Source organism: Gadus morhua, chromosome 18 (genome assembly GCF_902167405.1).
Source record: "Gadus morhua chromosome 18, gadMor3.0, whole genome shotgun sequence".
In the NCBI taxonomy this organism is placed as follows: domain Eukaryota; kingdom Metazoa; phylum Chordata; class Actinopteri; order Gadiformes; family Gadidae; genus Gadus; species Gadus morhua.
In genome coordinates, this window is record NC_044065.1 from 9,456,540 (window position 1) to 9,519,039 (window position 62,500).

A 62,500-nucleotide genomic window follows, 5' to 3' on the forward strand; every position below is an offset into this window, starting at 1 on the left:
TTTGAAAAGCCTATTTTCTGACACCTCAACGTTTTGTCCACTAGATGGTGCTATTCTATTTTTGATTCATCGATTTGCATCAGTCCAACGTAAATCGGCTGAGGCAGACATTTTTTATAGTTTAGAAACGATGCCATGTTTTCCTGATTAAAAAACACTTACTCACGCCTCTTAAATATGAAGGCCAAATTAATGGCCTTCCAAATTAATGTCAAATTAATGTTCAGCCCTCAGATGAATCGACGCTGTGACAAATAGCAAAAATATAAGACAAAGTTGAAGGAGTATTGCGTGCATAAGTCATACAAGGACACCGTGGAGCTAATTTAACACATTGGCCGTATACTTCAGACTTAATACACGAGTCAATACACGAGGGAGCATGGGATGGTCAGAGCCCCACGCAATCCAGCGTCACATGGAAACTCCTCCCCCGCCGCCTCCATCACTCGGTGCGCGCGTCTCAACGCTGAGGAAGAGAATGAAAGTGCTCGCCCTCTGCCTCCCTAGCGTGCGATAGACTGACAGCAGGGAAGTGCAGCGCATCTTTCGATATCATTTATTGGTCGATATTGTTCGTGTTAGCCAGCCTTGCCAATAGGGAAAGGCCACAGATCCAAATTCGTGCAAAGCAGCCTCACAAACAGAGGTTCGGCGGCTTGTTGGCGTTATTTTATCACCAGCAAATCGTTGGAGAGCGCAGGGCCCGAGTTTGGCGGAAGAGACACTGACATCGTTATGAAAATGAACGAGTCTGCGAGCGGCTCTCCGCTAGAAGAGTACGATTTTGAAAGGCGTTTCGATGAAAGAGAAGCATTGGAATGGATGCAGGAAAACTGGTGAGTCGGATCTGTGATGGAACTATTTTATTGCCGTAGCCGGCAAATAGATAGCCCTGGGCAGACTGGTCCTGTCAGAGCTGTGCGCCATGCGTGAGCGTTTATCGGCGCGACAAGGCTATTACACCCGCCCCCACCTCGTTTATTAATGTTAGTGTAACGTGTTCATAATCATTTAAGTTGTAACATTGTTATTTCTTGCTTCTACTCGTGCCCTTGAGGATGCATGGTACGACTAAATTAACTTCATCCTCACAGCTCATCATTAACTAACGAAAATAGCCTACGAATCCACACTGCTACTTATCACCTTTGCAGGCCATATCATTGATCACTTTAGTGTTCGCCTTTAAAGTGTTGACCCTAGGCTGTATTTGTAATTGTAGCTGTAGGCTTATTGTTTCCCCAACTAGTATATGGCAGTATATGGTGTGTGTGTGTGTGTGTGTGTGTGTGTGTGTGTGTGTGTGTGTGTGTGTGTGTGTGTGTGTGTGTGTGTGTGTGTGTGTGTGTGTGTGTGTGTGTGTGTGTGTCTGTGTCTGTGTGTGTGTGTGTGTGTGTGTCTGTGTCTGTGTGAGAGAGAAAGAAATAGAGACGTGTTTATGTGTAAACCTGACTCTCTAACCCACAAGACTGACCAGCAAAACTGCAGACACTGCTTGCCGGTATTTGACACAATCGCATCCTTGGCATTGATGAATAGATCTGCTTCAGCACTGCTTCTCCTGATTAGCCAAATGTATATATAATGCTCTTTGCAAAGGCACACACAATCTTGCAAGTGAGTAATTTTTCAAGCCAATGGTTAAACATTTTTAACAACAGCATGAGAAATCATCATAAGCAATCAGAGATGATAAATAACATGTTTGTACCTCTACGGAGTAGTAACCTTTCACAGCTTTATCACCTGCCACTGTTTATCTTCTTTCCCCAGTATTATTTGGCTAAGAAAAGCCCACACAATGCTATCACTTCCTGTCTGTGTACATTACAGGCCTATGGCAACCAACGAAAAGGGCCATACAACTAATGAAACAACCAAGCAACAGCACACCACGGTTTACATAATAGGAGGAGCCCCTCTCAAATCATCCCTTCAGGAATTCATAATTGATAATGTACAGAAACTGGATAGATGTACAGCCTGCTCTTTTGCTAGCACTGTCTGGGGCCATTTGTCCATTGCTCCCTTTCCCTCTCCCTCCCTCGCACTCTCCCTCTCGCTCTCTATGTCTTTGTTTTATTTATTTGTGAACGATGGGGCAAGGGAGAGACAGCGCTATTTAGCACGACCCAGTTAGCATGATGTTTGATTGAATTGGCCTTTAATGTGGTTTGTGGACCATATTAATGGCCCCTGACCTGATCCTTAATACAGAGACGTTGCAGGGTATCAGATTAAACAAGTAATGGCAGGCGCCACAAGGTTCAGGCCCTACAACAGCATGTCCTGTGGAGCCTGAACTGGGTCAAGCTGCAAGATGTACATCTATTGAGATTAATACGAATTCTGCACATCTGGATTAGTCCAATAGTGGACCAAACTTCCCCACATAATATGTAGGAGCACATGAACAGGGATACAGTACACACACACACACACACACACACACACACACACACACACACACACACACACACACACACACACACACACACACACACACACACACACACACTGACATAGCCCCTGCAGACAGTAAACAAACAAACACACAATCATTAATTATTACAAAAAAAAATCCCTGGCAAAAAAGCCATGGCGTTGAACTTTATGTTCCGTGAACCCTCCTGGCTAGCCTGGGAGTATGCCTCCCAATCATTACATCATCGTGTCTAGGGTGAGGCTGTCTCCTAATGGCCTAACTTGACCAGCTCAGCTTTCTGAGTGGCTAAGCAGCAGTAGGCCAGACTTGGTGATCCTCCATGACAAATACTAAAAAAATGGGTTATGGGGATCTTGCAACACAGTAAAGTTCAGTACATGCTGGGTTGGACTTGATGCGTCATGATGAAGCAATCACAATTCCCCTATGCTATAAATATAAAATAATTATTGAGTAGTTTGAATACAGAGTATAACTTGTATTAGTGTAGCTGTTATTGTTCTAACTATATTATTAATTATTATATATTTTTAGAAAAATATATACATACAGTCTATGTACCATACCGCCAGAAAGAGTTTAAATTGTACAAAGGTGTCTCAATGCAATGCTCGGAGGCGCATGCATGCTCTTGTTTGTCGTGTTTGATCATATAGGTAGGGGCCTCGTCTGCACTCTCCAGTTGTGCAACTGCCCTAGGCCCCGATCACACAGAACAGGTTGGAAAAGCTATTCTGTAGTTATGAATGGGATCCATGCATTTTTACTTTCGTATTGCTGAGCGCCATGTGTTTGTTGAGGGGCGCCCTTGACTCCCCAAGCTGCACACATCTTCAACCCCAGATCCATCCACCCAATGTGATCTGATGTAGGTTTAGGTGTAGATGTTCCATTGCTGTTGCTGGTCCCTTATCTGCGTCTTTCGGCTTCAAGCAAAAGGCAGTGCAGGGATGGTCACGTTTTACAGCCTGCAAAGTTATCCCTGTGAAAGTCAGCGTATCTAACAGTGTCTATATCTATAGAAACCAACGGCATTACGTGGATTCACTATCTGATTTATTACGTCTTATTAACGGCTATTTATTAAGAATGTGTAATACCCAGTGGACCTGAGCACCTGAAGTCTATACAAATCTCCCTAGTGTTTCTGTACATTCCCCCTAGCTACACCCGCTTGGTGCATTGCCATAACGTGATACATAGGTCCCATATGACCTCCTGACCTTCAGCCGCAAGGAACGTTTCCTGGGTATATCCCTACATTCCTCACACCTCACACTGAATAGGCAACACCTACTCTTTTTACTATACCTGAGACGGCAGACCGGGGGGCTGTTTGACTACTATTCTATTATTTTCTATTCCATGTACTGGTCGCATGGCACAATGCTCTCTCCTTTGCTCATGACAATTGTGTGGTTGTGTTTTGTCGTCTCCAGGAGCAAGTCATTCATGTTCTGCGGCCTGTATGCTGCACTCATATTCGGAGGCCAGCACTTCATGAGAGAGCGGCCCAAACTCAACCTCCGCAAGCCCCTGGTGCTCTGGTCGCTGAGCCTGGCCATCTTCAGGTGAGCCGGGGACACAGAGAAGGAACAGCTGCTGCTACGTTTCCAAATACCCCAAATACAAAAAAAATTACATTGCATGCAAAAACGGATATGGAATGTGACCATGTGTTCTTCAGGTTTGTGCTGTAGCTCTCTCGTAGAACATGATTGTTGTGGCTTTTGTTGTAGGCTTGAATGCAACTTGACCGCTAGATATGTGGGATCAGACACCTGAGCTGTCGCATGCAAAGCATTCTGAAAAAGGCAACCTTTGTTTAATATAAAGAGAGAGGAGAGTTCTTTATTGCCGTTGTACCTTCAAACATGACAACAACAAAAAACGACTTGGGATGACAAACTTAACAACTGAAGGGCCAAAATAAGACGAGGCAATTGAACGATTGTCAACAGTCATAAGGGCTCGTAACTAGTATACTTGTGAGAATGTCTTTGCACAGTCAAAGCCAGAAATCAGTCTGCATTCTGATCATGATTCTATTCTGTGTTATGTGTTATGTACACAGACACGGCGAGATGCTGTGTTCTCCAACATAATAAGCGTCTGTAGTCTTCAGGGTGGGGTTGGAGGGTTGCCACTACAGTTGAAGTCCATTGTTGTGTTTGTGTTTTATGTATACTATTTACTGTCTTAACTGTTGTTATACAATGCAACACAATGTATCCCCTTAAAACAATAGGTGTGTTTGTGTGTGTGTGTGTGTGTGTGTGTGTGTGTGTGTGTGTGTGTGTGTGTGTGTGTGTGTGTGTGTGTGTGTGTGTGTGTGTGTGTGTGTGTGTGTGTGTGTGTGCCTGCCTGTGCGTGTGTGTGTGTGTGTGTGTCTACCGATTGCTCAAACCAAGGATGCAAGCGTTAACGCTTTCTAGATGCTTCCATATTGGGAGGTTACAAGACAATTACAGCAAGCATGCTTTAAAATGGCCGAGATAAAACCTCTTTGCCTGGTGGCCTTATGTAAGATGTTGCAATATATGTCAATTAATACTGCAGATTTAACGAGTAGTTTTGTTGAGTGGCTTAACACACAAGATCCTCTTCTCGACACAGGATGGGGTTAAGCGCAATTAGTGCAGTGAAATCAAACGGCCAACCTTTATATGGTGGCCATTAGCTGCTACAAGCTAGATTAAAGTCATAACGTAACTACTGATCCAATCTATCTGTATCACATTATGATGCAGCATAGATTTCAGTCATAATGTAATTACTGATACAATCTATTTGTATCAGTTTACGATGCCACATAGATTAAAGTCATACCGTAGTTAATTATATAATCCATCTGTTTCACTTAATGATGCCATATTTACAATATACATATCTATATAGTGTATATATTATAATTCCTATAATATACTAATGCAGTAAGTAGTACTCTGCTTATGTGAACAATCGAGATAACACAAATCAGAGAAAGCTATTGCTGCTACCTCTGATACTTCTTATAGTCACTACGACAGGGCTTATGCCTGAGAACCCAATTCCACATCAATACAGCTGCATATACACACTGGTGCCTGGTGCAGAGCTGATGTTTTCACAGCCACACATTTCCTTCATAGTGTTTCCCGCCTTCAAACCCTCTGAGCCTGCGGTTTCTCTCTCTCTCCCTCTCTCTCTCCCTCTCTCTCTCTCTCTCTCTCTCTCTCTCTCTCTCTCTCTCTCTCTCTCTCTCTCTCTCTCTCTCTCTCTCACAAAGGCGTTGGAGCCGATATGCCAAAGACGGTTGAAATTCAGCCATTGTAAATTGTTGCTTGAGTTCTCCTTCTGACCTAGCAATCCATTTTGTAGCGTCTGTTGTTGCCACGGTCAGCATACACTTCTATACGATCCCTATTGTTCATAGAGAGAAGAGATGGCATTATGTAACCAAAATAAATATGACTGTGTGCTTTTGTTTTTTCCCAATATAAAGCAACTTTCAAAAATCGTACTGTTGTGCCCAATATGCTGCCCAAAGGGGGTAAGGTTACCGACATGATACTTACCTCCTGTAATGGGACTGGGTGCACATACAGTATGCATGAACATGTCGCGGAGGCTTAACGATGGAGCGTGGTGTGGCCATTGGGTTTGTACGTCGATTGAAAGAGATACGCAATGGGAGGGTGGCATGGGAAGAACAGAGAAGTACTGTGCATTGTTCTCCAAGTTCGTCTTTGAAACGCTTAGGTCTGACAATACTGGAACCTTTGTATCTCTGCACACTGGAAAATCTGTCTGTGATTGCACTGAACTCATCCTGCAGCCATCTCTGAATGCAAAACTAGCCAAACATTGCGTGTATTTGCATGTCATCTGTTTTGTATGCTGCAGACTGATTGTATATGAGTTTAGTTTAGTGGAAGTGTGTAGGAAATGCAAATGCAACTCTTACTGTTGAGGAAGGTGCAACACTTTAACAAAGTCATGCAAAAGTCGAGTTGGTCTGCAGAACACCTGCTTTTCCATCTTCAGTAAACAGTTCCTATAGCCTCTCTCTGTGATTCCTGCGATCAGCTCCAAGATTGCCTCAACATAAGCCAACTTCTATACTTTTATTTTTTCATTGTCTTTAAGCAGAACTTTGTTTGCCTGGTATTGGTTGCAAACCTTTCCCCCAGTCATCTATTAACCTACCATCCCTTATCATCCCTTATAAGGATCCCCCAGTTCCCCTCCTCATCCCTCGCTTTATCAATTCCTTTCACAACCTTGTGTACACTGAATATAAGTACATACTGGGGGCAATAAAAAAAAAAATATATGGGTCAAGGGGTATGTGAAACTTTGGTGAGGGGCTGTTTGGAAAATGAATTGCTAACATGCAATGTTTGTATGTGTGTGTGTGCGTTTGCACTTGTGCGTGTGCGTGCGTGCGTGTGTGTGTGTGTGTGTGTGTGTGTGTGTGTGTGTGTGTGTGTGTGTGTGTGTGTGTGTGTGTGTGTGTGTGTGTGTGTGTGTGTGTGTGTGTGTGTGTGTGTGTGTGTGTGTGTGTGTGTGTGTGTGCGTGCGTGCGTGCGTGCGTGCGTGCGTGTGTGTGGTGTGTGTTTTACCTTTGACTCCACTAGCATCATCGGGGCAGTGCGGACCGGTTGGTACATGATGTACGTGCTCACCACAAGTGGATTCAAGCAGTCGGTGTGTGACACCAGCTTCTACAGCGCACCCGTCTCCAAGTTCTGGGCCTACGCCTTCGTCCTGAGCAAGGCCCCTGAGCTGGGTAAGGCGTCCTCCCTTCCCTCCCCTCCGGTCGGCCCTGCTGTCCGCTAGACTGAGAGATTCACAGGAGGGTACCAGGAAGGGAAAACCCATCAGGAAGGGGAAAGGGATGCGATGGCACCACACAGTGACCAAGGTTAGACAGGGCTACGTTGATGACCTAACGGTACAGTCTCTTGGGTCCTTCTTCTGTGTGGACCATGGAAAAATTCTGAAAATACATTTTATTATTATTATTCAGATTCAGATTCAGATTCAGATTCAGATTCCTTTATTAGTCCCCGAGGAGCAATTCGGTTTACAGCCGGAAAAAACCCTGAAGTTTTACAGTTTTATTATTTAAAAAAGGGGATCAAGCAACATAATTGGCAAGAAGAAATAACGATGATCAAAGTAAAACCCAAGAAAATACGTGAAACGCTGTTTTCAGACTCAATTCATTAGTTTGAAAAGTTACTTATTGGAAGAGCCGGGGGGGGGGGGTTAGGAGAGATGAATAAGTTATTCTCAGACCCATGGTTGCTGGACCGTGATGTCACGTGGAGCTACTGATCACACACACCGCACAGCCACCGGCACTTAACCTGAGTAAGGTAGAAGGCCCAGCCAGACGCACGGAGCGCGATAACCTTGGCTGGGCGGGTTGATTTCACACACACACACACACACACACACACACACACACACACACACACACACACACACACACACACACACACATCTCTCCAAGAGCACTCTCTAGTGCATTTACATTGCATCACATACAGGGTATTGATCAGCAGCAAAGCCCCCGTGCCTTCCCAGCCTGAGGAGTTCTGTATACAGCCTGTTGCCTTTATTAGCATTGGGGTGGGGGTGTATGCTGCTGGATTGGTGGTGGGCGAGGGAGGAGGCGTTATTTAATACAGTGTTTAAAATTTAATTAGCGCAGCATTGATACCCATGTTCTTCAAGAGAAGGACTCCGGATCAATTTACCATAATCCCTGCAAGATGGGTCCGTTGTGTGTGTGTGTGTGTGTGTGTGTGTGTGTGTGTGTGTGTGTGTGTGTGTGTGTGTGTGTGTGTGTGTGTGTGTGTGTGTGTGTGTGTGTGTCTGTGTGTGTGTGTCTGTGTGTTTGTGTGTCTGTGTGTCTGTGTGTCTGTGTGTGTGTGCAAGTATATGTGTGTGGATCTGTGTGCACCCTTAAGGTGCAGTCACCTGAGACGCGGTTGGATCCGGTGCAATGGTCTCACCTACTAAATCAGATAGGGCTTAAAACATTCTGGCTTTTTGGACTGTACTGCAAATCAATATATTTGTTACGTCATGTGGCTCCAGGTCAAAGTTGATATTATTTCAGCTTTGACCCGCTGCTCCGCATGATGTCACGCGCATGGCCCCTCCCCTCTGTTCAACTTCCGCACAGCTTTCCCCATTGGCTAACACGCCTTGAAGGTCCCGCCTCTTTCGCCATGTGACAGAGCGTTCGGGTCTCACCCCTCACCCCATCGTCCCGCTCCTCCTCTCTCTCCACGTGACAAGGTGGTCCTGTCTCACCCCCTCTCCCCTCCTCCTCCTCTCTCTCCAGCTGACAGGGCGTTCACCCCTCACCCCCTCACCCCTGCTCCTCCTCCAACCCCCCCCCCCCCCCCCCCAGACATCACGCGTTCACGTCCCTAACCTCCCCTCTCCTCCTCTCCCCCACCCAGGGGGAAACACGTTCACGTCTCCCCCCTCCTCCCCCCTCCTCTCTCCCCCTGCCATCACAGTGTTCAGGTCTCACCCCTCCTCCCCCCTCCTCTCTCCCCCTGCCATCACAGTGTTCACGTCTCCCCCCTCCTCCCCCCTCTTCTCTCCCCCTGCCATCACAGTGTTCAGGTCTCACCCCTCCTCCCCCCTCCTCTCTCCCCCTGCCATCACAGTGTTCACGTCTCCCCCCTCCTCCCCCCTCCTCTCTCCCCCTGCCATCACAGTGTTCACGTCTCCCCCCTCCTCCCCCCTCCCCTCTCCCCCTGGTATCACAGAGTTCACGTCTCCCCCCTCCTCCCCCCTCCCCCCTCCCCCCTCCCCCCTCCTCCCTCCTCCCCCCTCCCCCTGGTATCACAGAGTTCACGTCTCACCCCTCCTCTCCCCTCCCCCCCCCCCCGCCCAGGTGACACGGTCTTCATCGTGCTCCGCAAGCAGCGCCTCATCTTCCTCCACTGGTACCACCACATCACGGTGCTGCTCTACTCCTGGTACTCCTACAAGGACCAGGTGGCCGGCGGCGGCTGGTTCATGACCATGAACTACGGCGTGCACTCGCTCATGTACACCTACTACGCCGCCCGGGCGGCCGGCCTGCGCGTGCCGCGACCCCTGGCCATCCTCATCACCACCACGCAGATCCTGCAGATGGCCATGGGCCTGGCCGTGCTGGGGCTGGTGTACCGCTGGATGCACGAGGTGCGCTGCCCCACCCAGGTGGACAACGTGGCCTGGGGCTCGCTCATGTACCTCAGCTACCTGGTGCTCTTCGCCTCCTTCTTCTACAACAGCTACCTCAGGGGCAGCGCCGCCGCCGCCGCCGCCGCCGCCGCCACCGCGGGCGAGAAGAAGGGGATCAAGGCCGAGTAAGGAGCAAGGGGGGCAAGCCGGGGTTGCCCCGTGTGGGGAGCGTCGGGTTGGGGGTTGGGCCGGCGGGGAGGGGAGACTGTATTTTACATGGTCAGTCGTTTAAAAGTGTGCCATAAACGGGTGGGGGGAGGGGGGGGGGGAATCGTGACCTACAGTGTTGTGCCATGAGTGTGTGTGAGTCACAACTACTTTGCTGGTTGCGGGGTCCACGTCTTAATTGTGTATGTTGTTTTCACTTTCTTTTCTTTTCGTTTTTTTTAATACTTGACCAATTGAAAGCCCCTGTAGGGTACGCTTGAGCTTTTAGGAGGATTTCAACCCGTGTTGCGGAAGTCGGTCGTTATTATGATAGCAACCTGTGGACCAGGGAACTGTTTCAAGGTGGGCACACTGTAACAGGTCCCCCCCCCCCCGAAGCGACAAAAGTACCGAAACGATAAGGGAAGCTAATATACGAGAACATGTTTGTGTGAGACTAACATGGTACTGACACATAACGGTAATTGTTTCTCCGAACACTAGAGTGTTGGAGCCTTGCGGGCAAAGCGGTTTCATAGGCCCTTAACTATAACCTCCGTCCGATCCTTTTAGTGTTTTTGACTATAAAAGACATTCCATCACAGTAGCTGGTGTGTACGAGAAATCTCTGAGTTATTGAAAAACTTGCTGAGAATGTCATTCCAATCGGACACTTCTGTGAAACACTGTAATGACAAGGTGATCCGAAAGAGTCGAATGAGGGAACCTTGTTTCTTTAGTGTTGTCATTTCAGACATTGCAACGCTTGATAGATGCTTAAAATATCATCCACCAAATGAGTGACACTATTTAGTGGTACTTTTTTTTAAAGAAAATTTAATTGGAAAAAGGGATTTGAAACTTGCTGATAGACATTGATTAGGGTTTCGGTAAATGGCATTATGACAAGATAGTGAACATGACAACAATAGTTTGCATTCTGCATGCTATTAGGCTTAAAGCCCATGCTGTTAAGCTAGTAAGCAACTGATCTGAATGCTCTGATCCTTAAATGATGGCATTCACAGAGAGGGGCCCCATCTTAAAATGGCACTTGAGTCCTCCTGGGCTGAAATGCTCTGAAATACAGAGCAAGGAGAAGCACAGGTTTTGGTGCTTCTCTTTAGACACATGTGTCAAACATGTGAGATACGTAGAAATGTTCAATCAGCAATGCACTTATGTTCTGTATCAATACTATATATATGTAAAGTTAATTGAATGGATTCAGATTGGCACTAGGTGTAATGAAACTCTTCAGTCTACTCAGAGCCGGCCTGGCAATGACCGAGTGGCGTTGACGTCGTCCCTTACCATGACACGTGGTCAGGGGAAGCACCATAAATACTGAACTCCCACTCACCTTTGTACTTTTTCATCTGTTGTGAATTGTGAAATGTTTACCTTTCTCTGGACCGTGAGGACAGACACCTGCGTAGTCCTTCATTTACAACCTCCCACCTCGCCCCCGCCTCCCCGAACACGTGTCCACGTCCTCGTTCCCCTGAACGCCGCGACTCATGTGAACTTTGGAAATCATGTAGGTGTCATCGACATGTGTCGGCCTGTTGAATGGGGAGACCAAGACGACCTGGCCGTTATGTACAGCCCGCATAGCCCGCGCCTGTACATTTCTACACCTTTGGCCTTCTTTGTCATATGCATGATCCTTCTTGGGCGCTTTAAAGGGACTAAGAGGAGTTTATGTTTTTGCTAAGTACATTTAGATTACATTTCCCTGAATACATATTGCGTTTTACGTGATATGTGTTGACATGGCAAATAGTGAAAACCACGGTTTAACCACATCGTAGGCTAGTAGCTGCCGGTCTTTAATCCTGTTTTAGTTTGTTTATTTTGCTTCATGCTGTGAGTAACTACGTTTTCAGGGGGAAAAAGCCATTTGTCCTTGTTTTGAAATTATTCTGGAAATGTTTAATCTGACTTATAATTGCATAGCAAATTAACAACTCCTCTAAGGGCCTTTAAAAACACCTAACCCAAAATAAGCACTCAATGGTGTTTGTACATGTTTGTAATAAAACATGGCCAATAAAAACGGTGACATGGAAACATTAACTGAAAGGATGTTTTATTGATATCTGTAGTTTCTGTACTCGACCGGTTACTAAACAGAGAAGGGACAAGTGGGCGTGTAACGGGAAAGAGCAACTGGAATGAACAAAATTAACTCAATTGTAAATAATATCTATTTATTTTCTTAAAGTGTGCTTCTCCATCAGTTTCAAGGTCCACGGTAAACGCAAGGTAAAAAAAAAAGGTGTTTGCTTATCCTCCACCATATTTTGTCTTTTCTTTTCACAAATCCTCCCATCCTCCAATCGATATCCAGCCAAGCATTTCCACTGATGAACTGCTTTCTACACCGTTTTGCCTCTGAAAGTAGATACAAGCGACCAAGTTGAAACGCGTGTCAGAATAGAGTCCGCCGTAGCCTGTAGCCTTCTACAATCCTCTCACCCAAATGTGGCGGCCCGTGTGTGTAGTACGTTTTACGGATCGTCTTTCCCACACACTAGGAATAGGCCTCTGCACTATCGGCTGATCTTGTGCTGCTGGCACAACTCTTAGGGCTTGTGTAATTACCTGCAGAGAATTTAGAAGCAAAAACTTGACTTATCAAGTGTACCAGGTTGCAGGAAGCTCTAAGCATGTGGCACACGTCAGCCCACATTCCTCCCCATACAGTGAAGAAAAAATCAAATCAGTTTTGTTAATTTCACTTTGATTCAGTTTAACCTCAAAGTGTTGAAACATGGAGACAGAGTACAAATACACGCATAGATTCAACAATGAATGGCATTTTAAGTAAGTAAAACCGGTGGTGTCAGATTACACTGACGATTACCACCACAAGGGGACGCTAAGCGGTATGCTTTTCCCCCGTGTTGAACTTGTTCTAAGCAGGGGTCCAGAGGAGCTGGAGATGGGGCGTTGGTAGTTACTCCAGGATCCGGGAGTTTATGTGGACTGACAGCTTCTCTTCTCAGCTTCTCTCACTGTCTCTTTTTTATATCGAGAGGGAAAACTCAACAGGGGTTCACAGTACTACTTTGCCCTTACTTACATATATTTTTGTGACTGTGTGCTATATTTTTGCTTCAGTATCAGTGACATTAGCTAGTTTAGTTTTAAATGCTATTAACTTGTCAATTGCAATGCAATGTCTCTTATGCCTTCATAGACAATGGGTCATTTTAAACTGTTGTACATGCAGCACTTGCTTGAACATCTGTGAATATTCAAATGGTATTATAAGTACGATTTGATTAAAATTGCCAAACTTATAGGTGTTGCTGTTTATCAGCGGTAGGCTTACTAACTTTAACTATAAGTTTAACTTCACCCATAGGTTCTCATTCAATATTGAAATGTCCAATATGGAACACAAACCTTTGAGTGAGGTTAAACTCTTGGTTCAACACAAATGTTCATTTCTTTCACACAACCACAAAATAAGGGAAAATCGGTTTCAAGGGCTTTGATGTTTAAATGTCATAACTGAATGTTGTGATTTGCAAAAAAAATAAAATACAAGACTAATGTTTTTGTGTCTTGGTTCTTCAATTAAGTGTTCTTTGTTTCAGTGTCGTTGATCGACAGCCAATGGAGATAGTAATCAGTGTGAATCTGTTGTGAACCAGGTATCAACTGGGTTCAAACCCTGCTTTAGGCTGCTGAGGTCTTTGACCTGGCTTGGGAGTATTAACCTAGGGTTTAGGATGGTGTGTTGCGGACCTTGTGTACACCAGTAACCCCGATCATGACACCTGACAATAAAAAGACTGATGACCTCAGTTGTAAGGCTTTTAGAGAGTGATGGATGCCTTGGGGATGCGTTTAATCCCAAAGTTTGGTCTGTCATTTAAACTTCATGAAGTAGCCTATTACAAATCTATGAACAATGAAAAAAACATAAGGTTTATTTAATGTATAGTTCTTAAAGTTCTTTAAATTGGCTAGGACATAGAGGCAGGCAACAGAGCAGAAGAGCACCACCAAGGCCTAATGTAATAATACAATTAAAGCAACGAGGTCATGTGTCGCCACCATGCGGCAAAAGTACAATGAACGGTTCGAGTTGAACGAGACAACGCTACTTCCCAATTTGTGTAGACGACGTGGCAGTGACGTCACCGTCACGTAACGGGAGAATAGTGGGAAAGCCGTCATTATTTTTCTCCCGCCAAACTGTCCACTCCTAATTGATTGCAGCTGTGGTGGGGCCGCGAGAAGCTGGCGCGGGCGGCCCGAGATGCACACGCGCTGCCACGTGAGAGCGATCAACCCCTCTCTCTCGCTCTCCCTTGAGAGGAAACGAGATCGTTGAGGATAGACCAGAAAGAACCAACATTCGCCCACTGGACAATTGTTGGGAAACCCCTTTTCCAGGAATAAGACCAGTCAAGTACTAACGTAGCTTCCCTTCAATCACTTTAAACGGATTTAAAATGAGTATAATCTACAACTGAAGTGATCAGTGACAATGTTTTTTGTTAGACTTGATCTCTTTCTTTCTTTGTCCCAAACACGCACGCGCTATATTTTCTTACGTTTGAACGCATAAAACATGCAATTGATTTTGGGTTAAAATTAACCTCATTCCCAAGGCGTTCTCATTCCACGACGGACCGCCTAGAAAAAGCTGTCCCAAATTAGCGTTATTGGTGAGAGGGAGAGAGAGGGCGGGAGTTAGAAGATATAGAGAGAGTGACTACTACCGATTTAGGGATATCCCTTTCCGTCACATTTTTCGGATATTGCTTGGTCCAAATTTCTTCAATACTCCATATATATTCTCCTTGTTTTATTGCTATTCTGTGTGTTCTTGTTCTTCAAGATCCAATGACTGTAAATTGGAGTACAGTGACCGGAAATTGCGTTACAGTAGACCGGGATAACGCTTCAATTCAGGAACCTCTCAGCCAAACATAGTTTAGTGGGAGGAGCATGGACTTCATTGCGGGATGTCCTCTCCGGGCATCTTCTACGTCAAGGAGTCAAAACAAACTTGGTGGAAACACCGTTGAAGTGAACGGTATAGATGTATACCTATCATAACTTTTAGTAAAATGGCTAAAGTAATAAGTTGACGTTGAGAAGATGAATGAGTTTCCGGCGCAGGGGAGAGAAGATGGACGTTTAGTGCCTTTTGGAAACTTTTTCTTGGGTTTGGGGTAGCTGAGATGAAGCGCAGTGCTTGAGCACAGCTTTTTTTTCCTTATTTTTTTTTTACCAGCAAAAGGTAGGATGAAACATTTAGCGGAACGCATTTCTAACATCATTTAGGTAATAAAGTTTTTCGTGTCTACGTCATTTAAGAACTAACTCTAACGGCAGCAAGTTTCTTTATGCTCTTTTCTGTTTTATTGATGAATAAGTCCCATATGAATAAGCTTACACGCCAAATGAAACACCTAATGAAATAAAGTGTGTTTATTAAATCGTATTAAGTAGTTATTTGGTTATGTGTTACATGTGGGCTATTGAACTTACATAGTAATGGGGACTTGGTGCGCCTTTTGACATTTTGCACCAGTCCACCCCTATTCCTGGAAATAGTTATCCAATGGATATAATGAGTCATTCCAAAGTAGTGAAAAAGTAGACTGCTCATAACAAGTCGGCCTATTTCTCATGTATGTAGGCTCGTCTGTGGCTGTCATGTATGCTTATGTAAATTCAGGAAAAGTAAAGGTAATTGCTTGCTATGCTTGTTTTCAGTGGCCCGGGTTGACTGAAATAATTGAACATGTCACTGTGGATCATTCTTCCCATCAGTCTACCAGTCTTCATCCTAACAGGGATATGGGTTGTGTAAGTATTAAAAATTAATTAAAACGTCATAACCTCAAACATTTGTTTTTGTTATCCATGTTTTAGTCTGCAACAAGCAAGCCTGGTTTTAGACTTGCTTTGATGAATCTATATCCATTCGTCTGCCAGTCATGCATGCGATCAAATCGTTTTGATGATCATTCTATGCTGACAATTCCACAGCTGTCAGCTCCAAACCTCTCTATTGCTCTTCAGTGAACCTCATCCGCGTTTCTTAGTCAGAGTTAAACTACATGCCCAAAGGGAGGAATGTAATGGAATGCCGATCTCTCCGAGGTTGTGTGGAGGAGTCAGAACCCTGAAGCCTAGCCCGTAGTATTATGTGTGACCTTTCGTCCATTTATTTCTGTCCGTCTATCTCGAACCCATGGCTATTCACATCTGTGAACGGAAATACAGAATACAAAAAATTGCTTTGCAATGCTTTGATGTAAATTGAGCGTCTGTCAGTTTAAGCTCTTGTTCAAACAGGTGGCAGGACCGTGTGTCACTTAGGGATAGCCATTAGGAGTAACATTTGTATAGCAACTAAAATATAAGGTCCGTCCACTCCATGCACTAGAGTAGGTCAGCAATATATGATACTAGCCCCCTTATTTACACAAACCTGATTATACTTTGTTTAAAGAGGGTATGAAGAACATTATAACAGTCCACAATAAGTGATAAGGTAAGTGTTGTTACGGTTTGCGAGTGGCAGGCAATCAGGTAGGACCCAGATGCAGACGGTTAGGGTAAACGGCACTTTATTTACGCCAAAAGGCTAAGGCAAGGAGCAAGGAGCAAGGGAACGAAGAGAACACAGGTAACACAACTCAGGTACAAACCACAATGACAGCACCAGGAACAAAGGAAAGAGAAGGGCTTAAGTAGCAAACACAAGAAACGCAACGAGGAACAGCTGAGACTCATTAGGGGAGGGAGCAGTAATCAACACAGGAGGTAAACAAAGGGAAACACACCAAAATGCGACACAGACCATGACAAGTATAAGGTGATGACCTAGAGAGAGATTGCTAAGGTACCGCTTCTTGTGTTCATTCCATTTGGTGTATAACATTTTTTTCAATGTCAGCAGTTGATTTCAAACAAAAAAAACATTTACAATTGCTATATAATATGCCTATGCTTCTTTTATCATCTAAATGTAACAATCACTGAAAATGTATTGACGCAATGAAGTTGTGCAAGTTTCACTACTTGACTAGTACTTTAAATACTATTATTACTATTTATAGTACAAATGCCTACTCCTCATGTAATGGCTATATGGGAAACCGTTAACTCTATTTAAAAATGGTACTATACACAATTTAGACTGTTGTTCTCCCCTCGCATTTTGTTTTCTCTCACTCTCTACCTTTTTCTATTCTCCTCTCTCTCTCTCTCTCTCTCTCTGTCTCGGTCTCTCTCTCTCTCTCTCTCTCTCTCTCTCTCTCTCTCTCTCTCTCTCTCTCTCTCTCTCTCTCCCCCTCTAATGCTGTCTCTGTTTCCTTTGCCTTCTTTCCTTAAGTTCCACCAGTGTGCTAAGCTTCATAATGGCTTTGATCACCAGGAAGCGTCTGGAGTGTTGAGACAGTGGGCACTATAATTTCTCACACTGGCTCACTAAAGTGTTGGCTGTCTGAGACAATTGGTGATAATGGCCTGTCTAGTCCTGGCCTGCCCTTACCCTTTCCGCTGGTTTGATTTAGACCTGCTCTGTACATTTATTAGGCCCGGTCTTTGCTAAGAAACATTATATCAGTCAATGCCATCGTCAAGTCACCCCAAATTCATTTTTAAGGAAAAATAGAAAAACAGCCAAAGATGGAGCGACAGATTAGCAGTTTGTTATGTGTAGAACTGCGTTACAATTAAGTAACCTTCTATCCTACATGTGGATCGTCTTGAGGGACAATGCTTCAGTTATTAACCAAATATCGTTATGAAGAAACTATTGGATATCTCAGGTGAAAATGACGGAGAATGGTTCTACAAAACATCATCACGCAATGATCAATGTGTTATTTTCAAAATGATGTATAAACGTGTTTTCCTGAACTTTGTGTCCTTGCTGGACATGAGGGCCAACATCTTTAATCCACTGTTCCCTTGGTGGGAGGCTGACCCACTGAGACAGAACGTGGCCTTTCACCCATATTCAACAGTCTCTCGCTCACTATGTCATACACCGGCTCTCGACCTCAATGCTTTTTTTAATATTAATGAGGCAAACTCGTTGTATCATTAACCAACCTCGAAATTTTAGGCACCTCATAGTGGTCGACCTCAAAGGGAAGCGGAAGATTTGTTCTCTTCATTTAATAGCAGAAGTTAAAACAAGTAAATAATCTTTTATGGCAAGTAATAACTGACAACTTTTTCAATAAATTGCCTTATCTCTTTTATCTTTTATAATTGAAACCCCTGCAGCACCAACATAGTCCGAAATAGTGTTTTTCGTTGAAAATGTACAGATGTGTTGATGAAAACACGCCATTCTCGGTTGTGAACGTGAATGTGCTATGTGTTGACTTTTGTATGTGTATGTGTATGTGTTGACTTTTCTTTAAGGTTTGTGATCAAAATACTTCCCTTTCTTGGACTTAGGATTCTTTGTCTCCTCCCTACAGATACGCTATGGCCCTGTACAACCAGCATGTCTGCCCTTTGAATAACTGGTAAGGCACCCACCTCCCACAACACTTTTCTTTGCTTTGGCCATTAATAATGTGGTCTTCTTGCTTTAGGGGAGGTCCAAAATGGCCGTTACACCTGCTTCTTTGGAGAAACTTGTTTCAGTTGCGTAAGAGAAGTAACCAAATTGCAGTCCTGCAGTCCCTCACTAGCGCTGACTTTAAGAGAGTCCTGACTGAGTCTGGCGTAAAACAAGTGTAAACCGCAAGACATTGACGTTCCCAGCATACTTGGTACTGGGTGTAATAAGTATGCCCAGAAGTCTTTTTAAACGTTCCACGCCGGGAGCAGTTACCTGCTGAAATCAGCACTAAAGCTGTACGTCAATTCCAACTGCCAACAGTCTTAACCAGACTCTCACTGCCTCTGTGTGTTAGATCAAACAATAATCGTACAATGTCTAAGTGAAAACTAGCATAAAGAAGCTAGCATACTCAATATTAATAAATGCATTATGCACGTTATTCCTTACTGCAACATGAAAAACACCACAGACACAACTTTAGTGTTCATTTGCTCTTGATTCGGGTAAAGGTGTTTAAGGCTAGGCTCATTGCATAATACGAGGGAATAGTTAGTCTTTTCTCCACCTAGATCCACACAGCCTCTTGCTGCATTCTCCCAGTGCAGGGTTACAGTCTTAATTTAAACATGTGAAATCAGCAGGAGTGAAGGGTACAGATGGTGTTTAGTATGTGTACATATATCCAGAAAAAGAGAGTAGAAAAAAAGAGATAGTAGTCCGCAAAACTGCAAACAAGAAAGTTATTTTTTAACTTCAGCCTTTCTGTATTTTGAAGGTGAGGAACCTGACTGCTATGCAGAGGACAACCCTCTAGTCTTTAGTAAAACACATATTATTGACCTGATACATTCTTGCAGATGCTTCAGTGGTATGCGCAGAGTAAACAGAGATCAAATCGCCTGCTAATCCAATTCACACGTCACATACCCAGTAGAAAAAACAAAGACACAGATTTGATATCTAAACTCAAGTCAACAGAATTTAAATGCATGGTTAATTTCTTACACTCATCTGCATCAAATTCTGAGGGTGCAGTTCATGCTGCTGACACATTAACCACCTTTCTAAACAAGCCTGTGAAACCATGCACAGTTGCTCTGTGCCAGTCAAAACCTTCCTCGGCCTAGGGACAAACAAATACCGAACTCTTGAGCACGTGCAGAGTGCAGGAACACAATGATTTATACGTTTATGCTAATCTGTGCTCTGCCCTTCTTTGTTCGCTCCCAGGCTGTACAATGATTCATGTGAGGAGCTGCTTTCACTGCAGAGAGGGCCGGTGCTCTGCTGTACTCTGGAGAACCTACCCCTTATCAGGTTTGTGTTGGACCCAGTATTTCTCATTAGATGTTACTGGAGGTAGCATTTCTGGAAGTAGCATTTCTGGAAGTAGCATTTCAACAGGCTCATGGGCCTCATCGCATCAACACAATGTCAAGTCATCGCATTGTTGATCTTTGTTCTAACCATTCTCTTACGTCAGAACCATGAATCATGATACATATGTAACATGTTCATACGTACTGAATGTGCAGATAATCGGGAAGTACTCAAGTATTAACTTTGTATCTTAAACAGACCACAGCCTCACATCATAAATTTTCATTTATGATGAGTTATTTGTTTGTTCATGATATCTATTCCTCCCTGCTATTGACACTTTCAGCATGGCTACATAGTGGGACAGGTCAGCATATCTTGGCACATATTTTAAGTGAGGTGAGAGAGCAAATTTTGCGGAGAGTGGATATCTGAAAATGTTGTTTTATGTGTAGAAACGCATCTATTTAAAGCAAACGTCACAAAAACAACAACACGACCAAATCCTATTTCCAGAACAGCATTTGATGTTATATTCCTGTAGCCCCGAACGCTATCCGTGACTTGGCTCACCTCACACACGGCATGTGGCACTAAAACCAGCTTTAAACCAGGGCTAATCACTACCTGCTAAACTGGTCTGGGCGCAGGGCTGTCGTCAGTGGCGCTGGGGCTCCAGCAGATAAGCCTGCACTTGTCTGAGCCCCAGCTCCTTGACTCTTGCGTCAGTGGGGGTCGCAGACCCCTGTACTCAGGCAGGAAGACAGCCTTTGTTTTGCCCAGAGGATCCTCTTGGAAACTTCCGCACACTGAGATGCAATGTAAACAAGACGTGCGACCTCCCTACACATACACACACATACATACACTATTATACACACACACACACACACACACACACACACACCTACACACCTACACACCTACACACACATACAGACCTACACACACACTTTGTTTCCATATTTTATTGTATTTCAGCAGATCCACTGCTGTATGCTGCATTTGGCCCAAAGCAATCTTAAATCCTGAATCATCCTTGGCTATGTTTCAAGTAGCAGGTTAGGATATGTTCGTCTTAAATCCATACTCTGACCCAAGCAAGCGCTTTCCTGGATTGTCTGGATTTTCGGTTTCAGCCTTGGGAAACCAGTTCATGCAATCTTGGATGGGTGAACCTACTAGAGCATGTGCGTTAATGGCAAGCTGCAAAATAAATCATCAAACTCTTGCTGAAGAGGTAATTGATAAGGGAATTCCCTGGATCTGATTGCTATGTGCGAGGTTTGCAGCAGCCTAGGGTTACAGCATGAGAGCTTCCCTGGACTGTTAAGTATAGAAACAGACGTATAGAAATCTCCTTATTAGGTTATGGTGTTCTGTATGGTTCTGTTCACGTTCTGTACACGTGACGCAGAACCTTAAATGCAAGCATTGGGGCAAAGACTCACGATGTAGAGAACCACAGTGGCTATTGAGCGCAGAAGTATAATTCAGCCTTGACTTTGCCATACTGTAAGACTGAGCAAGACCCCCCCCCCACACACACACACACACACACACACACACACACACACACACACACACACACACACACACACACACACACACACACAGCGTTACAGGCTAGTCAAATAACTGCCTATTGTCCGTGTTCAAGCTCTGTCGTAAAACGCTTGTCCTGGCCCCTGTCTCCCTCTGAGGCCCGTCTCTCTGTGGCCGTACATAATGCCGGGTCTCTGCCAACTGCTGCCACCTATTTAGTTTAGTTCCCTCTCTCTGTGTCCCGGGGCAACCTGGAGTAATGCAACAATGTACTCAGGGAGGAACGCGACCACAGGCCAAATTATTTCATGGCGGGATAGGAGGGAGGGAGGGAGGGAGGGAGGGGAGGGAGGGGAGAGAGGGTGGGTTGGTGCCACTGAGCTACTTGGAAACTCCATATTCACTTCTATTCCCCCCCCCCCCCCCCCCCTCCCCTGTTCTCTCTCTTTCACAGTAAGAGCGGGACCCTGCCTCCTGAGAGCTGCTTCTTCAGTCTCGTATGCAGCACAGGGTCCTTCATGGGTATGTAGCTCCTCCGTGAATACAGCGGTTTAACACTCTCCCACATACCACCTGTGCTACGTAACGTTTACGCCGACGTGGTCAGACGTACACTTCACACAAAACCCAGAACGCACACCGTTCTCTCCCGTCACTTCACCGTGACCGCAGTTTTTTTTGCGTTCGCACGGAGGTACCGAAGACACACGGCGCCTATAAACATTGTTCCTATATCAATGGGGCTCTTTATGCACCGAAGACCCCGGCCTTGTTGTTCCAGCTGTGGGCGGTGGCGACTGCAGCCAGCACTCTGTGCACTGCAGGCTCTGCTACCACCCCACCCCTCCTCTCCTCTCTCCTCCTCTCTGCTTCTGCCCCAGTCCCCTCAGTCCCCCCCCATCACAGAAAAAAAAAAAGGGCTACTCGGAAATGCCACTGCCCCGAAAAGGTACTTTTTAAAACGTGCCCTGCTGCGTGCCTCCCATGACCCCCCCCCCCCTAAGGGCAGCAGGCTTCTGACCGCAAGCACGGAGGCTTTGGAGTTCCACTGTCTCTGTGGACAGCTTGGGCCGTTCCAGCACCACTGGGTTTCAACATTGGTCTATTTCGGGTGGTTTGCTCACGGGTCATCGGCCTCAGGGCCGCGTTTACATTGTTGTTTTTTTATATTTGCTTTGGGAGTTTACATTCTGAGAGTTTCGACATGGTTTATTATGGTCGTCCTTCGAACGCCACTTGGAAATTGCCTTAGGAACGCAATGGGATTAGTGCATGGGAAGATATTTTGGGCCATTTTATGAAGATCCACACAGTCAATTTGTAAGTTGGATATTTTGAACTGAGGTGGGTGAGGCACTTCTCTGCTCTGACCAGTAGTGAGTCAGAGCAAGTTGCCATTAAAGTAACATTAAGTCAGTTCCTCCCACCTCCCAAACGCTGACGTGAAAGTCCACATCCAAGGGAAACACAACACGAGAAATCCCTCAGGAGGTGGTGGAAGTTTCCACAAAGTCAGTTAGTCCGCGTGGACTAGGAGATGGTGGCAATTCTTTTTATATGACTTGGCACGCAAGCAAAAACATTCAGCCAGTACTGAGAGCCGACTCTGATCGGTCCGGCCAAGTCACACCTGTTTCCTATAGAGTGTTCTCTGAAAACGTAAGCATTTCATGAGGCTATCAACCTGACTATCCTGCTAGACTGCTGCTGTTTTCTCCAAACCGCTCATCCTTCATACCTATTGTGCATAACTCTGTTCCAAGTGCTAGACTGCTGGTAATAGTTCTGTTCAGTTCTGTCCGCCGGCGGCTTTGATTCTCCTAACGGTTAGCAGATGATTTTATCCAAGCGTGCGGCCGACACAATGGCATCCTGTACGGCATTAGTCACTCTTCCTAGGAATGACATGCCTCAAAACCTCCAAAATATTCAACGTTTTGAAAGGAGGTTTCAAACCCAAGCAATCAGGCAGACACATGTAGCTTCATTCTAATAATGTTATTATTCAGCCGAAGGTCAAGGGTCATTAAAAGGGTTACTACAAGGAAAGGTGAGGTAAAAGGTCATGATTACTCAACCTATTGGCTCTCTGTGAAAACGCACTTCGCCAAGGACATTCTTGTGTTGTTGTATATTTAGGTTTGACGCAGACAAGGCTCCCCTTGTTCTTACGATCCCACCCCTGTAAAAGGAGGGCTTGAATAATGTCGATCCTAACGAGAGAGTTTACTTCGAAGTGTTCCTCTGTATCGGGAAGTGAGGAAAAACGAACGCAAGAAACACAACGCCCGCGGACTACAAAGTAACTTAACGTGGGAGGCTGGGTGCTCTGTCGGTGTGTTGTAACCCAGAGCTCCAGGGCTAAAAAAATAGTTTCTCTTACGTTTTTTTCACCGATTCGCTAGAACCGCTGATGAACCGGTGCTCGGAACGGATGACGGTGTGGTTTTGTACACAGACAACATGTGGAGATAAACACTGCTTCTCGCTCGTCAGCAGAGTGATGAAGCCCAGATGTGCGACGGTGTCTGTTTATGCCGAAGCTGACACTCCTGGCCCCAGCCTCTGCTCAATAAATCGGACTGCTTGTTGAAACATGTCGCACACTGGTGCGGGTTCTGTCAATTTATCGCTACCGAGCATATCATCGCATTGCGAGATATTTTATTATCCTCTTGCAGCTAGAGGTGGGCTTTTGGATAGAAAGCGAAACATGAATAGAATGATTGTTTATATTTTACTTGCTATTGGTTAATGTCTGTTATATGCTCAGCCCCACTTGCAGACTAGCATTAGTGTTGCAGTATTCATCACATGTACATTCATACTGTATTTTAAAATAAAATATTAGGGTGACATCTAAACATCTAAAAAAGGTTCACCCCCTCAACCACCAGCTCTTGAGTCTTTTTCATGCTGTCATGTACGCTGCTGTTATTTCTATTGACAATGTGAGTGACTATGCTTTGTAGGCCTATGTCTGCCTCCTCACCACATATTTATTAGTATATATCTATACCACATATACATATATATAAGTATATAAATATGTGTATGTATGTGCCATTAGATGGACTCTTTCATCCACAGTGCCACAAGCCCAAAGCACACGGCACGTGACAGCCATTTTTGTATTTTAAGGGATCAAAACACACGGGAATACAACATGGCTGCATTCTCCCTCCACACGTATACATCCGAGTCTATTTCAGACACAACAACTCAAAGAAACGTTACAAGGTGTCTGTCCCTGCTCTCCGCAACGCCTGCTTGAATATATGCTTAGCGTGCCCTGCCCTGCCAATCCGAGCGGCCACGCTGAGCCTCTGTGCGTCGGTGTGTCCCTGCAGTGATGATGATTGGCCTGCTGCGCTACGCCCTGGTCATCGAGCGCCACCAGAACTGCGTGCTGAACACGGCCGGCCTCTGCACCTGCTGGGTGTGCGCCGCCGGCCTCCTCACCGCCGGGAACTTCCAGGTGAGCGACGCAACGCGGTTCGGAGGAACCATCACCGACTGGGTCTCTCTTCTGTCTGTGTCAGCTGTCAGCGGGGGGAGGGCGGGGGGGGGGGGGACGTAATGGAAATAGAGTTGTTGATGGGGGGACCGGGGGGAGGGGGGGGGGGTGATGGACATAGAGGTAGGCGATGGACCCATGGATGCAACAGGAGCTGGTAAAGTCACAGTAACAAGACTTCTCCACAATCCCTTCTGCTATGAATGTGTTGGTACCTACCTAGTGATACAGCGCCGATACCTGGGAATCTACCCAGGTTGGATTGCACACACAGATGTTGAGCAGACATATTTTCTGTATACACACGCCAGGTGAAGACCTAGCATAGCCATAACCAAGTGTTATTTAGAGACGTATAAACAATATATCTTGTGCAGTGTGCATGTCAGAAAGACAGAAAGAGAACGGCTGGAAAGGAGGCTAATCGATCAACGTTCTGGCCCATTGGTTCACCATATTTCGTAGCGCTATCACGTGTGTGTGTGTGTGTGTGTGCTGATTCTGAGGAGAACCATCGTCGCAGAACAGACTGTTGGTGACTTGATTCTGCAGTCCAAAACAAGCAGCTCTATTACCAGCATCGTTATGCAGGAGCCAAACCATATTCATTGACAACAATCGATGGCTATCTATCCCTGTGGTTTTCAATACTTCCAGCCATTGTAAATCACAATGGCTCTGTGTAGGGGGTCGTTTGATCTCCATCAACAAGTCCACTGTTACCCCAGGTGTGGGCTCAGAGCAGAAAGGGTGGTGCTGTTTAATGTGTGTGTGTGTGTGTGTGTGTGTGTGTGTGTGTGTGTGTGTGTGTGTGTGTGTGTGTGTGTGTGTGTGTGTGTGTGTGTGTGTGTGTGTGTGTGTGTGTGTGTGTGTGTGTGTGTGTGTGTGTGTGTGCGTGCGTGAGCGCATGTCTGAATTTGTGTGTGTGTGTGTGGTCTGGATATGCTCAGTGTCATTAAACAACACACACACACATACAGACACACACGTACACCCAGACGCACAAACCCCCGCATGCGCTCATGCACAAACACCGTCCCACGTCCCCGCTCTTTGTAGACCTTCCAACCTAATTCCTCAGACTGTTCTGTTTGGCAACACTCAAGCTTCTTCCTGGTCTCACAACATGGCTCTCTGCTTCTCCCTGGACCTTTTATGTCGCTCGCACTCAGTGGCCTCTGGCGAGTTCACTTTGAGGACAGGTTCTCTTGTCCTTAACTCTCTCTTTTTGTCTTTCTAGTCTCTCCCACTCTCTCTCTCTCTCTCTTCGTCTCTCTCTGTCTCTCCCTCTCTCCCCTACTGACTTTCTCCCTCTTACTGGTCTCTCTCTCTGTCTGTCTCTGGTGTCTAGTGGTTCCGTCTGGCTAAGACCGAGCTAACAGACAGCACTGTACCTCATGGTGATGGATGGGGCGCGGCCTCCATCCAGCCCCCTTGGTTCCTGTCATGCGCTGTCAGGCAGCTATGTTCTGTGTCTCTGTTCCCTTCCAGTCGCCTGGAGTCAAAACGTCTGCATATAACATCCTCTACCACGGCCTATGCAAACAAACCCATAATTAGCTTTTTATTTGTAAATTGAATGGTTGCTGTTTTGAGCTGGGAGTTGTTGTTGGAGTTGTAGTTGTGTTTATAGTAGAGCTGTCAGTTAAACGCGTTATTAACGGCGTTAACGCAAACCAAATTTAACGGCGTTAAAATTTTTATCGCGCGATTAACGCAATTATTTTATAAAAAAAAGAAAAAAAAACTTCTTTTTTTTTTTTTTTCTTTGGCTCAAAACAAAGAAGCAGTAGCCTGACTGCTATGTTCAAATGACATTTGTTCAAAGCAGTCGTTTAATTGCACTATAGGCTCTTTTTTTGTATCGTCCTGTTTTGATCAGTGTATATGCCAATGTTGTTATCAATAAAAAATAATTTGCACAAGGCAAGCCGATGCACTTCACCATGTTGATAAGAGAATTAAAATGAGAAGAATTATGGGACAAAAAAATCAAGGGATATTTAGCATAGAAAAATAATTTGCGATTAATCGCGATTAATTGGAGTTAACTATGACATTAATGCGATTAATCACGATTAAATATTTTAATCGCTTGACAGCTCTAGTTTATAGCAGAAGAAAGCAATGGCCTTCTGCCAGGAAAGCATTTTGGTGCAGCAGCTGAAACAAACATATGTATTTGATGGTTTAATGTGTGTGTGTGTGTGTGTGTGTGTGTGTGTGTGTGTGTGTGTGTGTGTGTGTGTGTGTGTGTGTGTGTGTGTGTGTGTGTGTGTGTGTGTGTGTGTGTGTGTGTGTGTGTTTGAGAGTGCGTATAAGTGTATGTATAAGTGTGTGATTCTTGCATGCAAATCCAGAATGACATGGAGTCCAGGGTGGGGCCATACATGTACTCGCCACATGCCAGCACACGCATGTGTGTGAATACAGGGTAGTACTGTGTAGACATACAGCATGTCAAAGGCCTCTCTTGTCTTTCTGGTTCTCTTCGTGCCATGTGCTGCCTTACATTCCTTCAGGTTTTTGTCTGCACATGTTGGAAGACCGTATAGAAAAGGGGAATTTGTGTGTGTATGCATGTGTGTTTGGTTGATTGAGGTTAATTATCTACATACATATATGTGTACATATATGAGTGTGTGCGTGAGTGTGTGTGTGTGTGTGTGTGTGTGTGTGTGTGTCTGTTTGTTTGATTGAATGTCTGTAAGCATTTGTTTGATTGGGTGTACGTGTGTTGGTGTGCATATGTTTCTGTGGTTGCGTGTATGTACGTGAGTGTGTATGTGTGTGCATGCGTGCATGGCTTTATTTTTTACAATATACCCTTGTTTTACCAAGCAGTATATGTTTATTGCATTGCAATACTTCCTTTAAATGCATGAATTGTTTGAATTGTTAATGTCTGGACAGGTGGAGGTATTTACGGGTGGTGCAGGTGGGTGGGGTCACCTCTGCATTGTGGCTTCTGATTGGTCAGCAGAGACCCTCCGCCCTGGCTTTGGCAATGAAGGAAGTGGCACCTCCTTTTGGTCCTTCCTCTCCAGCATAACACCAATGTTTACCTGCTGCTAAACATTGGAGGGATTCTTGACCCTCACAATGCATACATGCATACACTGTGTATAGCACCCAGACACACCCACACATACATACACAGACAAGCACACACCCAGACAAACACACCCACACACATACATACACACAAGCACAGACACACATTCACCTGCATCTACACACACAAAAACACACACGCAGACACATACACACACCTACATCTACGCACACATACACACACACATACATATTCACCTACATCCACACACACACACACACACACACACACACACACACACACACACACACACACACACACACTCAGCTTGACACACACAAACACACACATGTTTTTTTACAGCTGTTTACCCCTGAATTGGAACCCGCTTCCTGCAGGAGGGTTGTGAAGGAGTCATATGCAGGATGTTTTGATAAACATCCACGTGAAGAAAATGGTTGTTAAGTCAACTGGAATTACTGCAAATAGAAGTGTGTTTAGGAATGCCACGTGTTGCTGTGATTGTCAAGCCTCGAGCTCTGTATGTGTGAATGACTCCATTTCTCTCTATTGGTAAAACTCTTCCTCAGGAAAAGGATTGTAACTCCAAAACCTGCACCTTAAATGTGGGAACACGTTAACAAAAGTGTTCCCACTAATTCTTGCAAAAACCTGAGCTCTGTTAAAGTAGAAGGTTAAGACATGTTTAAGCTTACACCAGAACTCTGGCTCCAGCGTGTGCTTTCTTGGAATGTCCGGATTTTTCGAAAACAGCTTATTTCAACCTGGAGGAACGAGTTCACATAATCTTGGACAGGTTAGCATATCCGGTTATTACGCCTGGCTGCTTAATCATTAGCATGTCAAAAAATACATGAATAAATAAAAATGTCTTGATGTCATTGGTACCCAATACACGATTCCCCCTTTTCTCTCCCATTTACTAATGATCAAATGAAGCAAGATTAGATTGTGGTCATCTGGTCCCTCCTGCAACCCCCTTATGGCTCCCTAGATATCGATGCATGCAAACTCTCCTCCTTATTACACAGCGTTGTTAAACAGTCTATTCTGATTTACTTATTAATTTATTTATTTTTGTCAAATTATTATTTTATTTATTAAGTAGCCGTGTAATAAGAGGGATAATGAGCAGTGGGCCGGTCGTTATCTAGCTAAATAAACTCTGCCCAGCTTACTTTGACCTCACATGCAAGCAAACTCAGATAAATGAGTTAACACCCAGCGGTGTGACGATATATTAACCGGCAGCTTGGATGGATTGACTCTACCTAATGCATGAGAAGATTAGATAAACCAAGCTTTTTTCTTTGTTCTATTAGGGAGCTGTAATCATGCAGAGAGGGGGCCCCTTGACTTTGTAACTAAAATCCATCATCAAGTGTTCATATGTTGTTGTCATATTGTGTTTTTGCGGGCGGGTTACTCCCCAGTGCAGGTCATATGGGGTCATGGTGACCGTCGTCACCTTGGCAACCGCGGTGCCTACTCTGGTGTTTTGGTCGAATGTCACACCGCAATTATATCCTTCTGCAGTTGTAAAGAGAGAGAGAGAGAGAGAGAGAGAGAGAGAGAGAGAGAGAGAGAGAGAGAGAGAGAGAGAGAGGGACCGTACGTTTCAGGGGGGTTCAGCAGGGTAGAGATGCTGTCATTGGTCAGAAATAAGCTGGGAGTAGTAAATTGTCCCATACAGAGGCAGGGGCAGTCAACGGGAACAGACACTTTCACAGTGCATGAACAGCACAGAAAACGCCAGAGGATATACTCAAATAATAGCTCTCAAATCTACATACAGCCCCTTTAATATGCATTATGTGTTTGTTATTCTCGGTCCTATCTCCAGCTGGACTACGCCAAGGTGCTGCACTATGTGGGGGCCGGTGTGGCGTTCACCTGCAGCATGGTGTTTGTGAGCCTCCAGACGGCTCTGACCTACCGCTTGGCTAAGACCCAGCACGAGTACCTCCTGGGACACATACGTCTGACCATGTCCCTCCTCACCTTCATGGCCCTGGTTCTCGGTATCCTTTGACACACGCGCTGCTCCCATACTGCTCTGTTTGTATGTGGGAGAATGGAGGATGAGAGTTTAAAGGTGGGGTGATCCCACGTTTTAAGCAGGAGAACTTCCGCTGACTGCGGACCCAAACAGAACTGTACAAGAGTGATCATGGGGTGGAGCACCCTTTAAACTGAGGCCTCTGAAGCCCATGTCTGCAACTGTGTTAAAGGGCGATATACACTAGTGAGGTTTTTTGTTTACTGAGTGACTCAGCCCCTTTTAATAGATAACATTATCTGGACAATGTCTGGCCTGGGAGACCGTCAAGTGGCACGCTGTGTCTCTAGCTCTGTGTCTAGTACTATGATTCATCTCCCCTCTGCCGGGCCACATAGAGCGATGCATTCTGTGTTTTGTTCTATTAGGGTGTGTTTATCTTGGTGTGATTGTGTGTGTGTGTTCAAAGAGAGGGCTCTTTGTCTTTCTCTCTTTCAAACTCTCCTTTTCACTGTCTTTCTCTCACTCTCTCCCTCCCTCTGTCTTTGAGTCTGTCTCACCCTGCCTTGCCTTTTCTCTCATTCTCTTATTTTCTCTCTCTCTCTCTCTCTCTCTCTCTCTCTCTCTCTCTCTCTCTCTCTCTCTCTCTCTCTCTCTCTCTCTCTCTCTCTCTCTCTCTCTCTCTCTCTCTCTCTCTCTCTCTCTCTCTCTCTCTCTCTCTCTCTCGTTCTCCCTTTCACATGCCCCCCCCCCCCCCCCCCTACCACCACATGTCCCAGTCGTTCTCCTTCACCCAGTCTCTTCCAGGCGGGGGGTTCTTCTGCGTGGAGGCCAGCTTCGCGCTGCAGCACATCTCGGCCATCCTGGAGTGGGTGTTCTGCATGCTCGTCATGCTCTTCTACGGCACCTTCGCCTTCGAGTTCTCCGCCATGTCCGCCAACACCCTGGTGGTGCTGTCCCGGGGGGGCGGGGCCTCCTCATCCCCCTTCCCCGACCCTGTCCTCCACCACAAGATGGAGGCGTCGTCGGCCGGCTGCTACCCGGCCGACAGCCTGGCCATGCTGTACTCGGAGTGTGGCGGCGGCGGCGGGGACATGACGTCGCAGCACGTCACGCAGAAGCTGTCCGGTGGGGGCGCCGGGGGGGACTGACGGACGGGTTGTGTGTGTGTGTGTGTGTGTGTGTGTGTGTGTGTGTGTGTGTGTGTGTGTGTGTGTGTGTGTGTGTGTGTGTGTGTGTGTGTGTGTGTGTGTGTGTGTGTGTGTGTGTGGCGGAGGGGGGCGACGGAAGACAAGCCAACAGCTGTTTGACCGCAACGACCAAAGACTGAGAGAGAGTCCGGCGGCGGCCGTCAAACTGTCCCGCCGTGACCGCGGCACATCGGCGACGCAGCACAGCGTTTGCCGCGTCGTGTGTTTTTTACACACGGTGTGCGACCGTGTAGCGCCAGCGCGAGAAACGAGAGAGAGAGAAAAGTCTCGGCGTTCGCTTTGATGCCTGGTTATGTAACGATTCCCTTTTTATACATGGCCAACCCCCCCCCGTTGCGCTCCATGCGATGCGGTTTCCTGAAACGTGCCTTGGATGTGTGTTCCTCGCTCGGCACAACGTCGCGGGGGGGCACTTTCGCCTGTTCGTTTGTTTGGTTATTTTTTCTCCTTCAGCGTTTGGTGTTTCAGACAACCAAGGCCAGCATTGTTTGCTCTCAGGAAAAATCTGTTACATCACCAGCGTTATACACTACATCGAGGTAGAACCGCTGGAAAAACCTCAAGACAATAGAGGGATTGTTTTTTTCTACCAAGTATTGTGTGCTGTTTGAAAAGCTGATTCCCTTTTTTCTTTGTTTTTTTAAAAGGGGCAGAATTGAGAGAAGGTAGGGGGACATGTCGTTTACGGGATGCTCGACCAAAACTAAGTAGCAGCAGCTTCACTGTGCTTTGCGATGGACAGTCCACCGCGATCTGATGTAATCAGACAAAGCTACCGCTGCCAAGCCTCGTTCTCCCAGACCTCCCAGTGGAAAAGCTAAGAGACTCTTGTTGAACTGTTGTGTGACCACACAGCCAATGCAAAAAACCATGCAACTCGTAACACAGGGCAGGCCTTCAGGGGGCATCGCTGGAGGACTTAGCCTCGCCCCACCGCCTGACCCGGGTCGTTCTGTACTGGGGGCGGCGGCCTGGCCACCAGCCTCTCTGTGGAGCCAAAAAAAAAGGGACCAAAATAGAGTACAATTTGTGTGTTGTATGTTATCATTCCCAACTGCATTCCAAAGGAATATAGATCTATAAATATATATATATATTTTACTGTTACCATAACTGCTTGAAATAAATAAAAACGAAAATCCAAAATGTTTTCTTTTTATTGTTTTTATTGTTTTTTGTTTTATTGTTCAAAAAGCCTATGTACACGATTTCTCAGGTCAGTTAATACATTGAGATGAGAGTTATATAAAGTGTTCAGCATTCTGAGCCATGAGAGAGATGGAGAGAGAGCGTGAGAATGAGAGAAAGATGACTGAGTTCATAATTGTGCTTATCGTAGATGGAAGCAAGAGCACCCTGAAACTAGGAAGTGTTGTTTCCTCATAAACATTTTCACATAGTCTTCTCTTTACAGGCTTTCTTTGGAAATCAATGAGGCTGTTAACACTTCTTGCCAAATATATTTTCACCACAAACAGACTTTAAGCAATTTGGGTATAAGTAGCATTAGACTGTGGAGGTGGTTCCTATTAAGAAAATGCAAAGCTCTTAAGGATGAGGAAAACATTTGTATTTAGAGCATATGTATCAGCATGTTAGATATGGAAGATTTGTAATACTTAGGGATGTATAAACACTATAGCTTTTAAATTCAATACCCTTAGAGCAAAGTTAAAATCAATTTTTCAACCAAAAAATATTATTTGAAACAATGTCAAAATGAATCATCTTAAATCTTGTATTGTACATAGTATTGTTTCATATATTAAGACCTTATGATGCTTACTCTTCAACATATGGCTCTTCTAGCGTAACATTTGGTCATTGGCTTAATACTGCAAGGCTCTTGCCACAGATTAGTCGCACATAAAGTTGAGAAAATGTTTTTTAGACATTATACAATGGCAAAGAACAATAACTAATTTACTAGACTGGCAGCTCTGATAACCATTCAGTAAGAATCTCGACCAATGAGTCATTGAGAACCCTCCAACTCCACTCCTTCTGTCCAATGAGTACGCTTTACTCCGGGATCTAAAACATAAACACCTTTCAGGGGAAAGCTGCATGATTAACAGGTTCCACGTGGGCGGCTTGATGAGCACGTGGACAGCTACCTGGTTAGCCAGCCTGACACCCCTTCGCACACACAGGCACACTTGAATGCATAAGTGCACGTGAATGCATACTCTCACAGACATACACACAGACACACACACAGACACACACACACACGCAGACACGCACAAACACAGTGCTCAGTAGTTGAGCTCCTTGGGAACCTCCCAGGGGAAGCCCTTCCGGCCGAAGTGGCCGTAGCAGGCGGTTCTCTGGTAGATAGGTCTCTTCAGGTCCAGGTCTCTGTTGATCCAAGAACCCCCGCACCCGTCTGTTAATGTTTCACTCTTCCTCTGTTATTCGTACAGCTGATCACAGTGGACTCACTCAAAGCCTGATGCACTCCCAGTGGTTTCAGTGTTACTAAAGCACTGACTGACCCATCGGAGAATAATGCTGGCTCTGTTTAACTGGGTTGCCCCCCCACACACACACACACACACACACTTGATGGCTACCAGCTTGCTCACTGGCCAGGACCTCTTCACCCTGGCCATAGCTTGCCATCTATTTAATTTGACTTTAAATGTATTCTGGTATTATTGCCATTATGTATGTACTTCTACCCATCCCAGGAAGGAGGGATCCCCCACTCTGCGTTCTTTGTCATGGTTTCTTCCTTGATAGTTATTTCATGTTTTCATTGGGGTCTAGGGTTGGGGTCCCCAATATATGTCCGGGAAAGCCCTTTGAGACTGTAACTGTGATTAAGGGCCATAGAAATACATTTAACTTGACTTGACTACGACTGCTTCCCCCCCATCTGTCTAGACGTGGGCCTCACCTCACGATGATGCCAGGTCGGAGGTCAAAGTTTTGATTGACGATATGTAGCAGTTGCTTCTCGTTCCTCTGGGAGGAGCCGTAGGTGAACAGCGATACGGACAAAGGATGGGCCACTCCGATGGCGTACGCTACCTGGGAACAACACGTGAGGGCCTACATCAGCCAAAAGGTCTTCACATGACGTAACAACGTATTTATATACATATATATAGATAATAATATATATATATATATTTAAAATTTGTTCAAATAGTTATTATGGTAACACTTTAATTAACCAAGAATGAACATTAGTTAATGCAGTCATAAATATTACCCATGTTAATTCACAGTTAACTAATGGTTAATGGTTAATCATTTAATGATGGTCATCACGTTAACTAAGGTAATGGTGTTCACATTACTATGGTATCCGTTATTTAAGCCTCCCTGACCCTAACTCTTGTCACCCTAACCCCTATGCATATGCTATATAGTAATGTTTATAACTGGATTATTATCTTGATTGTAAAGTATAACTGTAATTATTTTAGTGTCTGTTTTAATTTGTTGATGTCTTTCTATACAGAAAGGCCTCAAGAAGACTGGGGATGTTCTTTAGGTAATACTTACTCTCTTCCAGCAAGTCATTTAAACAGCCCTCACATCCTGCATCCAAACTACTTTTCCCAGCAGCGTGGATGTCGTGAAGCCTCACCTGCACCAGCACCCTGCGGCAGAGCTTGGCCTTCACCAGGGACATGGCCACCCAGCGGGCTGCGTAGGCTGCCGAGCGGTCCACCTTGGTGTAGTCCTTCCCCGAGAAGGCCCCGCCCCCGTGGGCTCCCCAGCCGCCGTACGTGTCCACGATGATCTTCCTCCCGGTCACACCGGCGTCCCCCTGCCCGCCGAACAGACACACAGACACACAGACAGACAGACACACAGACAGACAGACAGACAGACAGACAGACAGACAGACAGACAGACAGACAGACAGACAGACAGACAGACAGACAGACAGACAGACAGACAGACAGACAGACAGACAGACAGACAGACAGACATATAGACACACAGACAGACACACAGACGCACAGACAGACACACAGACACACAGACACACAGACACACAGACACACAGAGGATGACGTGAGGATGGTGAAACATGCATACACGTAGATTTTTGGGTGCATTTTTTTTTAATGAACTAAAATGATGCAAGAAAGAGAAGTTATCCTACATGATCCACTTTCTTCATTTGTTTATGCGTGTAACTATGGCGACGCAATGCAAGATCATCATCATTGTAACATTGTTACACATCGTTTACGACAAAATGGTATATTCACCCAAAAACGGTTTAATTTCACAACAGCTTCGTCATGAACATTGATCGATTGTTGATAGATTTGCGGAGAAAAGGTACATTAAAAAACCACGATAAGAAAACTGATTCTTGATTCTCATGTCACTAGTCTCTTCTTAAGAGTGACCCCTAGGTTTCATACCTGTCATAGCCACAGCTGTGATGCTGTGTGTTCGCCCCCTGTGTCTGCCACACCCCCTGTCTGTCTCTGTGCTGTGCCTGCCACACCCCCTGTCTGTCTCTGTGCGGTGCCTGCCACACCTCCACTGGTTACACCTGGCCTGCATCAGCTCATCAACTCCCCTTCAAATACACCTGGTTTCCCTGCAGCCGTCGCCAGATCATACTGCGATCTTCAGTGGTAGATATTCATAAATGGCTCCAGTATTCACACTTGCACTCATCCTCCTGTTTAAATCTTGTGTCTCACCTTTGTTTCCTTTTGCCCATAGCTTTGTGGATCAACAACTCCAGCGTTCCTGCTTCACTCCCTCCAGCCTGTAGCTCCCCACTCTCCAACCTGCCCCCGGCCTCACCCCTGGTCTGCTCCAAATAAACCCGTTCATTACTCCAACTCCAGCCCTGCCCTCTGTGTTCTGCTCTTGGGTCCAGCAGCTATCGAACCCTAACGGTACCTGCGGGCCGCCGATGACGAAGCGCCCGCTGGGCTGCAGGTGGTAGATGGTGTCCTCGTCCAGGTACTTGGCGGGGACCACGGCCTTGATGACCTTCTCCTTCAGCACCGCCTTCTGCTCCTCCAGCTCGATGAAGTCGTCGTGCTGCACCGACACCACCACCGTGTGCACCCGCCGGGGGATCACCGCACCGTTGTCCTGGTCGTAGTGCACTGTCACCTGGGGAGGGCGGGAGGTGGAGGTGGGGGAGGAAGAGGAGGTGGAGGTGGGGGAGGAAGAGGAGGAGGAGGAGGGGGTGGAGGGGGTGGTTGTGGAGGAGGAGATGGAGGAGGTGGAGGAGGACAATGAGCAAAGGGAAGGCAACTGTTTTCGGCCAAAGTCAGTATCTTAACCTACAGCTCCAGATGAGGAGAGAGGGGCGTGCCTACCTGTGTCTTGGAGTCCGGGCGCAGCCAGGGCACCTCACCGCTCCGCCTCAGCTCGGCCATCTTGGCGTTGAGACGGTGGGCCAGGACGATGGTGAGCGGCATGCACTCCTCCGTCTCGTCCGTGGCGTAGCCGAACATCAGACCCTGCCGGCCCCCGCCACACTCGGGGTTAGTCTCACAGTAATGCATTAATGGTGCTGTAGGTGAGATTGAAGAGCCGGTATGTGAGTGTCACGTGTTAGAAATGGCACAGCCGGCTGCTAGTGAGGGAAATGCGCTGAGAGAATATCCACTTTGTGTGGCCTGCTTCTGCCTCTGCAGGAGATCATTTCGATTTTTAGAAAGCTCCCAGGTCTCTTTCTGAACAATCGGGGCATTTCTTCTGGGATTGGTTAAGGGAAACCATCTCGCCTGTCAATCATGTGTAACGTAAAAAATCACAGTGGAAGAGAAACTTGGGGAGGAAGGGAGCAGAGAGGGAGCGGATTTCTTTTGGGTTGTTATAATCTTGCTCTGTTTGACTCTTTCCTGCTCTCTAACAACCATGACTACAGTAAAACATTGGCAGAAAAACACTGAAATTACTTACTGATCATTGTGATTATTCTGCTTTGGACTACAGCACCTAACACACACCTATATAGTCAATAGCACAAGGGACGAATGGGGGAGCGGAGTCTTTTAGGGTGATTCCCGCCTGTCCAAAAGTTACTGGGTTCAATTCCCTGTGTCTGACTTAGATTGCTGCTATCCACTGGAGTCCATGTTTGCTGTATTAAGTTGTACCAGTATGGGTTAACAGTACCTGGTCCCCTGCTCCAATGTCATCCTCCAGGCGGTCCATATGCACGCCCTGAGCGATGTCCGGGGACTGTTGCTCCAACGCCACCAGAACGTTACACGTCTTGTAGTCGAAGCCTGAGAGGGCGGGGAATACATCTTTATAGACGCTAGAATGATGGCGCACATCATGGGTACACTGGAATGAAGGTTCATTTAAAACAAGGATTTGGATAGTGGTAATTATGTTTATAATAAAAGACAAATTAAAATAATACAATGTCATTAAAATGCTGTTGACAATGGAACTAATAGATAATATAATACATTTGAGGGAACACAATCTATTTAAAAAGTACATTTCAAATGTCATTCTGAAACTTTATTCAATTACGTACGCACGCACAGATAATCCATGGCTCGCCAGACAATAGTCTGTGGCCCTCGTGTCTTGTTACCTTTGTCCGAGTTGTCGTATCCGATGTGATGGATGGTATCTCGCACCACCTTCTGGTAGTCTACGCTGGCGCGGGATGTGATCTCTCCACAGAGCAGCACCATGCCAGTCTTGCACACCGTCTCTGTTTTCGCCCCGGTTAATAACGACAGTCAACTCAACACAGGTATTCTGGAGCACAGTTGTATTGCTATAACTTCGGTGTAAAATTCGTTTTGGATTCACATTAGATATGCTGCTGGGTTTTTCTTTTAAGCACTTTAGAATATTTACTAGAAAAATACTTTTCAGTACATATAATTGATTTCTTTTTATTAAGAACGAAAAGTCCCTGTCTTCAATGCGTGCTGTAAATGCAATATTATTATTCATAGTACAATAAATATTTGGAATTGTGGACTGTGTAAAGGCCTTATATTAATTAAAATATTCATCCAACGTCTTTCGTTAAAGCGAGAGCATTGTCTCTGCTGCCCTCTACTGGAGGACATCCCGACTCACCGCAGGCCACCTTGGCATCTGGGTCCTGCTTCAGATGAGCGTCCAACACTGCGTCACTGATCTGGTCACATATCTTATCTAAAAAAACAAGAAGTGTGTGTGATTATATCATAACAGCTCAGTAGTTTAATATTGTTTCACGAGGTGTTTGGCCAAACAGTGCAGATATCAGAAGGGGTCGCTTGCATCCTCCCCCCTACTTTTACTGAACATATCGATGACCGCGAGTGGAGCTATGAAGTATCATGTTTCCCAAGCTTCCACTACCATCTAACTCTACTACTCCTGGCTCCTACTGGAAGCTACAGTGCCTAAGAATAGCTGAGTGGTTGGCAGGACGGACCATAGTTTGTATGTGGTCCGTGAGACGCAAAGCTATAAGTATCTGTTATCAAAAACACACACGAGGACTTTACTACCCACGTTGAAAATACAGCATGTAGCTATACCCCCCCATCTCATGATTTCACTACGGAATTCTGTGAATTATTAACTGTGTGAGTCTTTGCATTTCTACACCTGTATAGTTGTGTGTATGCATACGTTCATGAGTGACAGTTGAAACGGCTTATCTGAGGATGTGTGTGTGTGTGTGTGTGTGTGTGTGTGTGTGTGTGTGTGTGTGTGTGTGTGTGTGTGTGTGTGTGTGTGTGTGTGTGTGTGTGTGTGTGTGTGTGTGTGTGTGTGTGTGTGTGTGGCTATATTGGTAGTGCACGGAACAGTGCCTATGTGCATACGTTTGACCAATTCAAAAATAGTCTTTGTTGCCCATGTGTTGCATGTGGAGTAAGGCATGCAGCCAGGAGGTGCTTCACAGATCAATTATGACCTATCACAACCCTGCAGCTAAATCCCCAGCGGCTGATGACTGTGTTTGTGAACGCAAACACATAAAGCTGGATCGCATCCACTTTGTTGCTAACTTTTCTGGCTCCCCAAGGCAATTGTGGTTGTGCTTGCCTACAAAATGTGTCAGTCAATCAATGTTTTACACCTGACACTCCACATAGCCTTTACAGCACAACAACAGACGTTCAATTACGGGCTACATCCCAAGCTACAGTGATAGCTCGCCTTAGTAAGCAAGCCTAACCTTACCCTAACCTCCCACGCTCTCCTCTCTTGCATCCTCTCACCCCCATGCATAATCTGGTTTATGATGCGAAAACACCCTTTTTTTTTCCAGGAACACACCTCTTGCATAGCCCCAATTCTAGGATCCCCTCTCTGTTCAGCAGAGCAGCAGTATCCCAGCAGAATTCCAATTCACATTCCCCTCGTTGTGCAGTTCTCAACCACCAAACCCCCCGCATTCCTCTGTGGGTGCCCCCCCAGCCCACGCTGGAGAGCGGCGACACCACCCCGAGGAGGGTCCCGTACTCACCGGGGTGCCCCTCTCCCACCGACTCGGACGTAAACATGAAGGACCCGTCGCCATCCTTGCACGGCTCTTCCAAAGTCCCATTCATCGTGCGGCCCCCCCTGTTGCACTCAAAAAGTCTGTCCGCAACGACGAAGTCAGGAGCTCAGGCTGAGCGGTTTAAAGGAGGGATAACGTGCAACCTGGTGGAGGGAGGGCTGGTGGTAGAAGCCCCAACTAGACACAGGATATCAAGGCAAGCGTGCAATCTCAAAAGTGTTTGGACCCGCTGCCCTTAAAACACTTTGGTAAGGCACATTCTTAAACGCACACGCACACGCACACACATGCGTGCACATGCAGGGGGAGGGGAGCTCATGTGAACCAGTGGATTAGACCATTCAGAGGGGAAAATGGAGGGGAGGGGGTGCAGAACAGGGGGTGCAGAGGGGAGGGAGGCAGAGTGGGAGGGATTCAACCTTTTTCCTGGACAAAACTTTCTTTGGGCGGAAGGACAACTCGATCTGCATGTGCTCTTCACCGGTTGGAAGTCATTAAGGTTGGATCCCCAACCACTCCTAGTCTAAAGATATTCCGCTGAGACCATGCAGAATGGAGTCACTCCCTTTTGCATGGTCTTTGTCTGCTTGTAGCTACACTGGGCCCCTCTGTTTCCTGTTGGCGTGTCCGGTGCTAAATACACAGATCCCTGCACATCATGGATTCCATCACTATCTGGCAATGAACTGTTGATAGGCAGTCCAATTGGGGGAGATACAGTGTCTGTTGATCAAACAAAACATATGGAATAGTCCGCCACCTGTAATCAGGGAAGCTGACTCTGTCTAGCTATTCAAGGCAAAGCTGAAAACATACCCCTACAGCCTTTTGTTTGGAACATAGGGGTGCCAAAACGATGCTGATGTCGGGAATGATATCAAATGTGTGGATGATGTGTGACGGTGTCTGTCTGATCATGATAATGTTTCTGTTTCTGACTGTATCGATGTGCGACTGTTTGTGCTTGTCTGTGCTGTTACTATATTAGCAGCAGTCTATATTTCCAGTGCACTTGGCACGCTCTCTGTTCTAGCATGCTGCGGTTATTGCGACTGGATGCCTGGACTCTCCTTTTGGTTAACTGGCCAGCACCCCATCACTGATTTAAAATGTTTTTCCTGTATGTATGTATGTATGTGCGTACGTACGTACGTATGCATGTATGCATGTATGTATGTATGTATGCATGTATGCATGTATGTGAATTATGGTACCCATCGCACCCATTACCATCCCTGGAAGGTGGGATCCCCCATTCTGCGTTCCTCTTCAAGATTTCTTCCTGGCTAAATAAGGGAGTTTTTTCTTGCCCTCTTGGGGGCTAGGGTCAGGGGGGGTGCATAAATATTTGGCCAGTTAAGACCTTTGAGACTGTACCGGTGATTAAGTGCTATTCAAATTAAATAGAATGGAATTGAATTGAATACGATTGGTAAAAAGGTCAGGACTTCCCCATGGTCTTAACAAGCGGGCGTCTCCCGCAGTGAGTCCCTCTGTTTGGCGGTGGAGTAAACCACTGTAAGCCCAACTGTAAGTGTCCACAGTGAACCCATAGGGTCAGGCGCTGGGTAGATGATATGTGGCAGGGGCTAGGGGATTCTCTTTCCTCTACGGAGGGCGATTCGAGGAAATGCGGCAGCTGCAAGGCAAGTTTATCCCAACGCATTCCATCTTCTCCAGCCAGCTTTTCTGATGTGGCGCTCTGCCCTAATGTTGGGTATATACCAGAGATGATCAGAGGATAATGTTGATTAGTTCAGCTGTAAAACCCCAAAAATGTCATTGTCAAAATTCAAATTTGACATTCAGGTGTGTGTGTGTGTGTGTGTGTGTGTGTGTGTGTGTGTGTGTGTGTGTGTGTGTGTGTGTGTGTGTGTGTGTGTGTGTGTGTGTGTGTGTGTGTGTGTGTGTGTGTGTGTGTGTCAGCATAGAAATCACGTGTCTACGATTTGTGGTTCAGAAGATATACATCTGTCACATCTCATCCAAAGCGAACAATCAAGTTACCCATTAAAAGTATTACAAACACTTTTTGAAAAGCCAATTACTAATGTATTAACGATGTAATAAGCGATGCGAATTTCATTTCAAGCGGAACTACCTCCGGGGGAGGATTAAATGTGACCCTGTTACCATGGTAACACCACACAAATACGACGCTAAGCAAACTTTGGAGGATTGTTAGAAAGCATAGTCTTATTATTCGTTGAATAAGAGTAGTGTTGACTTGATTGCTACGATTCAATTCACCAACGATTTTCTTTCGCTGACGCTCTTATTTTGTAGGCTACTACTTATTTTTTAACTAGCCTACATAGCCTAATTTCCCAGGAAGTAAAATGGATTCCGAGTACTTGAAAATACACCTGGGGAAATGCCTTGCCGAAGGACTGGCAGAGGTGGCTGAACGACGACCCGTTGATCCTATTGAGTATCTTGCTCACTGGATTTATAAATACAGCAGTGACCAGGAATACGAGGCCACGGTTAGTCGCCCTGTTAATCTATTGCCAGTAGGGGTCAGTATTGCACAACATTTACGTCTATACTGAGCAAAGGGTCTGCGTTACCCTTCCGTGTTATTTGTATGACTTAATAGTATAACTTAGGTATAACTTAAAAATAGAAGACAAAATAAAGAAAATATTTGCTTGATAATAGATAATATATGTCTTAAATGTGTGTGATGTCAGAGGAAGGAGAACCAAGCGTTACTAGAGCAGGAGCAGGCCAGAGCCAGAGAGGAGGGGCAGCACCAGAAGAGGTTGAGGCAGGAGGAGGAAGAAATAAAAGAAGCGCTGGAAAAGGCCCAAAAGGTATGCAGGAGTTCGACCTCCTTTGGTTATTTGGGTTGCCCTTTCTGGTGTTCGACGTTGTTGTGATTCATACGGAGGTGTGGTCGTTAACAGGCATCAGAACCTGCTAGCACTCCTGCGGAACGAAATGTCAAAAGGCCCAAAAGTTCTAACAACCCGTCGACGCTTGCCCCGGTCTTGGAAGGAGAAGACGTGAGTTTAACCTCATGTATCTGTATTGGAAAACGCTGACTGAACGAATGTGCTGACACGCGTTTTTAAAGCGATTGTAGCTCCGATTTTAGAGCAGAATAAATCAGAAGATGGCAAGATAGAATTAAAGAAAGATGACAAAAAACGCCGCCACTTCACAGTCATACCTACTCTTAACATTAGAGCATCTTTGTATTATACATTGTATGTATATTTTCATTTTGACAAAAAATGACAACAGCGATTTCTTTTTAAAAAGGTAATCATATACAAACAAGGACAGAGAAAATAGGCCTACTGCAGGAAAATAAATAATAATCACCAAAACAGCAACATCTCCTGCGTGCGAGGCAGTTGTTCCTGTGACTCCCATCCCTGTTATACCAGACGTTATGACCAGTGTGTTGTTCATGAGAATCCTCGTCTGGTATCAGATCTCACACAAGCAGCCTGCTGAAGACAGCGTCGAGGAGAATAAGAACCCACAGGAGCCTCTGGTCTCTGATACAGAGAACCAGCAGGGGGCAGCAGAAGCCATCCTAACTGAAGGGGATAACCCTGGGCAGGAGGTGAACTTTCTGACAAGCTTTTTCTGGTGGTGATGGTGGGGGTGGTGGGTGTGTTCGCCATTTAGCATCAAAGCTTTTTGTTTGTTTTGCTGTGCTTGTCGTGCCGCAGGGTGATGCTTGTTGCTCGATACACAGTTCTTGTCGTGGATCCTTTCTGGTTTCTGGGTGTAGCTGCCGTTTCGTGTGTGTGTGTTTGCAAATCCCTCTGTTTGTTTTCCATAAGTTGCTCCGGGTTTCCTTGTGTCTCATGCAGGTGAAGCTGATCAGAAGGCCATAGACATCACCTGCAGTTATGAAAGTCTTGGCTTGACACCAGTGTGTCTCCCTGCTACACTACAATCATATTCTGTGTTAGAAATATAAGGTCACTCATTACTCACTTATTGAGATACATAAATACACAAACTAGAAGGAGAGTTTAGCCTTTTGTTCCATGCAGTCTCTCAGTTTCTCGCATGTTGGTGGGCGTCTATGTGTTCTCCATACCCGGCCTGTTGCGGTGGCGTTTTCAGGCATGGCGTGTGAGTGAACTGCCTATGACCTGGGTGGTGGTGGTGGTGGTGGTGGCGGTGTTCTGTGTCAGGTGAGGGGGGCAGATGACGTAGCGGTGGGAGACACCGCGTCGGGAGAATCAGAGGAAGGCGCCGCCTCTGCTCCGGCAGAGGTCCCTGGCCCCCCAGCTAAGGAGGAGTCACAGGAAGTGCCGCAAGAACCCTCTGAGGTGGACTCAAGGCCCGGGGAACCGCAGGGAGCGGGGGACACCGTGGGGCGCCAGGATGAGACAGAGGTAAACCGGCTTGTTGTCGTCTGGCGTTCAACAGGCCTCGGAGTGTGTTCAAGGTGCTATCGAGGAAAATGAGTCGCAAAGTGAATCATCAAAGGTGGCTGCTTGAGGCTTTGGGATGAAATTGTGTTGAAATTCGATCTCATCTTGTGTTGTGATTCATACCCTGGTTGTCACCAGGTGGCAAAGGGATCCGAACATACAGAATCAGAGTCCACCGCCGCCTTAGAACCCTCGGCTAGCCCAGAAAAACTGAACTCCGACTTAAAGGAAGAAGAAGAACAACAACAAGAACTGCAAGAGACAAAGACACAAAGCCCCTCTCCTCTTGAACCACGGGCTGAAGACCAGGTGACCTGCTGATAGATAACCTTTCTGAACCAACGCTTGTTGGTCTCTTTCTTTGAGGAGGAGAACATGCAGGGAGATGTACAGGAAGGGAGAGCAGACTGGCAGGGAGGTCAGACGAGACAAACTGAAGACAGGTGACACCATTTCAGACATTATTGTTTGTAATAAGTGAAGGAGAAGAGGTTCGGCGTCAGCCGAGTTGGTCTAGGACATTTGGATTTGGCAGCCCCCAGGTGTGGTTAGGACGTGCACCCTCTGACCTCCCAACCATGCAGGCTGAGAAGGTTCTGTTGGGACAGGGAAAGGAGCAGAGCTAGAAAACAGAAGGTAGCAACAAACGGCCAATCCGAGTGGACACGCGCAGAGAAGGGAACAATAGAAATACAATGACCAGCTACTATTATCATGATCTAACGCTCTGCTTTCACTCCTACCAACGGTTGACACCAGATGGAGGAAGGTCCAGAAGAACCCACAGCCCCAGCCGAGGCTGTGGAAGTGGGCTCGGTCTCCGGTCGGGAGGATGGTCCACTGCCAGAAGAGAAGGAGGAAGTTCCCTCTGATAATCGGGATGAAGACGAGGTTGTTCTGCCAATTCTACGGCCTTTACTCAAGGCATTTGAATGGGTTTCAAATAATTCTGTTCAATTTCATTTGTAAAGCCCTTAATCACATTGACAGTCTCAAACGGCTCACACACACACAAACACACGCACACACACACACACACACACACACACACACACACACACACACACACACACACACACACACACACAGAGAAAAGAGTCCAGTGGTGTCGGTCAAGAGGAGGTATCAACGTGAGTCTTTAGGATTAGAAGTAGACTGTAGCAGCGATGGAGGATCAGAGGCAGACATGGAGAGGGTCCAGCAGCAGAGTCACACAACAGGAGACCCTGGATGAATGTTTAACCAAACCTGTGTGTTGATGGTTAACCCAGGAAGAGGCAGACCGGCCAGCCGATGCACCCGAGGAGGGGGCAGCACCCGAGGATATGGAGGAAGTGACATCACAAGAGGAGTCTGAAAGCAATTCTGAGAGCAAGGAGCAAACGCCTGAGGAGGTAGAGAAAGTGCCATTTTGTGAAATCAATGTTTTTGGGTTTGTCCATGAGTGAGAAGCTATGCCCCCAATGTTTTCCTTTGATATCTGAATAATTTAATGATAAATAATGTTTTTTTTCTGTTATTTTTGCAGGAAGAAGAAAAAGATGCAGACTAATTCTACCACATCACAGTCTCTGTTTAGTATCCATAATATATAACATGGCCAACATATACTGATAGTGTTTTTTTGAAAGGCCTTTGCATGGGATGAAATCAATAAAAAGTTTTAAGTTTTAATAAAAGTTTACTGAATCAGTGCATCATATCTCCTTTTCTATTTATCATGCACGGTTTTGCCGCATAATGTGATTTTCTACTTTTAACTTTGTACATGAAAAGGGAAGAAGGGCAAAGGTTGTGTGCATTCATGTGACTGGGCTGTGGGCTTAATTGTGGCGTCAGCCTGGTCGCCTCAGCTGCATGCAATCAGAGCGGATAAGAGCGCTGTTTGTGGAGCATTAGATTAAAAGTGGGTCCATCTCACTCTGCGTTGAAATTACACGCAAACGAGGTCATTTTTGAGCTGTTTGCTGGTTGCCTGGGCCAGGTATTTCCACTGAACGATTCCAAGGAATGGATTAAGAAGGGGCTTTTTTGTTGTTGTGTGGGTCTTGCGAAGTTCTCGTGAAGATGGAAACAATAGCCCGCGTCGTGGGAACGGCTATCGTCTGTATTACCGCGGTGTTTAACTACTTAACCGATGTGTTTCTCACTCAACCGCTGAAGGCTACAATCCAACATTTGGAGGAAACCGACCTGACAACTCTGAGCGGAGGTGAGTCACATTCTTATGGTAACGTTTTTGCTGCGTCTGTCTTTGGCTCTCTTTTTTTTAAACTTTATTTTATTTATTTCTAAGAAAACAGGTCGCTCAAGGCCAAATCACTGTGGGAAAGCTCCGGAGCTGTCATCATGGCTGTCCGTCGGCCTGGGTGATTTTTGTGCAGAGAGGTAAGTGGTACATGTCCTGTTTTTTAATCTGCTTATTATTGTTTGACTTCATCCTGAGTAACGGGTGACCGATTTATGCTAATTTGTATCCCGATGAAAGTAAATGTCTGTGTCCAGCGGCGTCACGACCATGCAATCTGAGGGGGCTTGTGCCCCCTCAGATTGCATTGTGATTGTTTTTTTATTTTCAATTTATTTTTGTTCGGCAATTTGCTCCGAAAATAATAGAACTTGGCTGTGACTAAAGGGGGTTGTACAACAGTAGCCGCGTTTACATGGACACATCTGATCCGCATAGATTTCTATGTGGAATAGAAAATGATAATATATACGCCTCATTCGGAATACAATTATCTGTTCGGCATAGAATTCTATGCCGAATAGAAGAGGTGGTGTAGTCCGTTTTAATCGCACATGTACCTGTATACACTTATTCCGAATAGATTGAGGTTTAATTTAGAGCAGCTGCAGTAGTTCGCAATTGGTCCACTGAGCTCCGTCTGTACATTTATGCACACCGAACTTGACTGCTGTCAAGGAAAGTGGATTTATTGCCTGATTCACGTCTTTGTTACCACTCCGTAAGTAATCCGGTAAGCGTGTCCGGTTGCTAAGCGACGGGACATGGGTGTTTATTAATGACGTGTTTGTGTATCGTAGTGTCCGCGCCCGTCCGAGATAACTGTAAATGAGTAGGCTACTACTAGTACTTTTGCAGGCTGAACGTTAAAATACTTCTTAATTTAGAGAGACCACTCTCTCCCACCAGTCTTGGCTGCGGACTCGCATTCAAATTCCTCTTGTTTTACGGTGGAGGTGGGGGTAAATATAAAGATTGGACGTAGCTGTGCTGTCCTCCTTAATTTAAGGAGCAGGCAGAGAAAGCTCTCTCCTGCTGTGCTTTCATTAAAATCAAATTCACGATGCCAAATATTGATAAGATGTCCATTATGTCGCCGCCAGTCCAGAGATGTGTCAGGTGTGCGCGAGAGACATAACGGACACTTTTGTTACTGCCATGTATACAGTACATTCGGATCACATTTTAGGAACAGATCTATTCCGCATAGAAATCTATGCGGATCAGATGTGCCATGTAAACGCAGCTACTGCGTCATGGATTTTTTTTTTGTTGGTGGTACTCTGCCATAGTAAGAGGACTTAAGCATTATGGTGCAGTAAAATCCTAAACATTCATAACTATATTGTACCTAGGCTAATGAGACGTTCATTTTGCATCGGTCTCGCATGAGAAGCGCTGTGGCCCTATCGACTACAACAATGCTGCCCCATAATGACATAAAGCACTTCCAGATTAATTACTTTATTATCATTATAAATATCACGATTACCGGTACTAACCTAATTCCCATGCTCCAAAAGGTTGAGGGTTGTTGCGATGTAGAACCTTTGTCTGGTAAACAATCAGTATTGATGATAAGCAATGACGTATACCATATGCATCACAAAAAGTCGATCTGTTTTATTAAAAGACAGACTTTAAACATAGCGACCACGATGCTTTGTGCCCAGTCACATTCTGGTTGCATGACGACCAGTGTTTTACTCAATATAAAATGTCCAGGAGGCTGCAGAGTTGTCCTCTCTGAAATCCCAGCTGGACCAGCTAGGGGTCCCCCTCTATGCTGTGGTGAAAGAGGACGTTGGCACAGAGGTCCTGAACTTCCAACCTTTCTTCAATGGGGACATATTTTTGGATGCAAAGGTAGGCAGACTTTGGCTGTCTGAACCAAATGTCAATTTTAAGTCACAAGGGAAAGTTATGCTCTATTTTTATTGTGGACGGTCACATGATGCAACCGGTCACAGTGTTCCAGCAGTAATGCCACAAAATAGATGACTGTCTCCGAAGAGGATTTGCATCATAAGTCATCCCCTTGTGTGTTCTTCTTTCAGCGGCGGTTCTATGGACCACGGGAGCGGAGTATGGGTCTACTAGCGTTTCTCCGTGTTGGGGTGTGGACGAATGGGCTGCGAGCCTTCAGGAACGGCTTCATAGGGAATGTTTCCGGAGAAGGTTTCATCCTGGGTGGTGTCTATGTCCTGGGACCAGGGGAACAGGTGAATTAACCCACTGCCAATTTGTAGAGGAGTTCAATTTTGTTTGTATAGCCCTTAATCACCGGTACAGTCTCAAAGGGCTTAGCGGGCCACATATTTATAACAGTTATACGCGCTTTTGCCATGTACTGTGCATGTGGATAGCACTGAGGTATTTGTGCAACAAGTCTGCTTTGTTAACCCCTTGGCATCCTTTTGTCTCTTGCAGGGAGTAATTCTGGAGCATCGGGAGATTGAGTTTGGGGATAAGGTCAACGTTTTGGAGGTCCTCAACGCTGTTGGGAGGATACAAAGGGAGCTTGTGTCTTTGGAGGAACGATAGCCCCGTGGAAATCCAGAGTGACGTCTTAAAGTCCAAAAACTGGCAAATGGTCAAATTACTTCTGTAGGATTCCTCGTTTCTGCATATTCTGGTCATAGACTAGAATCTTAAAGGTGCACTGTCATAAAAGTGGAGAAAGTTAATGTAGTTGCTTCGATGTTGAAACGTTTGCATTTTGATGTTTGAATAGAGGGTCTCTGATCCTTGAGCTTCCATCGTGTGTGTGTGACTGTGCAGTAAGGGGATCTGGGAGTGTTAATGATGGCCTGACTCTAAACTCTGAACGAGGGAGCAGGCCTGATGTCTAACAACCAGATGAAACCCCTTGTTTCTGTCGTCACCTTTCAGATGTCTATCCACCAGAAGCCAAAAGAACAATAAAAGTGTAATGGTCTAATTCACATATGGCCCATGTGTTTTCTGTAAAATGTTTATAGCTGTCTGAGATCTGACTGCAGTGGTTTTTGAAGGCAACTCTTACTGTTAATTATTTTTGGGGCTGAGGTTTAGTCTAGTTCCTTCCTCAGCATGTAGGAAAGCTTCCATGACTAAGGAAAACGGTGAGCTCCCACATGCTAGACAGGAAATGTTGAATCAGCGATAACTATATGTAAACTAATTTGAACGGTGACGTGGCTTTTAGACTCACTACTGCATTCCCCCACTCTGACAGTAGGTGTTCCTATAGTCTGATGGTATCTAACTTTCAGCCCAACGTGGGCGGTTTCATAGGCACTTTATTGGACGCATACTTCCTGGCCTAATCTGTTCCATTGCAGACCTGTCAACCCTTTACTCAACGTTTTTTGTTTGTCATTGTTAATCTTACACAATTCTACACTTTGTCCACCTCCCAGTTTGGCTTAATGGAATTTGTTGGCAGAGTAGTTTGTTAGTCATTCAAACAATGTATTGGTTCATAATGGGGGGAAACCCGGCACACTGCTCCGGAGACACACATTCAGTTACTAGTAGGGAGTCCACAGCTTTCCATGCTGCATTCCAAAGTCTTTAGACAGCAGAAACATTTTTTGCTTTTAAAGATGTGTTGGTACCCTGGACTTGGCACGACAATACCATTCTTTTGTCATTACAAATGAACTGTCAGTTGTGCAGAGGAAGCTACCCCGAGCTCTGACTATTTATAAAGCACATTTAATGCTACATGCTGAGTAGGAACATTAGTGCTATAAGACTGTTATTGACTCAGCCATGCGTTGCTCAGTTGAATGGAGCAATTCACTTAGGGTACACATGTTGAACAACCACTTATATTGGGTTAAGGTCATTCTAACAAGGATAGTTAGGATATCGTTTTGGGTAAACCAGAGATGACGGTTATGGATGTTAACCAGGGAAACATGGAGAAGAATCAAGTAAACAAATGTGCAAGTGTTTTCTTTTAAGACTGCTGAAGCAAATCTCAAAGCATGTTTTGGCCTGACATCTTAGAAAAACAAGAGTTGAACAGTTGAATATCCATGTTTGCTAGAATCAGTCAACGGGTAATGGACAGTTCCATGGTCATCTTTTATTTACCAATAACAAACTAAAGTCACAGTGGTGCAAAGGAGTAACAGTATTCCTGAATGTTTTTAAAAGCTAAAAACAACTTAAGAGGTGAACCATGTTTTCAATTCTAAAGGACATTAGCAACATGCTTTTTTATTATGGCTTGACTCCGCACATCAGTCAAAAACACTTCCCCAAATGAAACCAGAAGTATACAAACTCAATCTTAAGCATACAACATACAGAACACACCGCTTTTCTAAGCCCATTCACATTGCACAAAAGAGTAACAAACACTTAATCGCTATTGTCGCCGGCCTTGGATCCAACAATACTGTTTGCGGGGGAGGCTTGAGGGGAAGGACTCTTTAGTGGCAAGGCCTCACCGGGTGGAACCAAGACCACCACGTTCTCCTTCTTGGGCAGCCAGAAGGCCGGATACAGAGGCTCCAGGAACTCCGCCCGGTACTCGTGGATGAGGCTCATGGCGTCGGACACGCCGTAAAACGCCAGCAGCCCTTGGCTGTAGTCCAGGTAGACGCCGATGCGCGTGAACTTGTCCAGGCTCAGTGGGGTCTCCACGTCGCTGTGCCAGGCCGAGTAGGTGCGGCCATTCCACTGAAGGCACCAGGAAAAGTTGTTCCCCGTGATGCAGCTGTTGCTCTCCGGGCCCTTGCGGTCGATGCTCTTGTAGGTGAGCCCCACGTGCGTGCCGTCCCCGCTCGCGTCCACCTCGAAGTACTTGCGGCCCAGGTAGAAGCTCTCGGTGGCCAGCACCTGGCGCCAGTGCTCGAAGCGCTCGGGCAGCTCTGGGTACGGGTGCTGCCAGGGCGTTGTGTTGGTCACCTTGCGGTTCTCCTCAGTCAGGCGTAGGAACTTGTGGGCGGTGTCGCCGTCCAAGGTCACAGGACTGGCATCTAGAATGACGGGATAATGTGTGTCAATATGATACACGCTCAATGAAAGTGGGATACTCTCTGAGGATTGGAGTCGAATACTTACACTTGAGGAAGTCATCTCGCGTCTTTGGATCAGGGATGCCAATGTTTTGTTTTGATGCGATGATTTCATGAACCGTGGTCTTTATTCCCATCTTGTCTGGAGGAGGAGGGAACGGGGGAGGAAGGTTATTAAAAATCAAATGTTTGTGTCCTTCACCTTGGTTTACTAAAAGGTGATGTTTTTTGTGTGACACACCAACAAGGTGACTCAGGTGTGCACGTGTGTGGGTATCGCTCCAGTGACCACATTCAGACAAACAACAGTGTTTCACGGGCGAGCCCTCACTCATCAGCTGAAATTCCTCCACTCTCCACCAGACAAGTCTGAACACACCCAGGCGCTGCACATTCAAAGCTTGTTTTCCTTCATCGTTGGTGCAGACTATTTTATACTTTGTGTTTATTTCAAATGAACCCTATTTATTTGTGCATGGTAATATACTGCTGGTTCTTTTGGAAACTTTTGAATGTCGACCGACTGTTGGCCAGCATTGATTTTAAGTTGCTTTTAGCTAAATTGCCTAATGGGTGGAATTTACTGGGACATGCAGATATAATTTCAGTCCAAATTATTATTATTAATAATAATAATAAATTAAATTTATATAGCACTTAATATGGTACTCTAAGACGCTTTATGGTACTTTAAGAAGCTCTAAAATTAATCTGAGCATCCAGAAGGGGATATCGCAGGGTTAGTATTTTCTTTATGTTAGCCGCTTCCATTGACTTCCATAGTTACAGTAGCCTAGCTCCTGTTCATGTGAGGGAAATACACTTTTAATAACCCTCCAAAGATTTCCAATGTGTATAGGGTTAGCTGTCAGTGGCGCATCACAGGAAGCACTATAACCACAGCTAAAAAATAATTTATAGATATCTCGGTGGATCCATTTAAGACTTACCATTTTTGCATGTCTCTTTGATCTTATCCATGTATGAAGACGTGAGCTTCTGGCTCATTTCCATCGTGGAGTCCTTTATGGTGCGGCTAAACGAATGTAACCGATCCATCAGACCGATGTAGACTCCTGGCAGCGAAATATCCAGCGTCTCCTTCTTCCACTCTGAATACTCCTGCAATGAAAGAAACAATTCATTATTAATATTACTTTTACTAATATATCATGTTTTTGTTTAAAATGTCCATTTGCAACTTATATGTCCATACATGACATTGACACTTTTGTAATAGTCTAACAAAAAAGGGCTTTGGATGAATATCTAGTCTGGTGACCGTTGAGCTCAAATATGGGTTAAAGGGCTGTTTCTTTCGCTTCATATTCTTTCTCAACATGTCATGATGCTGCAGATGGGGATCTGTAAGCACTTGATGGGCCAACACAAAATGGTTCAGCAGTAGTAAACTGTAATAGTAGGGAAACACCGTACATAGCCACTGCAGAAATACATTTAAATCCAATTCCAATTAAAATCCCCTTCTGAAGGCTTCATCCTATCGCACAAATCGAGTTTCTCTTGGGTGGATTATCGGTGTTAAAAAGCAGGAACAAGGCGTCACCCCGTCTGTCTTTGGTTTCTAGCCCAGGCTCTGTGCCAGCTCTCCCAGATGTTTAACAGATGCTCCCTAGATGGATCATGATCCTTATTTGGTCCCAGGGCCGTAGCACCAAATCCTGGGCCCCTATACTATAGGTACTGATGGGCCCCCCTGCGCCAGGTTGTTGACGGGGGGGGGGGGGGGGGGGGGGGTCCGGAGCGATTGTTGACCGGGGGGGGTGGGGTCCGGAGCGATTGTTGACGGGGGGGGGGGGGGACTGGCCAAAAGGTAAAATTTTTTTTTTTTTTTTTTTTGTCATGGGCCCCCCCTCTGCCTTGGGCCCCCCCACAACTGTCCCCTTTGTCCCCGCAGTCCGACGGCCCTGTTTGGTCCCCCTACAGTACCTGTAGGAAGTCCACATCGTTTTTGTTCTTGGAGATCTTCTCCACCTGGCCCTGGGTCTTCTTGAGCTCAGCACACCTCTGCTCCAGGTGAGCCCGGATGCCCTCAGCCTGCTTCAGAGACTGCTTCTCCTCGCTCTCCAGGACCTCCATCACCTCCTTCTTCACCCGCTCCACCGCCGCCTGCAGCTCCGCAAACTGGCTCTCTATCACCTCCCGAACCTCCTTCACTGAGTTCTGAGAGCAAGCAACACACCCACACCTTTTTAATTCACTGTGATCCGGTGGGTGCGGTTGTGGGATCACCATACTTCGGTGGATCTAAGACTGAGAGAGGATCCTGAATAAAACCGGATTGACTGCAACACAATATTCTTGTACAGGCAGTTAATAGTCAACGGAGCGAGAATGAGGCCATGGAAGGAACAACGACAACAATGACGAGGATGACAGATGTATTTTGAAGAACAATTTGACCGTGCAGTATCCAGAATAGACTTCACTCCCTCCGCAGTCCCCCCTCTCTCTTTGGCCACTGACGCTCGTTTTGAGCCCCCCCCCCCGTTCAATGGCGTCCTGTCGTGAGATGGGAACGCCGGGAATGGAGGTGAGGTGGATGTACAAATCCTTGGCTTTGGACAAGGGCTATTCCATTCGACCATGCAACCGGGACACAAATAAAGTCTTGTTGACACATTGTCATCAGTCAATGACTCCCCACCAGGTTCTGATGGACGTAACCGGGTCAGTTATTGGGGCGGTTCAAATTCCTTGAGGCTCGGGGAGGTGGGGATGTAGGGGTTTAAGAATGGCAGAAATTACCAGTGGTGGGTCTTCTTTACAAATCTATTTGTTTGTTCACATTCCTGTGACAACAGCATGTTACACACACACACAGACACACACACATGGCAGCACTCGTGTTTGACGGGACAAAGTTCATGGAAGAGTGTTTCTCGGTACGTTACCTCGATGGTCACAGCGTTGACCTGGAGCTTGTTGATGGCGTTCTCTGCCGCCGTGACGATCTTCACCATCTCGACCTGCTTCTCCCTCAGTTCGCCCTGGAGATACACACGCACAGGAATGCAATTCATTACAAAAAAATCTTTTCTTTTTTTATTTATTTTATTTCAACAGACTGCTTCTTTATTTGTACAATGGAAGTATCACTGTATGTATGTAATAAGAGACTGGGGGGCAAAAAAATGCAATATGTAGGAAATTGACAGCAGGTTGGCCATCAAAGTCCAATCTGAATACCTCAGACAGGCCCGGGCACCTCTTATACAACCCCCGGCTGCAGCTACGTAGAATTCTTGCCCGTACAATTTCCAACCCAAAGGAAATTCCATTATAGTGCGTTCCTTGATAAGCCCTAGCTGTAGAAGTTGTTTTTGACTGAGTGTGCATGTAACATAACCTTGTTCACTTGTGATTCATTCTGCCCGCTCAAAGACATCAGTTGGGGAGAGACCTAGTGATTACTTTTCAACAGGCTAAAGATCTTTTCTTTCCTCTTTTTCTTTTCACCAAGTGCAGACAATGCAGCTCAACCAGTTTGTCAGCTTGCATTTGCATACAGAACATCATGCTTTGTTAATGCTGTCTGACATCTATGTAGATCATCAGACCAATCATCTGACAGGACCAATTGCTATCATGATCAACAGCTGGGTATCTTTGGTGCAACAGCTTGCATTATGGGACATCTGAAAACAGAGTTTCTCTGCATTCTGCCTGGCTTGAAGTCGCATTTGGCACAGCTACGGCGGCCGGGGCAGATTAGACGTAATGGTAAATAAAAGACTAGGTTCTGAGAGATCGTATCGACCGAGTAAACATCTAGATCAGCGTGCTTTAAACACTACCTTGGTGGTTACGTAACGTCAACCTCACTGTTGGAGAAACTGAAGTAACACAACCTTTTGATTACCAAAACATTCAAACTTGGCCTAGTTTTCGACAGTTGGGATCCAAAAAATGGCGAATTAAATAATGTGAAACTGGATACCACACTGTTTTCAGGGAAACGGAAACCACAGAAAACACAAGAGAAGAACATTGACAAGAACATTTCTTCTCGAAAAACAGGACGAGAGAATAGAGAACTTGCCACCCGAGATAAGGGAATCTCTACCACAAACATGATGGAAATGACAGCATGAATATTAAAACATGATTTGGTTAAAAAATGGAGAAGCATCTCAATAATTCCTGTAAAGGCTCAGAATGCATGTGTGTGTGTGTGTGTGTGTGTGTGTGTGTGTGTGTGTGTGTGTGTGTGTGTGTGTGTGTGTGTGTGTGTGTGTGTGTGTGTGTGTGTGTGTGTGTGTGTGTGTGTGTGTGTGTGTCAAAAAAAACAAAAGTCTGTTCTGATCTCACCCTCAGTCAAGAATACTTGAACCTAGAGGTCAGTGTCTGTCAAAAAAGAAAGACAAATTATGTTCCTGCTGGGACTTGAGCTCTCCTTGTGCCGCAAGCAGACTAAATAGACATGAGGATGGAGTTTCCAGGACACACGACCATGGCATTTAGTTTGCTATTTTCTGACTCACTCAAACGATGAGCAACTTGAAGTGATTGTAAGCCTACCACTCGTTCAAAACTAAAGACCTTAATCCATGTAAGCTGTTTCTGATGGAGATCATATAATGGACTCTATTCTCATAGTCATTATACTCAACTATTATTATCTCGTTCTTCCCAGAGGCCAGACACATCGTAATAGCCTACACAACTAGAGCAACAGTATATGGTTTTTTATACTGCCTATAACAGCAGGCAGTATAAAAAACCATACATATTCAGATAAAACATTCTTTCATTGTCCCATTGATAAACCGTATAGGGGCTAGAGATAATGCTAAAAACACACCATTGTTAATAATAAACAAGGGTGTGGTTCTCATATGACTAGCGGCAGTGCAAGTATGCAGTTGACACTCCAAGCACAGGGAATTCCCTTGCTGTGTGGGCGTTTGCGAAAGAGAGAAATATGACTATAACACAAAACAGCACAGATAATAGGGAGTTAACTTGCCTCGATTTGTCGGCGGGCCTCTCTGACTGGCAGGGACTTGTGGCCCTTGTGCTCCTCGAGGAAGCAGTCCGTGCACACGCAGCAGCTGTCCGCCAGGCAGAACAGATCCAGGGGCCACTTGTGGCCCTCGCACGTCCGTCTCTCGATGTCCCGCAGGGGCTCCACGAGACGGTGGTTGTGGAACTTCTGGTTCTCCAGGTGGGGTCGGAGGTGGGCCTCGCAGTAGGACACCAGGCAGGTGAGACAGGACTTCATGGCCCGCCGAGGGCTGTCGATGCACGAGTCACAGACCACATCTTCCGGGCCGATGGGCTCCTCTTTGGCTAGTTCTTCCTCCATATCCCCCTGGTTCAATTCTTCTTCCCCATCTTCTTCTTTAGGTTTATCGTCGGTCTGTGGCTTCTCGTCACTCTGTTCCTCGTTTTGCTTTTCGGGGTTCTCCGGTACCAGCAGGTCTTCCTGCATCTTGGTCTCCTCGATTAACTTCGAGTCCTGACTGTCCCCCCCTTTGCTCTTCATCACTGGGGTTTCGATCACCGGGGTTTCGATCACCGTCCCGTTCTCCTTCGGGTCGGGTGCTGGCTCCGTCTTGCCGCCTTTACCTCTCCCCCCCCCGGCATCACTGCACACGGGGCACGGGGGTGCGTCGGGGTCCGTGGCCCGAGAACAGGCGGTGCAAAGTTGAGATTCTTTTAAGTCGAGGACCGCCACTTTGGGTGCAGTATCTGCCATGATGTATTTATTTTCCTTCTTTCTTTATTTTCTCTCTCTCTCCACTCCCTCCCTTGAGACAACCTCCCTCTCCTCGTCTGACACTGAAACTAACCGGCCCAGCCACTGAGCAGCTGATAATAGGTCTAGCCCACCTTTTTTGGTTCCTGAATCACAATGAGTCACACAGTAAGCCACACCTCGACCTGGTAGACCTGTACAGACCTGGAATTGAAACCGAACAGCCACTCAAAACACGGAGGGATAGCCTACATAACGGTGAGAAGTGACAACAGATCAGACACTGCCACTAGGTCTGCTTCCGTGTTGAATACGACACGTCGGAGTGGATACTTATAACATTCCTGCCTGTCGAGGATTGCTCTATGATTAGGCTATGCGTTTTATGTCTTGCAGGTTTCTCGAAGATTTTATTATAACCGCGAACTTTAACGGTCCGATTCACCATCAATTATCGATCTGGTTGAGTTGATTGAGTTTATCGAGTTGCCGGTGTTATCTGTCAGCCGACAGATCAATGCGTCCTATAATTATGGCCAAGCGAAACAATGAGTGACTGTTATTGCGATTTATCTTAAACACTATGAAGCGAAAGTCAAAGTGTAAAGACATGAGACAGCAGTTCTGCAAACTGCCATCTCCACTTAAGACAGTGAATGCTTCCATCTAGTGGCCGTTACAAAAAACAGACGCGGCCAAGAAATATTTCCAACTCTTAAGAGGAAACTGTTTGAATAATTAAAACAAAGGCACAATATAGAAAAATTAAATAACATAGACAAAACATATTATATTAAATCTAAATATGTAAATGTAGGTCTTTATGTGAAGGTTTTACAACCTACTCATCGCACTACATTGTGCAATATATTTGCTCCCCCTCGCACAAAAGTCATATTGTCAATATTTGCCCAATTCTGCTCAGATCACATTAAGAGCCATATCTTTGTTGTATTGCTTCAGCCAATGATTTACCATAGGCTTTACACAGTGACCCTTATCTCATCTGTTTTAACACAGTAGGCTTGGTAAAGACCTATACAAATGATGATATAAGTCAAGAGTTCAAATAAAATAACTTGTTTTAATAATGTGTGATGTAAGGAAACAATATTGATTTGTAATAACTCCAAAAGGTAGGTTGTTGTTGATCCTGATGTTCGTAAGAACAGTCTGAGTGTAACTCACAAACTCATCCAAGTCATTGTTTTACTTGAAGGTTTTGGATACATTTTCAATATATGGACACGTAACATTAGTCAATGTTATTGTTTCACACTAGTTAGATTAATCTGAATGGAATATTGCTAAGTTAAACATTGTACTAAATAATGTTTCAGACATCATTATTTATTACGGCGATGTATTAATATGAATATATATTTGCTGTGCTCCAGATATAACTTGTGTATTGTGTCCGGTTAACAGAAGCCGATCAGCATGAATGCTTTTTCATATCAGCTTCAGCAGCAGTCTAGTAGGCTAGGCAAGGCAAGTAGGCAAGGTAGACCAGAAACTCCTAGAGAGAGCTCTTCAACGTTCCCTCCCCTGTCACTGAAACCCAACTAGCTGGGTGATGGGCGGAGCGAACACCATGAGCTCCTGGTATCTGTCGAAGATGATGCGCAGGCGGGAGAGGTAACGGTCTTCCTGGTACGGGAGCTTTTTCGCCTTCAGATAGGAAGACACGATGGGCTTGATCTGGGAAGAGGGAAGTCGACGTCAATGGGGGATTCAAATATAAGTACAGTTTAAATGACATACTACAAGTCCACAAGGTGACATGGGAGTATTTTTTAAAAAGCAAGCGTGCGTTACCTTTTGATTCTGATTAAACGAGATACCTCAAAATCCCCAAGAGAGGCTGAACTCTCAGAGCATCAAACATGTTCTGAGAGTGTGTGAGAGAGGGGGCTGTGTTATCCCCACGGTTACGATCCACGCCAACTGGCAGAAATGCTAACTCATATCAGCTACAGGAAAAAATCCAGCCTGCGTACCTTGAGACACATGTGATCAGACAGGAAGGGAAAGAGGTGGTGCTCCACGTGGCAGCTGATGAGCGAGTGTCCGAAGACCAAGTCCAACAGAGGGTTGCGGGGCAGATTCAGAACCCCGTGGGTCATCTGGAATATCCTCTTGGGCCGCTGCTTGGCCGAGAACATGGGAAGGCCGATGTGCTGGAAGGGCCAGGGGAAGAACACTGTCAGACGCTGTGGGCAGGGCTGTAGTGGTCAAATTAGAGGTGGGTAAACTATGAATTTTTTGATCAGACCGACCTCGACACAACGCAACGCAACGCAAAGTGTTGCGACTCTGTAAGGCTAGCCTGGCTATATTCCATTATGTTATCAATTAAAGTCATATTAAATCAATCAATGACAGTCAATGAATGTGTTTGTAGTTTATTCAAGTTATTCAAATTTCAACAGTAAAGAAAAGTATGTGTAGATTAAGAACTATCTATCTATGGCATGTGTGTATGTGTGTGTATTAGTATGCATGCTTTTCACAGTAGTACCCAGAGGGCCTCCTTGTCCTCCACGTCAGGTCCTGCCTTGCAGGGGCGTGTTCTGGAGTTCATGGCTCCCCTGTGCTTCACCAGCCAGGACTTCACATACGTGTTGGATTGAACTTTGTGGTGGCTGAGTGGTGGGCCATTCAGTTGAATAAACATCAAGGACGACACTGTGACCAAGTGCAGACTGCATCTCAGGGGGCACACTATGATGTTCATTAAGCTGAACCCCCTCTCACACTCAGCAGTGCTAACTGGAATGAGATGGTCGATATTCAGGAGTGGTGCAAGGTTTTCTGGAATGTTATCCTTAAAATCCCTATAGCCTTCAAGAATTTTTCTGTCTGAACCTTTGGGCAAGTTGTTTCAACTTGGATTCCCCATACTGCTCCTCTAGGGAACAGGCCAGTTTGCTGGGAAAATAACTTTAAAGAAAATAAATAATAAAATAAAAATATTTATAATATATAAAATACAAATATTTATAAATATTTTTTATTTTTATTGGTTTAACCGCCCACCGCCCGAATTTAATTAAAATATATTTTTTTGTCGCGTCATCCGCCCGATCCACGGTTCAGCCGCGGAGTCCACGGCTGCAACCGCCAACCTCGCATCTCCAAATTGAGGCTTTAACATAGCGACCAAGCTATAGCGAAGTTGATACGCCGAAACCGGAGTTTAATATAGATAGTAAAACTCTGACTGACTTTCACTCATTTTGACGTGGGCAGTACACGGATAGCATGACTACGCATTGGCCAATCTGAATGCTCGTAGTCACTTAATAGTTGAGGCCTTTTTCGGGCATCTGTTGGAGTGGGAGCACTCGAAGGTCTCTTCAAAAATCGCCTGATATCAGCTAATTAATGACAGGTAGGCAGGCATGATAATCCACAACGCGCAGGGCCATGTGTTTACATACTTCCTGTTTACATATTTTCCTGGATCCTGATTGGTGTCGCTGCCGCAGCCGCAAGGCACTGATTGGAGGGTCACAGACCATAATAGCATAGGCCTACAGCGCAGATGAAAATGATTCAGATTACAGCGTTTATTTGTTCAACAATATGAAACCTTGTCTTAGGTGTTTTAAAATGATGCTGAATTTATTTCCGATTATTCCAACGGCAGAATACAAGGCACAGGGAACTTTGAGGTGCGTAAACGCTATTTAGAGGTGCGTAAACGCTATTTCCTAAATTCCAGAGGTGCGTAAACGGCGTTTACGTGCGTTTACCCTCCACTAGAGCCCTGGCTGTGGGCAACCTCTTCCTAATGTGAATGTGTGCATGTATGTATTGTGGGTTTTTATGGTTGAATTAGAGTCTCAGGTGATAGACCATTTATATTCTTTACGTTGAGTTATTTATTGGATAGTTCTATCTGAGTGCTGCAAAGTTTGGACAAGTTGCGAGATTAACTACACAGATTTCAAAGAATGTGCTCATTTTAGATCTTCTGTTCTTGGACATCAAACATGAACAGCATAAAGAGCAAGGATTTCCCTAGATTATCCTGACATCAAAACCACCTGATAACCCCCAGAAAAAACAATCCACCTCCAAACATGTGATCAAAAATACAATGCACAATGAGCTTCAGGAGAAAGTCAGAATCTGGGAAAGTTCTCAGGGAAAACCATAAATTAATCTTTTCTTTGAGACCGCCTTACATACAGACCAAGAACAAAACCGTTCTTCAGGCGTCCCTGTGCGATCGTAGAGGACACAGAGCCGTATTGAAATCTTATTGTTCTTCCAAAGTTCACAAGAGGCAGCCTCACAAGTATCACATATTTCTGCATGGCTTCATGAACCCGGGGAATGCTACACTGTATAATCCAATGGAAAGGAATCACATGGTCTGAAACTGTGGGCCGGGAAAAAAAACAACTCTGCTCTAAAATGTCCCACAATCTTGGTACAACTAATCATGCAGGTGTCTCTTATACAACCTGAAAGGTGTTACAACGTATTATGTTGGGTTTCCAAAGTATTGGCGCACGCTCACCTGGAAAACGTTGACATGGATGTAGGGCAGGGAGAACATGGCCCTGCACACCATCATGCACATGAGGGCGCCGGAGGGTGACTGGAAGCCGGAGACGTTGAGCAGCAGCCAGTACTGGGAGTAGAAGCCCAACGAGATGTATAGCACTGTCCGGAGGGCATAGAACACACTGTGGTTCCTTAGCTCGCCTGCAGGGGGAAAGGTTAAAGGTTAAAGGTGTGGTTGTAGTATGGTATGGCTTTAATGTAGGGTAATGTATGCAAAAGTATGGTTATGTAAGGGAGATCAAAGTACGGTAAGGTGAGGTGAGGTCAGGGTTAAGATTAAGTAAGGTAAGTTTTGGATAAAAAATACAGTAAAGGGTAACATTAGGACATGGAGGCGAGTGGCCCAATATACAGAGTCCTCTAAAGGGATTCAGGCCTTTGAACCAAGGCAGAGTTCTGTTTGTTCAGATATAGACAAGGCATGTCTACGGTTCGTTCAGGGACAGATTACGCCCCTGGGCTTAATGAGTCTGTACAGTTGTCTGCATGGCTTTAATTACAAGATGTGGGAATAACACATGCATGACAGTGTCCGATAGAATGGGAGATAGTGTTCCGACGAGGACAGATAAGTCCTCAGACAAGTTAGACGATGGCACAAATCCAAGAACGACCAACATGTTTGTTCGTGAAGCAATGTTAGGGCCAAAATGGGAAAAGCAGCTTTTCTGCAGATCAGCTCGGCTTTTGTATTACTTTGTTAAAGGGGACATATTATACCACCAGATGTGAGTGTGATAAGCCATTAACGGCTTGTAACGGCTAATCACACTCTCACTATACTCACTATAATATGTCCCCTTTAAAAAATACAAGTCTTCTATGGTGGTTCCCTAATCTCTTTCCGTGTTTGGAGCCGGATCCTGCGGGAAAGGCCCTCTCACCGAGGGCCACGAGCGGGGTGATGACGGGCAGGCCCAGGGGGGCGAGGAACAGGTAGACGCTGCGCGGCAGACAGGGGACCTTCCAGACGCTGGAGTCTCCCAGGCCGATGATGT

General features: G+C 45.6%; 7 protein-coding genes across 9 annotated transcripts in view; 4 read left to right on the forward strand and 3 right to left on the reverse strand.

The window, feature by feature from the left end:
- Window positions 1-441: 441 nt before the first annotated feature.
- Window positions 442-13,403, forward strand: LOC115531719 (elongation of very long chain fatty acids protein 6). Its single transcript, XM_030341119.1, has 4 exons — window positions 442-839; window positions 3,889-4,020; window positions 7,069-7,220; window positions 9,354-13,403. Exons 1-4 carry the CDS (start codon window positions 739-741, stop codon window positions 9,815-9,817), a joined length of 849 nt encoding a protein of 282 aa, XP_030196979.1. The 5' UTR covers window positions 442-738; the 3' UTR covers window positions 9,818-13,403.
- Window positions 13,404-14,815: 1,412 nt separating this feature from the next.
- Window positions 14,816-32,213, forward strand: LOC115530690 (transmembrane protein 150A). The gene is made up of 8 exons (XM_030339384.1): window positions 14,816-15,101; window positions 15,581-15,673; window positions 18,310-18,357; window positions 19,629-19,715; window positions 21,718-21,785; window positions 24,614-24,741; window positions 29,700-29,877; window positions 30,663-32,213. The coding sequence occupies exons 2-8, from the start codon at window positions 15,609-15,611 to the stop codon at window positions 31,004-31,006; spliced, it is 918 nt and encodes a 305-aa protein (XP_030195244.1). The 5' UTR covers window positions 14,816-15,101; window positions 15,581-15,608; the 3' UTR covers window positions 31,007-32,213.
- A 1-nt stretch (window position 32,214) lies between these two features.
- On the reverse strand, window positions 32,215-39,858 carry LOC115530687 (S-adenosylmethionine synthase). Its single transcript, XM_030339379.1, has 9 exons — window positions 39,504-39,858; window positions 38,120-38,197; window positions 37,620-37,742; window positions 37,187-37,299; window positions 36,382-36,525; window positions 35,954-36,172; window positions 34,668-34,850; window positions 33,969-34,102; window positions 32,215-33,427 (listed from the first exon to the last, which is right to left on the reverse strand). The coding sequence occupies exons 1-9, from the start codon at window positions 39,586-39,588 to the stop codon at window positions 33,325-33,327; spliced, it is 1,182 nt and encodes a 393-aa protein (XP_030195239.1). The 5' UTR covers window positions 39,589-39,858; the 3' UTR covers window positions 32,215-33,324.
- A 1,803-nt stretch (window positions 39,859-41,661) lies between these two features.
- Window positions 41,662-45,637, forward strand: dydc2 (DPY30 domain containing 2). Of its 2 annotated transcripts, XM_030339382.1 has the most exons (9): window positions 41,662-42,025; window positions 42,233-42,355; window positions 42,449-42,547; window positions 42,982-43,116; window positions 43,700-43,903; window positions 44,081-44,251; window positions 44,702-44,833; window positions 45,214-45,336; window positions 45,471-45,637. In XM_030339382.1, exons 1-9 carry the CDS (start codon window positions 41,879-41,881, stop codon window positions 45,492-45,494), a joined length of 1,158 nt encoding a protein of 385 aa, XP_030195242.1. In that variant the 5' UTR covers window positions 41,662-41,878; the 3' UTR covers window positions 45,495-45,637. The 2 variants fall into 2 exon arrangements, with proteins under 2 accessions (XP_030195242.1, XP_030195243.1); XM_030339383.1 differs by lacking the exon at window positions 42,982-43,116 and having other exon boundaries at window positions 41,663-42,025.
- Window positions 45,638-45,759: 122 nt separating this feature from the next.
- Window positions 45,760-49,135, forward strand: LOC115530691 (peroxiredoxin-like 2A). Its single transcript, XM_030339385.1, has 5 exons — window positions 45,760-46,154; window positions 46,239-46,330; window positions 47,916-48,056; window positions 48,248-48,412; window positions 48,621-49,135. The coding sequence occupies exons 1-5, from the start codon at window positions 46,010-46,012 to the stop codon at window positions 48,732-48,734; spliced, it is 657 nt and encodes a 218-aa protein (XP_030195245.1). The 5' UTR covers window positions 45,760-46,009; the 3' UTR covers window positions 48,735-49,135.
- A 1,110-nt stretch (window positions 49,136-50,245) lies between these two features.
- On the reverse strand, window positions 50,246-57,774 carry trim16 (tripartite motif containing 16). 2 transcript variants are annotated; one of them, XM_030339377.1, is made up of 6 exons: window positions 56,193-57,774; window positions 54,118-54,213; window positions 53,153-53,386; window positions 52,153-52,324; window positions 51,249-51,344; window positions 50,246-51,163 (listed from the first exon to the last, which is right to left on the reverse strand). In XM_030339377.1, the coding sequence occupies exons 1-6, from the start codon at window positions 56,922-56,924 to the stop codon at window positions 50,544-50,546; spliced, it is 1,950 nt and encodes a 649-aa protein (XP_030195237.1). In that variant the 5' UTR covers window positions 56,925-57,774; the 3' UTR covers window positions 50,246-50,543. The 2 variants fall into 2 exon arrangements, with proteins under 2 accessions (XP_030195237.1, XP_030195238.1); XM_030339378.1 differs by lacking the exon at window positions 53,153-53,386.
- A 341-nt stretch (window positions 57,775-58,115) lies between these two features.
- fads6 (fatty acid desaturase 6) overlaps window positions 58,116-62,500 on the reverse strand; it is an 8,827-nt gene continuing 4,442 nt past the window's right edge. The window contains exons 3-6 of the mRNA XM_030339380.1: window positions 62,387-62,500; window positions 61,456-61,643; window positions 58,925-59,104; window positions 58,116-58,625 (exon numbers count right to left, since the gene is read on the reverse strand). The exon at window positions 62,387-62,500 is cut by the window's right edge and continues 67 nt beyond it. Coding sequence (XP_030195240.1) covers window positions 58,476-58,625; window positions 58,925-59,104; window positions 61,456-61,643; window positions 62,387-62,500 — 632 coding nt within the window. The 3' untranslated portion in view covers window positions 58,116-58,475. The remainder of the gene's footprint in view (window positions 58,626-58,924; window positions 59,105-61,455; window positions 61,644-62,386) is intronic.

Excerpts from the sequence above, each read along its gene's own strand:
- LOC115530687 (XM_030339379.1), bottom strand. The coding sequence starts at position 39,588 with ATGAATGGGACTTTGGAAGAGCCGTGCAAGGATGGCGACGGGTCCTTC. Across the intron at positions 37,300-37,619 it reads ATACGACAACTCGGACAAAG|GCTTCGACTACAAGACGTGT; the intron begins GTAACAAGACAC and ends CCGCCCTCTCAG. Across the intron at positions 36,173-36,381 it reads GCCCGGACTCCAAGACACAG|GTGACAGTGCACTACGACCA; the intron begins GTAGGCACGCCC and ends CGCCCTCCCCAG.
- trim16 (XM_030339377.1), bottom strand. The coding sequence starts at position 56,924 with ATGGCAGATACTGCACCCAAAGTGGCGGTCCTCGACTTAAAAGAATCT. Across the intron at positions 52,325-53,152 it reads ACGATGTGGACTTCCTACAG|GAGTATTCAGAGTGGAAGAA; the intron begins GTACTGTAGGGG and ends CTTTCATTGCAG. Across the intron at positions 51,345-52,152 it reads CAAAGAGACATGCAAAAATG|ACAAGATGGGAATAAAGACC; the intron begins GTAAGTCTTAAA and ends CTCCTCCTCCAG.
- LOC115531719 (XM_030341119.1), top strand. The coding sequence starts at position 739 with ATGAAAATGAACGAGTCTGCGAGCGGCTCTCCGCTAGAAGAGTACGAT. Across the intron at positions 840-3,888 it reads GAATGGATGCAGGAAAACTG|GAGCAAGTCATTCATGTTCT; the intron begins GTGAGTCGGATC and ends TGTCGTCTCCAG. Across the intron at positions 7,221-9,353 it reads GAGCAAGGCCCCTGAGCTGG|GTGACACGGTCTTCATCGTG; the intron begins GTAAGGCGTCCT and ends CCCCCCGCCCAG.
- LOC115530690 (XM_030339384.1), top strand. The coding sequence starts at position 15,609 with ATGTCACTGTGGATCATTCTTCCCATCAGTCTACCAGTCTTCATCCTA. Across the intron at positions 15,674-18,309 it reads CTAACAGGGATATGGGTTGT|ATACGCTATGGCCCTGTACA; the intron begins GTAAGTATTAAA and ends TCCTCCCTACAG. Across the intron at positions 24,742-29,699 it reads TCACCGCCGGGAACTTCCAG|CTGGACTACGCCAAGGTGCT; the intron begins GTGAGCGACGCA and ends TCCTATCTCCAG.
- dydc2 (XM_030339382.1), top strand. The coding sequence starts at position 41,879 with ATGGATTCCGAGTACTTGAAAATACACCTGGGGAAATGCCTTGCCGAA. Across the intron at positions 42,026-42,232 it reads ACCAGGAATACGAGGCCACG|AGGAAGGAGAACCAAGCGTT; the intron begins GTTAGTCGCCCT and ends GTGTGATGTCAG. Across the intron at positions 45,337-45,470 it reads AGGAGCAAACGCCTGAGGAG|GAAGAAGAAAAAGATGCAGA; the intron begins GTAGAGAAAGTG and ends TTATTTTTGCAG.